The sequence below is a fragment of the Biomphalaria glabrata genome, chromosome 17, assembly GCF_947242115.1.
Source record: "Biomphalaria glabrata chromosome 17, xgBioGlab47.1, whole genome shotgun sequence".
Classification (NCBI taxonomy): domain Eukaryota; kingdom Metazoa; phylum Mollusca; class Gastropoda; family Planorbidae; genus Biomphalaria; species Biomphalaria glabrata.
In genome coordinates this window covers 17,034,342-17,105,154 of record NC_074727.1, presented here as the reverse complement: position 1 = coordinate 17,105,154, position 70,813 = coordinate 17,034,342, and the positions used below count along the sequence as shown (strand labels likewise).

General features: G+C 33.5%; 4 protein-coding genes and 1 long non-coding RNA gene across 11 annotated transcripts; 3 read left to right on the top strand and 2 right to left on the bottom strand.

Moving 5' to 3' along the window:
* Positions 1 to 985: 985 nt before the first annotated feature.
* On the top strand, positions 986 to 20,018 carry LOC106074714 (dolichyl-diphosphooligosaccharide--protein glycosyltransferase subunit 2-like). Of its 3 annotated transcripts, none has more exons than XM_056015492.1 (20): positions 986 to 1,138; positions 5,437 to 5,630; positions 6,103 to 6,198; positions 7,161 to 7,269; positions 7,400 to 7,463; positions 7,633 to 7,747; positions 9,987 to 10,076; positions 10,165 to 10,272; positions 10,454 to 10,522; positions 10,794 to 10,921; positions 11,026 to 11,143; positions 11,888 to 11,979; positions 12,487 to 12,691; positions 12,883 to 12,987; positions 13,930 to 14,013; positions 14,179 to 14,274; positions 14,385 to 14,460; positions 14,581 to 14,710; positions 17,808 to 17,837; positions 19,002 to 20,018. In XM_056015492.1, exons 1-19 carry the CDS (start codon positions 1,129 to 1,131, stop codon positions 17,830 to 17,832), a joined length of 1,914 nt encoding a protein of 637 aa, XP_055871467.1. In that variant the 5' UTR covers positions 986 to 1,128; the 3' UTR covers positions 17,833 to 17,837; positions 19,002 to 20,018. The 3 variants fall into 3 exon arrangements, with proteins under 3 accessions (XP_055871467.1, XP_055871466.1, XP_013090993.2); XM_056015491.1 differs by lacking the exon at positions 17,808 to 17,837 and adding an exon at positions 17,589 to 17,675; XM_013235539.2 differs by lacking the exon at positions 17,808 to 17,837.
* Positions 20,019 to 24,553: 4,535 nt separating this feature from the next.
* LOC106074709 (enoyl-CoA hydratase domain-containing protein 3, mitochondrial-like) lies at positions 24,554 to 37,216 on the top strand. Of its 3 annotated transcripts, none has more exons than XM_056014972.1 (10): positions 24,554 to 24,706; positions 26,829 to 26,953; positions 27,107 to 27,236; positions 27,902 to 27,973; positions 29,651 to 29,684; positions 30,796 to 30,880; positions 31,663 to 31,772; positions 32,858 to 32,916; positions 33,358 to 33,464; positions 33,933 to 37,216. In XM_056014972.1, exons 1-10 carry the CDS (start codon positions 24,641 to 24,643, stop codon positions 34,030 to 34,032), a joined length of 888 nt encoding a protein of 295 aa, XP_055870947.1. In that variant the 5' UTR covers positions 24,554 to 24,640; the 3' UTR covers positions 34,033 to 37,216. The 3 variants fall into 3 exon arrangements, with proteins under 3 accessions (XP_055870947.1, XP_055870945.1, XP_055870946.1); XM_056014970.1 differs by having other exon boundaries at positions 24,556 to 24,715; XM_056014971.1 differs by having other exon boundaries at positions 24,559 to 24,709.
* Positions 37,214 to 42,042, bottom strand: LOC106074713 (uncharacterized). The gene is made up of 4 exons (XM_013235538.2): positions 41,909 to 42,042; positions 39,537 to 40,233; positions 38,298 to 38,410; positions 37,214 to 37,367 (listed from the first exon to the last, which is right to left on the bottom strand). Exons 1-4 carry the CDS (start codon positions 41,972 to 41,974, stop codon positions 37,338 to 37,340), a joined length of 906 nt encoding a protein of 301 aa, XP_013090992.2. The 5' UTR covers positions 41,975 to 42,042; the 3' UTR covers positions 37,214 to 37,337.
* Positions 42,043 to 42,090: 48 nt separating this feature from the next.
* LOC106074712 (transcription termination factor 3, mitochondrial-like) lies at positions 42,091 to 61,053 on the top strand. 3 transcript variants are annotated; one of them, XM_056014969.1, is made up of 8 exons: positions 42,091 to 42,229; positions 43,243 to 43,783; positions 44,671 to 44,831; positions 46,613 to 46,782; positions 47,937 to 48,070; positions 48,592 to 48,659; positions 60,520 to 60,610; positions 60,758 to 61,053. In XM_056014969.1, the coding sequence occupies exons 2-8, from the start codon at positions 43,327 to 43,329 to the stop codon at positions 61,033 to 61,035; spliced, it is 1,359 nt and encodes a 452-aa protein (XP_055870944.1). In that variant the 5' UTR covers positions 42,091 to 42,229; positions 43,243 to 43,326; the 3' UTR covers positions 61,036 to 61,053. The 3 variants fall into 3 exon arrangements, with proteins under 3 accessions (XP_055870944.1, XP_055870942.1, XP_055870943.1); XM_056014967.1 differs by having other exon boundaries at positions 42,092 to 42,246; XM_056014968.1 differs by having other exon boundaries at positions 42,099 to 42,259.
* On the bottom strand, positions 50,567 to 57,573 carry LOC129923558 (uncharacterized). Its single transcript, XR_008775517.1, has 2 exons — positions 56,359 to 57,573; positions 50,567 to 51,029 (listed from the first exon to the last, which is right to left on the bottom strand). It is a non-coding gene; the product is annotated as an uncharacterized LOC129923558 (long non-coding RNA).
* Positions 61,054 to 70,813: the final 9,760 nt, after the last annotated feature.

Sequence of the window (70,813 nt, the reverse complement as noted above, 5' to 3'; positions counted from 1 at the left end):
TTACAATTTACAAAATCTTCTGAGAACTTGTTATAACGAAAGCCAAAGCATTTCGCAATATTCTATATCAAACAGTTCAAACAATATTCTCTGAATTCTCTTCTAGCTTTGATTTTATCAACTTACAGCTGGTATCATAACATACAGCAAATTCAACGTTTTTCAACACAAAGAACGACCTAACAGATCTTAGATCCATGCTGAAATATTGAGGTGGGAGTGGAGCTTTATATAAGGGTAGCACCACTGATTATATCAATTCCTCATAGAAATCCAGTCATAAGGAGAGAGAGAGAGAGGGGGGGGGGAGAAAGAGAGTTGGGACGATTGCCTCTCCCAGGTTGGCCGGGATTGGGGGCGTAGCCTACTTTTGTGGAGAATTACACATTTTGCGTAAATAATTACCTACCACCACAATACAGAAAATCTTTTCTTTTTATTATAGGCTTGTTTTCTCTTAGGCCTTAGTGATTATTTTAGTTTTTTATGTTTGGGTAGGCCGGTATAGTAGACAATGTGACATTCATACAAAAATAAAAAGATCTAATTTTTATGTTCAAATAGCCTAAATTGTATAGACCTCTACATCAGCAAAACATGACAAAGATGCTATACTGCTACACATTCCCAAACGCTTCCGACTTGTAAAGGGGTAGTTTTTTGTGTGTGTTGTCTTTTAAAAATAATTTCCTTAAATAAATATCTAGGTAACGAAAGATCCCCTTCCCGTCTTCCTTTCCAATTTGACTAAAGTGAAAGATAAGATTAACCGAGGTATTATGATATATATAATATATAGATCTGTAAGTAAGTGCTGTCGATTTTGTGTAAACTTTCAACACAGGAGAAGATAATAAACGTGTCACACAGATATCGGCGACAAATAGAATAGTGGTTCAGCATAATATTTTAAAAAGTAATCGATTTTCAAGAATTAAATACTTTATATAAATGTTTAATGGGAGTTATATTTAAATATTGGTGTAAAAAAAATAAAGAAATATAAAAAATGCATTTCTGTTTGTAATAGCATTATATTTTTCACAATTATTTCTGTTCAATTATATTGAAAGTATTTATTGAAATATTTTGGATATTCGATTACGTTCATTTCCAACGTCAATAAACATGGCGAAAGGTAGGCTTATTTTCGAAAAGCTAGAAGAAATTTACTTTAAATTGTATACTTTTCTTAATTATAAATGTGCCATATTACCTAATCATGTACTTAAGTGGCAGAGTATTGTCTGTACATGTTTATTTTAAATTTATAATTCTAGATCTAGTCCATATTTCGTTAAACTCAACACGATTCAATGCCACACAAGCAAAACCAAAAAAAAAAAAAAAAAATCTACATCTAGATCTATGATTCATGATTGTATGAATAGTCAACCGGCTTCTTCTTATTTCTTTGCCTTTGCATGTTCATAGGAGAAGAAGTAGAATTCTAGATCTATTACTAGACCCATAGAATACTATAGATCTAGATTCTAGATATCTAGTAGTAAGTCTGTAAGTATCTAGGAGATAAGTAGATTTACTAGATTAGATCTAAAATATTCTAAAAGTGTAAAATTAAAAATAAAGTAAAAAATACTAAAAAAATCTAAACTCTAAACTTAAAACTAGACTAGTTACCAGTTACTAGAGCTAGTCATTGATTAAAATTAATTTTATTCTAGTCTAGACGAGTAGAGTCTAGATTCTATTCTAGAGTAGTCAGTAAGCTCTTATAAAATTATATTCCGAACAGCTCATCAAATTCTCATTTGCCGAATTTAAATCATAGATTTAATAATACCTATAAGATTTGTCCTGTTCAGGGAACATGAATTATTAGAACACAGAACACCCCCTTTTTTTATTTTCTTTAACAGCTGCCTGGTTGTGCGGTTTGCACACTGGACTGTCGTTCAGATTTATCGATGGTCCAGGGTTCAAACCCTGCCCGCTCCCATCCCCCCGTCGCCCGGGAGGTTTGGACTAGGAAGTAATTATCTTCGACTCTGAAGGAACATCCGAAACATGTAAAACATTTTTTGTTTACAGCTAACAGTATAAATGTGATTGGAATATCTTTCTATAGATGAGTGGAACCTTTTTGATCATATGTCCATCAGCCTACAATCAAACAGACTCATAATCTAGCCCTCATCCCTTATATGAATGTGAGTTGCCGGTGGAGGTTAAAACAATAGCTTTACATACATGGTTACCGAGAATCTAAAAAACTTATCTAAAATTGGACAGTCCCAGAACATCTTTGCTCCAAACTTAAAAGCAAATGAAGTACAAACTAAATAAGCCATGCGCTCAGCGAATGAGAATTTGATGAGGTGTTCAGAATAAAAGAGCTTACTCTAGATCTAAAATTATAGTTTTTTAGATCTAGATGTTTAGTAATCTAGATGAAGGTGGTCAACCACCTTCAAGAACTTTTTTGTATTTCTCATATTTTTACAATAATTGTGTTTAAAGTAAAGTCTGGATAAACGTTATTGAAGAACAGAAAATTGTTTGCTAAATTGTCCCCACTGGTTTTTTTTTTTTTGGGTTAAATTGGTCAAAATTATGAGCTTGTTGTAAATGTTTTTTTTTCTGTAACTATAATAGTTAGAGTGTTCCACATTTTAATACTTAATTATGTAACATGGTAACAGAAGCATTTTTGAAAAGAATGTCAGGTTATGGATTTAAAAAATTAAATTGAAACCTTATTATTTCTTTGCGGCTGTTAAATTGTATCAAATTCGCTAATGTCTCCATTTCTTGGCTTAATTTTAAAATTTTGCTCTGTTTCTATGTAGTATATATGTATATACAGTGATGGAAATTTTCAGAATTCCGAAAATTTCTTCTGGTCCGATTTTCTAACAAAAAATCCAAAATTTTCCCAGACATTTATAAAAAAAAAATAAAGGTTAAAAATCCAATTTCTTTTTTCAATTTTTTTTTAATGAAAAAAAAAATCCGATTTTATTTATTTTTCAATTTTCGGAAGAATGTGAAATAAGATTTGATTTGTTTTGAACATCTGGTCTTTTAACACAGTTAAAGTTCTATTTTTTAAAAATCTTGTGTTATTGTATTATCTTATAAGTCTACACCTAGATCTAGGTCTGGAGTGACTAGAGTGGTTTGAATCAGTCTAGATAGATATATATTCTAGATAAGATATCTAGATCTAGTTTCTTAAATTTGAATACTTTTGATCTAGATTATCTATTCTAGTTCTAAGCAGAGCGTCTAGATTTCAATGTCAATGGCTGCTTAGATGGCTTAGTCATTAGTTAGTGCTTGCCAGCTTTTGAAAAGTATCGGAGTTGAGAATATCATTATGCCTGGCCGCTATGCGTTTTGAATTTTTACTCTGTTATTACGATGTCCCCTAGAATTTTCTAATTTGAACCCTGCCTTCTGACTTCCATGAGTTCATTTGGGATTAGATTTAGTCATCTAGATCTATTATAAGATCTAGATCTAGAGAGGCCTACCGGTCATCTATGTAGATGTAGGCCTACTTTACAAAGTTTACATGACTATAGTGTGTTACTGAGTATAAGTCTGATAAAATATATTTATATAATAGTAATATATTGGATCTAGAGGCACTAGAGATCTAGATCCAATTTATTAGATTTAAGTAGAGATCTAGATTATAGATAGATCTATTCCTAGATCTATAGTGATAAATATATATTAAAGTTTTTTCTAATTAATAACTAATCATTACTAATGCTTTAAAATCCCAGTGTGGTAGAGATCCACTTCTTGTAAACAACTTGTATTAGCATGAAAAAGAGTCACATTAGGAAGCCTCAATATGCAGTTTTATTGCTAAACATTATCTTCCTCTAAGCATAGCTCCTCATCTGGTTGTTCTTGCTTTTAAGAACTCTGGCAGAGATTCAGCAGCTTTCTCTCAATTGCTTTTCAAGCATTTTTTGGTGGACTTCATGTTTAATAAACAGTTTCTCCTGTATGAAATTAAATAATCAGTGAAACAAACAGAAGTGTAGCTCATACTTTTGAAATATTTCCAAAACTCAAACATGTTTTAATTTTCAAACACATTAACTCTTTATAGTTGTTTGAGAGACAAGTTGTTATAATGCCAGTCAAGCAGTTATCTATTATAGAATGCTCTGTGACCAGGTACCTGGACCCAGATATAAAGCATCTCTGCAAAAAAACTTTCTCCTCTCATCTATATACATATAGTGCCTCGCATGCATTTTGTGTGAATTTGTGCAGTAAAGCTTATGCAGTGTAATTATTATGTAATACAAATTATTTAAAGAAAATATTAAATAAAATGATTCTACATAATTTAAAACAATTCAGCAATATCTTTTTTTAAGTCGCAGCGACATGCCAGTTCAAAAACGCAAGTGTACAAAATTTCCTAAAATTTTTTCAAAGTGTTCCCATCACTGTTTATATAATATAATATATATATATGTACAAAATTTCCTAAAATTTTTTCAAAGTGTTCCCATCACTTTTTATATAATATAATATATATATTTAAACACATTAACAAAGTGACACCAGGACATAAATAAAAGATAATATTAACAGAAATTATATATCATTTTTATTTATAATATCAATAGCAATTTAATGTATTTTTTAAAAAATATGAGGTGACAACAAGACATAAAAGAAAGAATATTTATATATATATATAGAGAGAGAAAGTGTACCCTTTTTTTTTACTTACAAAGACTCTATCCCCCCCCCCCCCCTTTTTCTGCTGTGGTCCAACCATTTTTTATGGAGAAAAAAAAAAGCCTTATACTGGTATTGAATGAAGACTAATTACAAATGATTTTCTATCAAAAGAGGCAGGATGCAGGGCTAAACATTTACAGATTTTCCATATTCAAATCACACCTGGACCATATGCATAAATATTAATTTAAATAATTTGCATTATTTAAGGAATAAATAAATATTGTAACAAAGTGGAAATCACAACAATTACAATATAGACTGGAAGATCAATTTCAGAACTTATTGAATAGACTTGAACTGATCTGACCCTAATATATGCACAATTTGTCTCCCTTTTTTTAGCATTTAAAAGACTTATGTCACAATGACAAGTCTTAAAAGTTTTTTGCTGGTCTGTCAGGTTTGTTTACAGATGGACTGGTCATGGTCTTGTATTAAATTTTTGTCTTTAGTCTTGAATAGTACTTTGTTTTCTTTGCTCTACATTGGAAAGTCTGCACTCTTGACAGTATGCACATTGACCATAACAGCTAGTGTATCAAATTATTGCTTGTATTTAATAGTTAATGGGTTAGGATGAAAGCACATGTCACAAGCAACTGTTATTATTTTTTTTTATTATTATTATAGTTACCTTCTGTTATCCCCACCTTATTACTAAAAATTTATGTATTTATGATTTTAATTTGATTTCAGTTTTATCAATTATTGGAGTATTAGCTATTGCTGTTGTTGGTCAAGCTTTGACCCCATCATCATTTTTGACCACAATAGACCAAAATAGGCTGAAAGCAGTTTTTGAAGCAGCTTCACCATACAGTGACACACAGGCTGCACATTATTCTATCTTGGGTCTGAAACTCTTAGGTGCCACTATTCCTAATGCTCAGGTAGGGATGGAGCATAAACTACATATGTTATTTGTAAATTAATAGTGCAGTTGTTTAAAACTAGGATTATCCTACATGGACCCACTGTGTCTTTCCATAACCATTTAGAAAATGGCCATAAAATGATTGTCCTTTCATTAGGCTTGTTCTTAAAAGATCACAAAATATTTGAAATAGTTTTCTTTTTGTAAGCAAATAACTACTATCTGTACAATTCTGCAATCTGCCTTCATCCTCTTCCTCAAAGACAATGTGTTATTTTTGTACTTTGACCACATGCTAAATCTATATTAAATTCTGTTGTAAATATATCTTTGTAAAGCAACATTTTCTAAATATTGTTTCAATTAAGATTCCCTCTCCAAAGTATGCAAAAGAGGTGCAAATGATGTAAAATATTAGTATAAGTTTTTAAATATTGTGCCTGGAGGTATTGTGTTTAAAATGTGATTTTTGTTTCTTTATGCAACAGGATGCCTGTAAAGATATATCGAAGTTATTAGATGGAACAAATGTAGCCTCTATATATTATGGGGCCACAGCTGCTGAAGCATTGGGAAACTGTAAAGTAAGGTCTAAATTTTTAAAGATTTTTTTATTTAAAAAAATCATTGATTTATTTAAAAGCCTGTACCTGTATAGCTTCTTTCCTCTCTCTCCCCCCCCCCCTTTCCGCCCATTCATAAAAAAAAATGCTAATTTATTATTAAGCCCATGCCGCTTTATCTAAGACGCAGACAGATATAAATATTTAATAGTGTCACAAATGTGTTTTAACATATAATATAGCATCATGTAGAAAACAAATAGCGTTTTGAGGTTGTTTGGCACATCAGCACACTTTAGGCCATGTTGTGCCCGTAATCCCTAAACGGTTACTCTTCCTTCGTACCACAAGAGCTAAGTTTTATTTAGTTAAGTCATAAAAAACAAGGTCTATTCACGGTTAAAATAGTAAAGGTAGTAAAAATTTAATAATTTTAACAAATCTTTTGTAAATATTATATGTTCACAATTTCACAAATCAAATCTTCGTAGACAACCCCACCTCCCGGACAAAGCCCAGTACTTTCCCGGGGTCGACACTATCGAACAGTGTCCTTAGGTTGTGCACTCTAAAAAACCTCCCCCTGATATCCTGGTATCTGGGGCAATCAATGAGGATATGTTCCACGGTGAGACGAGAGTCACAGTACTCACAAAGTGGGGGGGGGGGGCCTCTCTCTTCAGCACAAAGGAGTGCGTGATGTAGGTGTGGCCAATCCTAAGTCTGGACTTTGTCGTGCTTCCACGCCTTAGATGTGGGCCGCCACCTGACATCTGCCACAATCTGTCTGAGTTTGTTGTGGGTCTCAGCTTCCAACTGATCCTGCCACTCTCGATAGGAAAATTTAAATATGTTAAAGCTATTGCCATATGAGAAATCATCTTTCTTAACTTTGTCTTATTTTTATTAATAGCATATAATCTAACATTTTATAAAAGTTAACATAAGCTTGTCAACATCAACATTTTTGTTTAAACTCTAAGATTGAAGTGCCTGAGTTTAAGAAAACTTTAACAGATGCTATTAAAGAAGATTCCAGTGTACAGGATATAACATTTGCTTTTCTGGCACTTAAAAGTTTAGGTCTTCCAGGTAAACAGATTTTTTTGGATTTTATACAATTATTAGTCTGAACACCCACCCCCCACCCTCCCACCCCCAAAAAATTGGAACAATAGTAGTATAGTAATAATAAAAAACTCCTATATATGTCAATTACCAGCTGATGATAATGCTGTCAGTAAGGCCTTACTTGCTGCGCTAAATACAGATGATTCACCATCAAGGTATCTATCCTTCTTATTGTTTAGTCTTGGTCTTTTTTTCTTCTTCTTTTAACTAAGCTTAAGATTTAATAAATAAACGGCAACAAAGAAACTATTTCTACGCACCTATAGACTAGTCATTATATTGAAGTCAGAATATCATTTTATTTCTATGCTTTTATCTTTTCAGTCATGGCTATGCATTTTTAGCAGCATCTCAGCTGACTGGAGATATTAGTAAATTTGTTGATAATATTGAAGATGTAGTAGCCCAGGCAGATGAAGTAGATGACAAGTATTTACAAGTATGAGCATAATATTTCTTTTTTTTATAATTGTTATGATAATAAGTAATGATTTTTTAGAATACATTTCTTTTGTTTATTGTGAACTGAGGTCAATTCTTTAATAATTATTTCTAAGACCTTTTGATAATATTTCAAAATTAAAATATTACTTTAAAGCTTTTATAAATATCTCAAAGTAATAGTTAATTTTTTTATTCCTAAAAAAACAACAAATATTTCCTTTTTGTTTAACTCTTTCAGTGCGAATTATTTTGATAGAAAAAATTGAGTTTTCTGGAATAAAAACAAATTTTCAAGGAGGGTAGAGTTACTAAAACAACCATAACTTTTTATTAAATAATCTAACATATTTTATTTTATAGGAAAATGAATGGGCTACAAAAGTAAAATAAATCTAATAAATTATTTTACAAAAATTTTTGTTCATTAATTTTAAACTGAGTATGGAAAAAGAAAATATTTAAAAAAATCGATCTACTGAACGTTTTAAACTTTTCATGAAACATTTAATCCATAAATATTAAAAATCACAATACTTAACACATTTAATTACTTTAAATTTCATAAAAAATGAACAAATGCACTAAGAAATTGTATTTTTTACATTTTTCGGGTCCCTAGAAATAAACCAAAAAAAGAGGAACCATTAACATAATGTTGTCTTTTTTTTTAAACGTGTTGGTCAGACCTGCGTATTCGTTACGCAAAATCTCCCAAAAATGACAGTCAGTACCCAAATACGCCTTTCATATCTTTTTTTTTTCCCCTCTCTTGACTAGCTTACGAGTGGTCACGGAGGTCACGCTAAGCCGTCCTGTTGGGGAGGGGGGCAGAAAAGGTGCGGGAACACATTGTGTCCAGATCTATATGTTGATTGGTTCTTAAAAGCAATTAGATTTAGTCTAGAAATGAAGAACGCGAGAGTGAGGGAGTGGCGGGTTGGTACCGTCAGTTAGCTGATACACCAACGTGACTTTTTTTTTTGTAAGTTCATTACTAGAAATTAATTATGTTGAATCCCTGATTCCCGTATTCATTTGTATAGAAAAAAATATCGAAGTGCTATTGATTCAAAACACATTGAGTGACATTGTAGGTATCTAGTCTAGATCTAGATTTGGATTCTTGATGTAGAATCTAGATAACTTGTTATACAGGAATAGATCTAGCTAGTCATTACGTTATGTCATGATTCTCTACATTACTTTACAATCTAGATCCAATTTAGTTATAGTATGATTTAGAATTTAGATTGACTAGATCTAGATCGATAACATCTACTACCATCTAGTCTAGATCTAGACTAGATTCTTAGTCTTAGTATAGAATAGATCAAGGATGAAGATAGGCCTACGAAAGTTTGGAGTAGAGTAGACCTACGTTTGTAGCAGATGAGCCCAGATCTAGAGTAGATTATATTCATTATATAGACATAAATCCAGATCTAGTGTAGATATCATCTCTATTGTCGTATTGATCTAGATTTAGATTGTAGTTCTAATCATGACATCTAGATCTAATATTATATAATATATATGACAAAATAGTGGATCGCATAAGTGTTACACATTCTGGTGCCAAAATACGCATTTTAATCATCAGCGTTACACATTTGGACTTTTTTTGGTAGGCAGGTCTGGTGTTGGTACTGCATCATATTTACTATCAAAACAAAGAACAATCACTCCCACATCTGGGGAAAAAAAAGAAGAGAGAAATAAAAAGTTTAACATAAAAAAGATTGTGAAATAAATACTATAAACCAAGTTACTCGCTGAGAGTAACGCCACACTCACCAGCGCCAGCAAAGTTATTCGCTGAGAGTAATACCGCACTGAAAGAGTTAAGGGCTTCTGATATTTTACATTTCTGAGTATATTCACAATCATTCCACAAGCATATATTTAATACTGGATAATCACAAATTTTCCACAGCACCAAAGAAAAATTAAAGTGGATAGTACTTTTCAGTTGAATTGTGCACTTTTCTATATTGCAGATTTTCTTTACTTTGTATTAATGTTGTTGGAATTGTTTTTGTTCATAAGTATGCCCTTTAATCACACATGTTAGCATCCCAAATAAACAAAGAAATATGTGTAGAAATGATCAGGAGCTTAACTATTCCCTGTTCATTGATTGGTTCAGCCCTGTTTTTTTTTTAACATTCTCTCTTTAAATCAGTACTGGTTTACATTTTAACATTGCATTTTGTTTTTCTTTTTTAAATGTGCAGTTTGAAGGTGGTCTTTTTGCTACAGCTCTAGTTGTGGACAGTGCTTATAAATTGGCTGAGAAAAACAATAAAGCTCCAACAATAGCTCAGGTGTGCATTTTAGTACTTTATAGTTATTAATTTGTAATGTTCACAATATTTTATTTTTAATTACGCTTTTCTTTACAATTTTTTGCAGGATAAAGTTCTGAAGTTTGCCAACTATTTCCTTAGCCGTAGACATGTTCATCAACTTAAATCAGCATACTACTTCCTCTCTGCTATCAAGACATTGACCACCAATAAAGTAATTCATTTAATCCAATTCATTTTTTTTTTTAAATGTTTTTTAAGGCAGCATACTTAGCTTAAATTAAAATAGGTCTTGGATATAAGCAAAATGTTTAGGGGGGGGGGGAGGTATTTACAAATGTGATAAGAGTAATAAAGTGCATAACACTAATTCTGTATATTTTTTTCCCTTTCAGTTCCATGTACCAGTTGCTGTTACTCTAGCTAGTCCAGTTGCTGTAACACAGACTGAGCCATCAGTCAGAGTATGTTTATCATTAATATTTGTATTCATATTTTCAGCTCAATTACTTTGACATAAGTTGTTGAAATCATCAGCTTGCTAAAAATTCAATGTGTAAATAAAATATTAAAATTCTAACTATTTTGATTATGTCACATTTATTTAATTTATTGTCTCTTGTATTTAGTATGCATAGTAAATTAGTAAATAGTAAAATGGACAGTGCTCTTAGCATAAATAAGAATTGTACAAATTATTAATTTAAAAAAAAATAACACTTTTTTTTAATGTAGGTTCAAGTGACAGACCTTTTGGGTGGTAACCTAGGAGAAATGACTGTGACAGCTGACAGTGCCAGACATTTGGAAGATGGAGCAGTTGTTCTTAGCAAAAAGCAGTTCAGCCCTTCATCTGCTGACAAGTGAGTGCTACTTTAAACTAATGAGAAATCCCTCTTTTTATTGAAGAACATTTTTTTTTTCAAATCATTTCTTTCAAATAATCCTACTTTTGTTTTGTTATTAGATCCATTTTTGAACTAAATTTCCTTGAAGCTAAGCCAGCAAAAGGTTTCTACAAGCTAACAATCAGTGTTGCCCCTAAAAAAGCTGATCCTAGACTTATTGGAACAACTGGTGCTGAAGTAAGCTTGTTTTTTTGTTCTAATTGATTGTATTAACCCAAATCAAATCATGGTGTAAATGGTTTATTATACTTTTGATACTCAGGTTAAAATGCAGCTTTTAATTTATATTAAAATTGGTAGGCATTGCTTGGGTGTGTGCATCCTGTTGTCTGAAGAAATAATAATTTTCATAGTAATCAGACTGAATGAGATCTTTCCAGTACAGAAATAGAAAAATTTAAGTAAATATATGATATGAAATGCACAGTATGAGTTAAATAAAATAATTGATTTTCTAAGAAACACCTGTCAACCAATCAACTTAACTTCAAACTGAATTTTCTCATTACATGGTGCTGACTCTATAAATATATGATGTTATACTGACTTCTTTCTTTCACAATTTCATGGTGATTTTCTCTAGCTTTTTCGTGACTGTCTTTTAATCTTGTTCCATTTTCTGGTCGTGTGATTAATTATGTTCATACTTTCATGCTGTAGTCAATTCTCATTAAATACAATGAAGTACAACTAGGTTACTATGTGACACATGGTTACTAATTCACCATCAAAATACCAAGCAATGGGAGATATCATCTATAATGTTGTTTTTGTTTTACTTAGGATTTAGTTTAGATATGTGTCTGTATTTTAATTCTCTTAAAATAATACATGTTTAATAACAGAGAAAAGTATTGTTAGATTGTACTGGTATTTAAAAAAATGCATTTAAACACATTTTGTAAATTTACTTATATTCAGGTGGAAGTAAAAGTGACAACTAAAATTTCAATAGAGAATGTTGAAATAGGAGTTGCAGACAAAGACCAGGCCACAGCTGCTCGCACAACTAGGTCAGTCTCTTATCTTACAATACAAAGTTTGTCAGTTTATGAAGTCTGGTTTTAAACATTTAAACAATTTTTTTATTGTGTTTAACATAATCTCATAGTGTCAACCATTGATATTCTCATTTTGCTGTAATATTATTGTTTCTTTGACATGCTCCTATGCAAAATTCCCCATTATTGCTTTGCTTATTTTTGTATAGATTTCTCTATTTTGAGGGAGAGTTAAAATTATTTTTTTTCAAAGTGAACTTTCCCTCAGGTAAATGGAAGTCTTTGGTGCAAAGTAAAGTGTAAAGTTTACCTTTTTAAAACCAACAGTTTACAAGGATGTTCTGTGGCCAGCTGTCTGGTAGAGCATCAAAGATGTACAAAATGTGTTATTATATTCTTGGTCATAACTGTTAGATCTAACTTGATATTTTCCATTATAGCTAAGTATTACTCAATAGGCCCTATGTCAAGTCTCAAAAAGTTCATAATTATTAACAAATCTCTACAACTCATTTCCAGGCTAGTACATCCCAACAAAGCTGCTTCAGTTATTGAGGCAGACTATCACCAGAAAATCGTGATGAAGTTTCAGTTGAAGGACAAGGCCACTGGCCAACTCATGACTGCTCATCAGGCATTTGTTCGCCTGACCAACACTGAAACCAAGCAAGAAATTATTTTTGTCACTGAGGCTGATAACACTTTGACTAGCAAGTTCGATTTGGTCAGTTTAGTGCAAGAGTAATTTTTTTTTTTGGTTACATGCACAAAATAAATGTACTTTTTGCAGGCACAATTTATTAAAATTTAGAAATATATCTGTTCATTCTAGCATAAATTGTGTTGTGTTCAGATTATTTTTACTATCACAGCTCAATCTGATTTAGGAATAAAAAAATATCAATACTTTTACAGGATGTTGGCAGCAGTGCTAAAGAGTTTGCCTCTGTGTCTGGTAAATACAACATGGAACTCATCATTGGTGATGCTGTTATTGAGAATCCATTTTCTTGGCTTGTTGTAAGTTGTTGCTTTTTTTTTTAAATTAATTTTTATTTTTCATTTGCCTAAGTAACTTCACCATTCTGCCGACATAATTAACTGTCCTATTTCCTAGAACCAGTTATAGCAGTTAAACTATCTTTGCGAAGAGAAGTTCTATCATCTTAGAGTTGAATTAGAGTTTTATTTCTTACTTATTGGATCACATACGCTAGTTACAGTATTTACTTTTTCTATTTTATTTTTTACTTTGAAAACATTTTAATGCATGCCACAAAAATAAGATGTAATCATGTAAACCCTTTTCAGAATTAGTTTGATCAGTAAATAGCACACTTTTTCTCTTAGTAAATTATTATACACACTGAACACTAGTAACTCACATGGCTAGTCTAAAAAGTCAATTTTTAGTGTACAGTTTGTTTTGCCTAGTAGTAATGGTTTCTGCCCAAGAATTAAATAATCCCTGGTGCTGTTATTCATTTATGATTAATATATGTATGTATCATTTGTTTCAGCACCTAGCTTCAACTCTATGTTTACATTTTAAAAATTTAGCAATGATAAATAAATTGTGAAGCTTAAAAAAAAATTACATTATAATTTTCAGTATTTTATTATATGTTTTCACATATAACATAGGATGCATATGTAATGCCTTAATTTTAGATAGTGTCGTTATTTAACAAAATGTGCAGATATAAATTATATTTCAAATTTTAATTTAAAAAATAACGAAGATTTTCCAACTAGCCCTGTAAAGTCTAGCAAACAAACAAAATTGCTTGACCTGCATTTCAAATCACAGGGCACCTTTTATTATGTTGGTATGGTTAAGCTTTGCAAAGGATAATAAAAAAAAATATATTTATATATATATTTAAAGAAACAAAAAATAATAATTCTAGTTAATGAGCTATGGCTTAGTGGCATTATATGTGATGTTTTTTTGTTTCCCAGGCTGATGTATCAATTACTTTCCCTGAATCTGGAGATGTCCCTGCTGACTCATCCAGTCAATATGCTAAGAAGCCAGAAATTAAGGTTAGGATGTATTATAAAGTAGTGAGATACTTGATACAATTGTAGCACTACAATATATTTGTTATGAAGGGTGATGTATAAGTTGTTAAGCATTTTAAAAAAGATAAAAAAGTTTACAGTTTTGGTCTCCATGAAGTATTTACTTTAACATTTATACTTTTGCAGCACAAATTTAATGAACCAGAGAAGCGTCCACCAGCTACAGTGTCTATTGCATTCACAGCTTTAGTTTTGTTACCACTTCTGATTTTACTAGTCCTGGTAGGTTGATTCTATTTAATATAGACAGTGAAATACTACAAAGGTTTCATTTCAATTTTGTCTTAATTCAAGTATACAGTTTTAACTTAGAGTTATAATTTTTGTTACAGTGGATAAGGATTGGAGTAAACATCTCCAACTTCCCCCTTTCTCTTAGTGCTGTAGGGTTCCATATTTGCCTTGGAGGTGAGCATTTCAAATACCAATGTTATAACCAAGCTTTGTAGAAATATATTGATAACATTAAGAATGATTGTCATAAAGCGTTAAGTAAAGTGATAATACTTCTCGTTTTTTTTTTTTCAGCCATCTTTGGCCTGTATTACTGCTATTGGACTCAGCTGAACATGTTCCAAACACTTCGCTGGTTGGGTGTTATAGCTGTTCCGACATTTTTCTTTGGAAATCGTTTATTAAGTGCTTTAGCATCTAAAAGGTGAGCATTATTAACTTATTCTCTTGTGCATGACTTACTGGAGGGTGATGTTAAGTTTTGTGAATCTGTTGTAACATTCACTCATAGTAGAGACTTTGAGGTTAAAAAAAAAGTTGTTGTTTTTTTTTTTCAATTCCTTAGAGCTCTATTAGACTATTATTTAAAACCTGTTTCTCACTAACATTGGCTTGAACATGCATTTGTTAGCAATAATAAAATAATAATTTCTTGAGATGTATTTAGCATCCCCCTTTTTTATACTTTTACAATTGAATGCTTTAGATACTAATACTAAACTGATTACAGAGGGTACAAGCTATTTTTTTAAAACAAATTTCAAATGCTTTAAATAATGTTCTTTAATTTGGACTCCTTTCAAGCTGCTTCATATATTGGTTAAGACTAATATTTTAATCTGTGAATTATTTTGTATATTTTTACTACTATATGTAGTAGATTTAATTGTTTGATTAATTGTTAGACTATAAACACTTTCCCCATCCAAGTTTGATGATGATACATTTTTCAGGTTAAAATTTTCAATTTCTAATGTGAAAATAATTTTATTAATAAAAACAAATATAATTTGATACCTTATATTATTCTTATCATATCTGATGAACACCTACCAAATCAAAACTTATTTAGTTCAGTCTGCTTTTTTTTTTTTTTTAAGCTGTGTATTATTTTGAAGGTTTGATGAGCATTAGCATAGCTATATAGTTACAATTACAAAGCAAAATGGCTATTTTCATTTTGAAAAATCAGGAATAAGTGTATAGTATATACGTAATGTAATGTTCCTCTTTCAGACCTTGCGATTTATTAGGGCAGATGATGTTAATGAGGGTGTCATGGTCAGCACGACCAACTGACTTTAATTTCTTCCAACTAATGTCAGGTACCCATTGGAAATGGGTGGACACAGAGGTGTGCCCTGTAGATCCCAAAATTAAAAATCCCAGTCTTCACAACGATTCAAACCCAGGATCCCTCGGTTTGAAAGCCAAGCACTTTACCACTCAGCCACCACACCTCCAAATATTTATATTTATATATATATATAGCCATATTTTGCCAGCGGGTCTTAATTTGTGTATCACTGTCGATATAGTCACTGAGAGTGTTTTGTAAACAATAAAACGAAATATTAATGTTATAAATAAAGCGAATGCGTGAATTTAAAAAAAGTATGAATGGAGCTATTAAAATAGCTAATTAACCTAAATCCATTTTTTCAAATAAACATTTGCTTGAAGGCCTACATATACTTGATTAAAATATGAGATGAATAGACTTTATTTTGTATGTTCATGTGTTAAAGTAGGCCTATAAAGTAGATCTATCATCTTTGAATAAGATCTTGAGTTAGAGATAGATCTAGACTAATCGAGAGTTAAATATTGGCTTGGATAGAGTTCATTCTGTGCAAGTGTGGAGGCTTCTCTTTGCGCATGCGTGGCCTTTCTTTGTTAGATGTACGCGACTCATGAATGGAACTATTAAAATATATGTAAACACGGCTTCGCAGCTATAGCAAACAAATGTATGAAAAATGCTTTAGAAAAACACATTTAAATGTTAATTTGATTAAAATATGAAATGAATGGACTATAATTAGTATGTTCATGTATTAAAGTATAAAACTATCTTTGCGAAGAGAAGTTCTATCATCTTAGAGTTGAATTAGAGTTTTAGATCTAGGAATAGAGAGATGTGTAACATTTCGGGTATTTTCTAATGAAAGAATGTACGTCAGGAATTCTAAATTCGCAGATATAAGGAAAGAATTTATGTAAAAATGCTTTTGAAACACAAATTTGAAGGTTAATTTTATTAAATAATGAAATCAATAGACTATATTTTGTATTTTCATGTGTCAAAGTAAAAAACTATCTGTGCAAAGTGTAGTTTTAAAAACTAGATGTAGATCCTTTCGATTTATACATGGTAAACATGGCCTAGATCGATGAAATTATAATACTTTCATAAGTTGGTTAACTTTTTTTTTTTTACGGTCTTAAGTTTGTTTTAGGGCTACATACACTACGGTCCCAGTTAGTACCCATGGAACATTTCTGCCAAGTTTTATCAAGATTGGTCAAACGGCTTTGATTTCTATTCATAACATACATTCATACATACGCCCTTACATTCTACTTTATAGTATAGATTTATATATATATATATATAAAAATATGTATGTCGATGCAATGATAAAATTGATGTTTCAATTTTATTTCATGCTAGTAAAGAAATTGTTTTAACAGAGAGATGGTTAGAAGTTTGTGTGTTTATTTCAACTATAATCATTATTTACTATGCATCCTCCAGTGAAGGTGTACAATATAAATATCCCTACCCACAACTTCTTTGGCCTTACAATAATATAAAACATTAAGAATACAATCTATCTCCAAAACCTTCTTCTTAATACATGCATTAGCTACATTAGTTTTGACCCATTCAATCTCAAGTTGACTTGATTTGCTTGTCTGTCAGGATTCTGAAGCTCATGCTGTAGTTTGTAATCGGTTTTATATACATTTTCTATTTACTCCTCAATTTTTTGCTTTATCGATTTTCAAGTTTTAGTCCTAGAGTTAAAATTAAGAAAAAGATATATACAAGAAAACTTGTAATCAAAGAACTGTGATATGTAGACTTGGGTGGGGGTGGGGGCTGAGTTCTAAGGTATTATTGAATGGGGAAAATGCTTGTATACGCATGTATTTCTTCTATCATCAAAGTTTGCTGATTAAAAAAAAATAAGTACCGGTAAATTGTGTGTGTGTGATAATCTCAAGATCTAGTACGTTATCTTTACATTAAAGTTTAAGAATCCCCTACTCTAAATCATATTACTATTGTATGCCAGGTTGAAGCTACCAGCCATTATATCCACTCATACCATAGTGGTCAAACCTGTAAATCAGTCAAACAAACATAAAAAAAAAGAGGGAATGTAAGTTGAACTGTGCACATTCCTTCAAGAGATGTTTTCATCAGTATTCTGTTTTATTTTGTTTTATATATTTTTAAAATGTTTCTTGTTTTAATTCCTTTTCTTTCATTGTTTATAACATTGTTGTTTTAGACAACCTTCAAAGAAAAAGAAGTAATGGTCGTAAGTGTTACTACAATATAAAAAAAAAAAAGGAAATAAAGGATGGGGTGGCTCTTTTTATACCACATAATGATGCTTTGCTATATGGCTTGTTATTTTACATTTTTACAGATTCTGATATGAAATAATGAGTACTCCACCATGCCATGTTTTAATTTTATGTAACTGCCTTGCTCTTGATTGGGATGCTTGCTTTTCTTTTTAAATTATTTTTTTATAAACTGACTTTGAAACATATCATTTTTATCTAAATAATTTTATTATAGAAGACGAATACAGCTTTATTTTATGTGTGCAACCAATTTTAAGATGAACACCAACTCCTAATTGTACTTCTTTAAATATACCCTACATGTATACTACTACGGTAGAATATAAGCAATATAGCATTTAAATTCTGATACAGTCAAGGGATTAAAAATTTAACTGACTGATTAAACCCTAATCTTTGGTATAAATACACAATATGAAGGTTATTAGAAACTAGCACATAGGCTTCATTATTTACACACTATGTGATTCATTTTAATGAGACAAGCTCTGCAGTTTCAAAATATTTTTTGGAGCAGTCAGTCCTATATAGTTTTACTATCTCAACATGGAAAAAAAGAAAAGCCACTCCATATATAGTATATACAGAAATGTTATTTGGTTTGAGCTCTTGGAATGATTAGATACAAAAATATTGTTTTCTTTAATTTTTTTTTTTTACTTTTGTATAAAGACTTCATTAAGGGAATCAATTAAATTTAGATGCTCTATGGTGATTTTAGAAATAAAAGGATAGAATAGTTTAAAGCTAAGTGTTATGAAGCAACCAATAAAGAATAGGTTATATCAATATATATGTAGGTGAATAGGATCTTTGAACATTTTATCATCACCCTTTGAATTATTTTTTTTTTTTTTAAATCAAATTTATATAGACACTTTTGATTTTATGTTATCTTTAATATTATTTATTTAAGAATCCATGTTGATATCCTTATTGTTGCATGAATGTAAGATATTTTGTACCATTTTATTAATATTTGTACACACATTTATACCATACATTTTAAATATTTCTACCATAGATTCTAAGATGCTAAAAAATATTTATAAAAAATAGAGTAATGTTACATTTAAATTATTTTTAAAAAATTTTTGTTTATTTTTCTCCAGTGCAAAACATGCTTGACAAGTGAATTAATTCTATCATCAACATCACACCAACAGATTTGTTTGCAGAGTGATTTAACACCTGACCTCATCTCATTGATCCAATAGTTTCAGTTTGAATAGAATGTGGTTTAGTTTAGTGTTAGTGAATCTGATAGTAATGTAGTATGTCAATGTATTAATACATACAAATGTAAGGCAAACATATACTCAACATACATATATATGTATATGTTGAGTATATCATTACAGTGGTATCACATTATTATAGTTACCTGACTGATAATTTATATTTTTGGTTGATTCAATAACTAGTTGGTTAAATGCTACCTATTTGATCTGGTTTGTATAAGCTTTATGAAAACTATTGCTGATACATATTTTTAATGATTTCATTATGTTTATTTTCTATAAGTGTTTTGCAATCTGAGTTACATTTACTTTTCAGTAATAAAAAAAAAGTGTGTGTGTGCATGTTTAATAGAGTGAGATGAAATAGTGAAGTATTTTTCAAAATGAAGACCTTGTTGAAAGTTTGCTCTGAGAAAAATAAAAGGCTGAGAAATGCTGTTATGTGAATGGAAACAATTGGTTCATATTTTGGAGAACAATCTTGAGGTTTCTGTTCTAGTAAATAGGACTGACTCTTGATACATTCTTGAAAAATTGTTGTTAAGTCTTTTATTCTTGTGATGCACAAAATATAAACCTGAGTCTGTATCGCTGTAAGCAGCTTAAGGGCATTTCATCACTCTGCAAATAAATTTCCATACTGTATTATTTAAATAATGATAATAAACAAAAAAAAGTATGCAGTTATTTTGAATACATATATTTTGATCTGCACAGTACCAGTTGTTGACAGCAGAGTTGTTTTATGTATGTGTGTGTATGTTGAAGTCTGAAGAATTAACTTTTTGTGATAATTCTGCAGGCTAGATGTATTTTTTAAACAATTGCTTGTTGTTTCTCCTCATATTAGTTGTTACGTTTCAATAAATGTATTTTATGTTATTTAAATAGTGCTCTTTGGTTGGTTATTTTAAATCATTACGTACTGTTGTTTGTCAGTGTTAAGTTTTTTCACAAAAAATCTATCACTTGGTCAAAGTTATTTCAAGGAAGATATGTAATACATAATAAAAAGACAACTTATAATGATTAGTTACACATTTTTGCACATCTACATCATTTAGCCACCAAAATAAGTTGAAAGACCTAAGGGGCCATATTATTTTTGATTAAAATATGAAGGGAAAAAAAAAAAATCAATTTTACTTTTCAAATGGCTGATTTTGTCAATGTGTCATGTATTTCAAATAATATTCGATTCTGCAATTTTGCTTTGTCTTGTTCAGCTATTGTATTGACAATTGCCATATAAACATCATCATTTTTGACTTGCGATGTCCAAAAAGAAAAAAATCTTTCTATAGAGATTTCCTCTAGGTCATTCTAGACACAAATGATAAAAATTTCTATATGACCAGGTTATTCATGAAGTCAAACTTCTTGTTTTGAAAGTCAATTAGGATATAAACTGAAGAATTGAATATTATTGTAAGAAAATAGAGAAAAAGAACATAAAAATGTAAAGCAATTTTTTTTCTAACCATAGACTCAACAATAAAAGAAGAAATGAATTGACCATAGCATTCTCCAATCAAGCGAAATATGAACCAGTTAAAGTTTACTCTTAACATAGCATATAAGAAGAAAATATGTTGTGATTATTATTTGAATTCCAGCCCTAGATTATTACTTCCAGTTCCTAGGTCAAATTGACTAGATCTAGGTTTATTCCTGTCACCCCCTTACACACTATATTCAAAATTTGATTTCATAAAATTAGGCCTACATTTTCTTGGCAAACAACAAAAACATGTCCACAGTCTGGGTTTTAAAAAGAGGAACTGCAAAAAGAATTATTTGTAATATGTATCGTAATATATCGTTGTAAGATCGTATTGAAAGAAACGTCTGAACTTGTACGATTAAAGCATCATTGTGTACAGCAAGCGTCTATACACAAAAGGCGTCACGATGGTTGGCCCTACGTCATTCGGAAGAAATTTGACCTTCTGACGTAAGAAGACGGCTAGACTCTTAGTGAAGAAATGTTGAATTGTCTTCTTTAAAAGAACGTTTCGTGTCGAATTTATTGCAGAAAGGCCCTAAACTTTGAGGATGAAACTATGTAACTAGACTTAATAATTTAATTTTTAAACATTGGTAGCTTAATAATGCCCCTCCCCTTTTATTTTTCCGGATCCGCCAGTGGGATACACAACTTGTCTCCTCTCTCTACTCACTTACTGGCCCAATATCATCCTTTGCTGCACCACGCAGCTCTGCTGTATCATAGCTAAAAGCCTTACTATTATGCCTACATAATCTATGACGGGAATTTTGAGCAAGATCGGTCTTTGACGGCCAACTAGATTAAAAGGGCAACTTGGCAGACTGCAACAACTGGATGGGGCATTACTCTCCTCTCTGTCCCAGGCAAAGTTTTCAGCACTGTTTTGTTGAGGCGACTTCAACAGTCTGTAGATGAGACTCAGAGAGCAAGCAGGCTTCCGAAGAGGCAGATCATGTGCAGAACAGATCTTCGCTCTACGAAATATCATAGAACAAAGTCTTGAGTACCAACAACGGCTAACGATCAATTTCGTAGACTTTAAGAAAGCCTTTGAAAGGGTCCACCGAAAATCACTATAGAAAATAGAGAATATGGCATGGGCGTAGCCAGGATTTTTTTCGGGGGGGGGGGGGAGAACCCCGCGAAAAAAAATATATGTATGTATGTATGTGTGTGTGTACATTATCTTTATTACATTCTGACCCTTTATTCTTTCGGAACACGTTTATTGTGCCCTAGAATAGGTTCTTCCATGAGTTAGTGGAAAAATTGTTGACTCCCAGCCATTACTAGCAATGGAGTCTGGGGTAGCGCCAGGAGCTCCACCCAGCGCGGGGCGGAGCCCCGCCGCCAAAAGCACTATTTCTGGTATTGAATGCCAACAAAATGCATATTCTGAGGTATCTACAGTGCATTTTCCTGCTATTAAAAAGTCTTATTTCAAAAACCTAGTGTGCTTTCCTTACTGAATTAGACCCTCCCGCGCCGTTCGGTGCATTTGCGGTCAAGCTGTTTCCACAAAATCTGTCACTGGTAATGTCTGAATCCTCTTCCCACCTGCTCTGAGAACCTCCATGAATGTGTGGCGCCAAGTTGTACTAGGATGTCATCCCATTTGTTATTATGCGTCATTCATTTTGTCGGGGTCGACTTCCAGTTCGGCACAGGATTTCCTTGATTTAGACCCGATCTCTATAACTGACTCCTAAAATTTGTCTTAGCCATCTTTGTTGAGCCACATTTAGTCTTTTTCAATTTCGGCAAATGACTATTCATTGCACTTTATTAATGGAGCCCCGCCATTGAAGAAATGTGTAACCTCTCGTGAATACGCTCTTGCAATTAGGTGACTGTAGTTTGCTTTAGATTTTATATTGAAAAGGGAAGTTTTATCGTCAAAATCATCTGTTTAGGGTTTTAAACTAAAACATCTCAGGACGTTGTGTTTTTTTTTAAATTCAAAACCCTATTTAGCTTCGATCATAGAATTTGGTAACTGTAGTTTAAATTGCTTTAGAATAATATTGAAGACAGAGGTTTTCCACCTCAAAACGCACTGTAGGGGGATTTTAAACTCAAAACCATCTGAAGGAGAGGAGTTTAAACTCAAAATCCCCAATTGGCTTGGCTATGCTGAAATAATTTTAGTGTGTAATTTGCTTTTTTTTTTATATTGAAGAGGTATTTTTTAGCATCAAACCTTTCTGAAGGGGGATTTAAACTCAAAACCCCTTTTAGCAAAGCTCATAGCATTTTGAGTGCGTAATTTGCTTTTTTTTTTACATTGAAGATGTATTTTTTAGCTTCAAATCCCGCTGGCGGGGGTTTAATCTCATAAACCCTTTGGCTACGCTCATAGATTTTAGATTCAGATTTTTTTTTTATTGAAGATGTATTTTTTAGCTTCAAACTCCACTGTAGGGGAGTTTAAACTTAAAACTGAGTCAAAACCCATTTAGCTACCCATTTTGAGTGCATAATTTGCTTTGTTTTTTCATATTGAAGAGGGGGTTTATCGTAAATTTTGGAGGGGGTTTTAAAATCAAAATCTTCCTTAACTGTGCTCTAGGAATTTGGGGATAGCCGTTTGCATTTTCTTTTTGTTTTGTTTTAAAGTAGAGGGGGATTTAACTGCAAAAACCCCTGGTAGGGGGTTTTAAACTCAACCCCCCACCGGTAGGGGTTTTAAATCAAAACCCCCTTGGCTGCGCTGGTGCAAGTGATGGTTTAGTATTAAAATCTCACCTAAAATAAACAAAAGCAAAGTAAAAAATCAGTCACAAAAGTTCGTCTCCCCCCCCCCCCCGTGGGGGGATTTCATTTGGGGGGGGGGTTCAACCCTGGCTACGCCCATGGAATATGGCATCCCAGAAAAATTCGTCCAGATCCAACGATACCTATACAGTCAGTCTAGTTGCTGCATTAAAACAGAAGAAGAAACAACCGAGTTTTTTAGCATCGAGACAGGTGTGAAACGGGTGCATCTTATCTCCCTTCCTTTTCCTCCTAGCCATCGACTACATAATGAAGAGAACAATGAACCAGACTGCCTTTGGTATTCCATGGCGTGAACAAAATAGAATAACGGACTTGGACTTTGCTGATGACGTTGCACCACTCGGGGCTACAAATAAAGGCATACAAGAAATGACGGAGAGCCTAGACAGAGAAGCACCCAAAATTGACCTCCGCATAAACTTAGATAAGACCAAAATTTTGCAAGTGGGATATAAGGCAAAGGGTGCCCCCATCAGACTTGGCGAGTCAAAGCTTGAAGAGCTGGACAAGTTCACTTACCTTGGCAGCATCATAACAAAGGATGGGGATGCCTACCATGATGTAGCGTGCCGAATAGGAAAGGCAGGGAGCATTTTCCAAAGGCTGCAGCCTATTTGGACAAACCAAGCCATTGGGCTCGAGACAAAAATACACCCTCCCAATTGCAACATATGCATGTGAGACATGGAAATCATTTGTCAAAATTGAGGAAAGGCTAAATGTGGCTCAACAAAAATGGCTGAGACGGATTTTGGGAGTCAGTTACACAGATCGGGTCTCAAACAAGGAAATCCTTTGCCGAACTGGGAGTCGAACGCTTAGTGAGGTTGTGGCAGAGCGTCGCATGAGGTTTGCGGGACATGTTCTACGATAAAATGAACTACGTAGGCTATACCATTAGTTGCAATGACATGGAGGCCAATACGAGCAAAAGAGAAGAAATCTTTTTTTTTCTATTAGATCTACATCTGCATCGAATATATAATAGAATGTGTTTGCGTAGATCTAACATGTATGCCTTTATAAGGTTTATAGAGTCTATCTACGTAGCTTATTTTTGTGTTACCTATACATTTAGACTAGAGTGTAGAAAATAATACTGTCCTTGAACTTGACCCCAAGGAAAGGTTATCACAATACTATAAAAATACATGCTTGTAAACAGTACTTTGACTACGGCGTACAAGAGTACAGTATACGAATTTCTAGTTTAACCTTATAGATGTCCTTCTATTGCAAACAAACAATGAATGTCCTGGGACCTTTAAAATATGCTTTCAGGATTTCGGTAGTAAGAGTAGGTAGATTTAGTAAACTAGATCTAGTCTAGAGTAGAGTCTACAATCTAGATTCTAGATTCTATTATAGATCTAATACTAATCTATATATAGAGTCTAGAATAGATAGTAAGTACTAATCTAAATCTTATCTTAGAGTCGTCTTAGACAAATGATCTAGATCTAGAATTAGATCTAAATCTAAGTCTAGATTCCAGAGAACTATTATTCTAGTTCTATTACTAGATCTACTATTAATATTAGTAATTAGACTTACTTTACTCACTTACTTCACTTAGGATTTATAAGGGTATTAGTTTACGTGACTAGATGGAATAGAAACGCTAAATCAGGTTTCTCTTAGATTACTTAGCTCTAATTAGTTAGATCTATATTTTATGAATATGAGTAGGCTATACTGGATAGGATGATCCGTTTTTAGGCTTTTAGCTTACATATTTTAATGTACGTCTCTAGACTATTTGTTTACCCACTACTTTACTAGATTTAGTTATGTCTACTTACTTAATTTACTAGATCTGGTAGTACTCATTACTCAGTAGATTCAGATTTCTGGTAACGACGTAACGTCTACAATACTCTAGAACTATCTATTATAATATATATAGATCTACTAATCCATATTTATATATATATATATATATATATATATATATATATATATATATATATATATACAGATCTAATAATAAGTGATTACTTTTTTTTATATTGAATTAATAATAAAAATTCAATAATTTATGCTATAAAAGTAATATAGTGTTATATAATATAAATAAGTATATTATATATAGAATAGATCATGATCTATATTAAAGAATCTATATCAAGTAGACTATATCTAGATTCTAGATCTATGAGTATAGGCCTGTCTAAAATCTAAGTAAATTGAAAGTTCTATTCTTTATTTTTTTTTACTCATAAATAGTCAGTGACGGTCATTAGTCTTAGTAGTCATTAACTCAGCAAATTCAGTTGCTTCTACTGACACTGATCTAGATCTAGATTTGCATCTTCACTAAGACCCCTGCCATTTTTCTTTTCTATACCAGGCTAACTCTGCGGGACACGCCATTTATGTAACGACCCCTTGAGGAACAGCGTCTGGAATGTGACAAGGTTGTGGGAGCTTTTTTACAACTCCGCACACTGCAATGAGGATGCTCTTGCACCCCCTTTGGCACCCCCACGGGAGTCTTGTTTTGCTCTCTTTAGCCTAATCGTTTCCTCTAACGATCGTTTCCACCCGGGCGCCACTATGAGGCAGGGTAGCATGCCCGGGATCTAGCGCCTTTATTCACTGCAGTATTCAGTATACTTTTGTAAGGTCTAATTCGAAATAAAAAAAAAAAAAAGAACACAGTATAAGTATTTAGAACAGCAAGAAGACAGGCAGAACATTTATGGTCAGTTTTTGATTCAGAACTGTGATTAATGTGTTTGTGAGGGAGAGAATTTTTAACATGTTGCATAAATTGTTTCTTAAATTACACACCCAAGGAAAGCATTTTGTCATTCTTATATCCCTTGCCCTAGCATCTATAGAGAAGTGTTCTAAGTCAGTAAGGGCTTTGTCATTCTCATCCCATGCATAACTCCTATAAAAGAGGTGTGGTAAAACAAGAAAAAGGGATATGAAAACTATTTGTTAGTATAAAATGGAATAAAACCCTGCCCGCCGTTATCCTCCCCATTCTGCTGGGGAGTTGGGCTCAGATGCAATAGTCTTCAAATTGTTTGTAAAAAAAAAATTGTTTTACATGTTTTGGATGTTAGCCTACTTCTAAGTCCAAATCTCTAGCAGGACGACAGGGATGGGAGCAATCAGGATTTGAACTCAGGACCACTGATAAGTCTGAACGACAGTCCAATGCGCAAACCGCATGACTAGGTGAACATCCGGAGCATGTAAAACAAATCCAATAGTTTCCATTGCGAAACAGAATCAATGCCCAGAAAGGAAGCAGCAATGGTACATGGTAGTTTGGTAGTGAAGTATTAATAAAACAACAAAAAAAGTTTTTCCGTTAACTCTGTATACAAAAATTGTTCTACATTTATTTTTGTGAAAGATTAAAAGTTGTTTCAGTTTTGCATTTCAAATGTCTTTAGCCACAGATATTTAGATCATTGAGCACAACCCTGAAAAGAAAAGATCAGCCAACAGATAATTCTTTAACAATCAAAAGTCAAGAAGGAGGCATACGTACTATATGTTTAAATGATCCTAAAAAAAGGTTAATTTAATTTTACAATTTTTTTTTGTAATACTTCATTTTTGTAATTCTACATTACTTTAACACTTCTTACTTTAAGAAAATAAATTTAATTATGTGTGTATGTATACATATATATTAATTATACATATTTTTTTGTAAATTTACTTTCAGAAATGCATTGTCTTTGGCTATGCTCCAATCTTTGTATGAGGATCTTAAAAATGATGAGGATAACCTCAGAGTTATTATTATTAAAGCCACTGGTCCTGTGTTTAGTTCTGGACATGACTTAAAGGAACTGGTTGGTGATTGCTTAGAAAAAGTTTTTTATACCTTTCTTTCAGATTTTCACATAAAGATTAATTGATATACATTGATAGGGTAGAACACAATGGTTGTTAAGGATTCAGTGAGTTATCTCTTCTCCTAAAAGAATCTTTCTCCAGAGATTTAACCTCTATACATAAAAAAGGAGCCATATTATAAATTCTTTGCGCTCAATCTATTTTTGTCTATAATTTCCAGGGACATCTTGACATATATGGCAGATGTCGCAACCTATTTTTACAAAGCTTATATCAACTCACTCTGTCTGTCTGTTTGACCGTCTGTCTCGCCAAAAGTTTGTACAAATTATTTCTCTGATCAAGCTGAAATTTTTCACAATTATTTCTTTTACCTTACAACACAAGAATCAATAAAAACAATTAACCAATTAGTTAATTAACTATTGGTAATAAATTATTGTGTTTCTCAAACAAGGGTAAGAAATATTAATTGACTGAAGTGGTGTTATAAGCTGAATTAGTCCCCTTTATATTAGGCTGTCTCTGAGGCTTAGTGAACACAAACATGAAATAGAAACAATAGATAACTATACAATCTTTCATGTTCATAGACTTTTCCCTAGCAGAGTGGTTATCACATTGGCTATTACTATTGTAATATGTTTTTTCTTTTTCCTAGACTGCTGAAAAAGGATCAGAGTTTCATGAGAAAGTTTTCTCAACTTGTACAGAAGTTATGAATTTGATTCAGGTAAAAGTGAACTGTTATGTTTAAATAAAAGTTTGGTTAAGAAATGGGGTGTCTTTTTTTTTTAATGAGAAGTTTGTCTAAAACTCTAAATCAACTTGATAATTATAATCATTTAATTTGTATAGTGCTGTTAAAATGACATAATGTAGGCTCTAGGTGTGTTGAGAACATAATAAATAAAAAAATCAGTAAAAAATCAAAATAAATTAGTTTTGAACTGGTAGGTCTTAATGTTCTTGAATGTAGCGAAGTATGTGACTTGTGCTAGCTCTGTGGGAAGTGACCCAAACCTTTGTTACATGTACAGAAAAGGCCAGCAAAAGTACGTTTTTAGCTAACAAAACAGTACAACTGAGAGACATGACAGCATTGAATTGAGTTGCCAGAAGTAAGACCTCTGAGGGGATTGAGGAATCAATCAGCTGTGAGTTAACATCAAAGAAGTGGTGTGAAATGACGGTTGGCTGTATGACACTACTGAGTGGATATGTATGCACAATGAATAGCACTGGGCTTGGAACAGATCCTTGTGGTACTTACAACTTTAACATAAAGCTTGGTGAGATTTTTCCACAACACTTTGGGTGCATTTGGTCAGGTAGGAGAAACCATAATTGGCAGAGAATCTGATCATCATTTTCTCATAGTCTAGGTCCTAGGATGACTTGTTCTGTCTCTGTGCTACGGCACTTCTTATTCACATATAACAGTGACAGTGCCACATGGGACATAATCTGCCAAAAAATTTGTTAGGAAGGGAAGATTTATCATCTGTTTCATGACTTTAGTACTAAGGGTGCTGTGACAGTTCACATAACCAAATCCCTCCATTTTTCCTGGTTAACAGCTTTTCTTAGCAAGATCTGAAGAGAGAGGCCAGTCCATTCTTTTACATTGCCTAGTTTTTCTTTGAACAACCCTTTCTTTGTGCTCCCTCCACAGTACCTTGAAGGAGGATTTTAGATGGTGAGTCATGCCTTAGAATAGGACCAAACCAGCTCAGCTTTTGTCTCTTCACAGTATTGAGGAGTTCCACCTTTTTGCCAGCCTGTGTGTTGACTTGTAACTGTGCAAACTCATTTGTCTTCTTTTCCTGGTATCTGATACCCAACATTTTGTTTAGCATTTACTCTCAAAAGCTGAATTTTTCTTTCAGCCTCAGCAATCAGTGTCCAACTTTCACTACCATATAGAAAGTACAGAGACACTAATGAAGAATACAGCTTTAACTTTACTTGGATGTAGATTATACTCTTCCAGATTTTCCACAGTTTGCTCATGGTAGCAGATGCCAAGCTTAGGCGGGTTTTTATCTCTTTTATTGATCTTCCATCTTTTACTATGTTTGACCCAAGAAATTTAAAGGAGTCAACTTCTTTTAATGTTTGGCCATTAGATACTTACTAATAATTCACACATCAGGTTTTCACCATTTGTTTTGTAACCAGAACATATTTTCTTGTTTGATGCATGTCTAATGGCCACCATGTTATGATTGTTTCATTTCTTTCAATATAATTTTGAAGAAATTGGTTTATTTTCAAAGTAATGCTTTTTTTTGTGTATTATGTTGAAACTTAAAACAACTTACTCATTTAGAAAGTTTTTTTTATTTATAACAGAGAGGAAATTTTTATTTACTATTTCATAACACAATTCTTATGTGTTAATCTTTAGGATCTACCAGTCCCTGTGATTGCTCAGGTCAATGGTAAGTTTTGTTATTCATTACCAAAAATTTCTCTTAACAAATGAATACAAATAGAAATGAGTGCATTGTCAATAGGAATATTTATTTAATTCTGAGTTGTAAAGTGTTTGGCTTCCTAATTGGGTCATGAGTCCAGATCCTGGCAAAAACTGGGATATCAAACTTAAGGACTCTCAGGACAACCATGAACCCAGGGCCGGTCCTACAGATTGCGGGCCTATGTGAAACGGATTGCGCGGGGCCTATTCTGGGTTGTGATAAGGATAATAAGTAAAAATTAAGATTTTGTATTAGAAAATAAATTCATCTTTGCATTTTATTCATACTTTACTAAGTACAAAATCACTGACAAATTAGCTTTACGAGCCATCTACAGTAGATAGTAGTTTTTCAACAAAAAGCTGATAAACATTCAGATCTGCCATATAGATTTACTTTCGACTAGCAAAATATTGCTTTTTTTTTTTAAAAATTTTTTTAAGAGGTCGAGATAAATTTCCATCTATATTTGTATGCCAGTGACTATTAAAGTAAATTAAGAATTTGAACTTTTTGTTTTGGTTAAAATTCATATTATTATTACATTTTTATTGAATGAAAGCTGACAATGCCGTTTTTTTTAATTGCTAGTAGGATTGGCGTTTCCCATATTGAATGACACCCAGAAATGATAATTTTGTCTGTTTTTCAGGAGACTTTCATGACTTTTTACATATATTTTACAATTTCAGGAGAATTCCAGAAACCCTTTAATATTAAGTTAAAATGGTTTATTTTAATAATTTACACTTAGAATTCGGACAGGGCCTATGAAAGTGCTGGGCCCACTGCCGCTGCATAGGTTGCAGTGGCCTAAGACTGGCCCTGCATGAACTTACCCTTCTCAAATGGATGCCAGACATTAGTTTGAAAAAGTAAAGACAGTTGGGTATTTTGCTGCCCTCCTGACATCCTGCTTAACAATAGGTCATTAAAACAGATGACCATTACATCATATGCCCTATAGACCACGAGGTCTTAAAGGGGAACTTTACTCTTTACTTCAATAATTGTAATACTTTATTTTATTGTCATGGACTTAATGTTCCATATTCATTTTAAAATATTGTAGGTCTTGCCACAGCTGCTGGATGTCAACTGGTTGCTGCATGTGATTTAGCTGTCGCCTCCCAGTCTTCTAAGTTTGCTACACCAGGGTAAATTAATTGTCTGAATTGTGAGAGGTGGAGGGATGTGTCATTTAAATTCTGCTTAGAAGCTTGTTCTTATATTTGATAAAAAAAAAAGATAAAAATGTTGACATTGTATATGTGTGTGTAAATGGAGTTTACTTTCCACTGTAGTATGTTACTTATGTGATGTGAGAGTGTTATGTGAACCTAGCCTATAGTGTTGGAGTGCTTATTGTGTTTTTCTAGTTTATTATAACTAACAATAATGTTAGTACAGTTATTATTTACTATGTGACCCTTCACCTTTGATTTTCCCTAAATATTTGTCATATACCTGTGAGAAGAACTTAGAGCTTAGCCTTCGCCTGAACTATTAAGCCTCAGTTTCATAATGAAGTGCTTGACTGTCAGCAGTAGCGGCTCTAAGGGGTGGCATGTGGGGCTTTGCAATCACTATCAGTTCTCATTAAATAGGACTTATTACTCAATATTTGGAAACCTTCCAGGCAACTATGATACCAGTTACAATGCAACCTCTTAACATGACAATTTTTGGTTTCAAATGAATCAAATACCGTTCAGTTTCTGTCGATTCTATGAGGCTATCATTGTTTAACAGTTCACTTTAGCAACAATAAAAACAACTAGCCAGATGAGCCTGTTAGCCTGTTGTGGTACGGTATATTTAGGATCAGGGCCCCGCTTCTGACACTCCCCCAGGGCCCTGCATTCTGCTGAGGCCACCTCTGACTGTCAGGCAACATCAGCTCTATTTTTACAATAATTATATATTTTTTTCTCATCAGTGTCAATGTTGGATTGTTTTGCACTACCCCTGGTGTAGCGTTAAGCAGATCAGTTTGCAGTAAGGTGGCCTTAGAGATGCTGTTAACTGGGAATCCTATTTCAGCTACAGGTAAATTCTTTCTAACTAAAACACAAACTGTTTTTTTTTTTTTTTATTTTTTTTCCCCCAAGTCTCAAACAAACTCAATATGTTCAAAAAATCTTTAGATTGGTGCCTTTTTATAGAATGGGAGGTGCAGAGGCAGATTGGTAAAGTGCTTGGCTTTTGAACTGGAGGTCCTGGGTTTGAATCTTGGTGAAGACTGGGATTTTGAATTTCCGGTACTTTATGGCACCTCTGAGTCCACCAAGCTCTAATGGGAACCTGACATTAGTTGGGGAAAAGTAAATGCAGTTCGTTGTTGTGCTGGTTAAATGACACCCTCGCTAACTGTGGGCCACAGAAATAGATGACCTTTACACCATCTGCCCTATAGATCGCAAGGTCTGAAAGGGGAAGTTTACTTTTTTTTTATAGAATATATTATTAATTATGACCTCCAATATTGTCACAATACCCTCATGACCTAATGATGAAGATGAACCACAAATTGATTTTTTTTACTTAGAGAGTGTGCAACAGGACACATATATAATAATTTCAAGTTTCTTGAAACTAGAGTGCTTGGATTGTTGAGTGGAAATTAATTGAAGGCACAGTTTGTCACTATCACTTGAGTTTCATTTTTGTGATTGCTGTTAATCTAGCAGAAGACATTTGTTGAATAGTCTAACATCACTGTAGTACATACAATGTCAAGCATCAGTACTGGGTAAAATTTTGGGATTACCATAAACAGAGGTAAAAGCATGGTGCTCAAGATAAAGGCGACCATCAACACACCCATTACTGTCCAAGGCGAGGCACTGAAGGAGGTGGAAAGCTTCATTATCTCTTGGAACAAGATACCAAGCAGACACAGGGACAACTAGGGATACTCACCCAGAACCGAGATTCCTGGAGGAAGCTGGTAGATGGCCTATGCTCCAGATCAGACCACAGACGTAGAGAGAAGATGAGATAAAAATTTTGGGAAAGATTCTTGCGTACATTTATTCATACTGATACCCCAAAAAACCCCACACAAATTAAATAAATAAATTGTAGCTTTACATTAGCAGTTGAACCATGAATTTTTAAATTTTTTTTTACAGAAGCTTTATTACATGGTCTGATTAGCAAGGTCGTTCCTGATGACCAAGTAGAAACAGAAGTAAGTAGTTTCTCATTCTAGCACAATTGCATCACTTAATTATTAGTATCTTGATAATCAAGGCAAACTTGATTAATTGACTCTGTAGAGAGGGTGATGGAAGATATTTTTCTGAACTTGTAGCTATACCTAGTAACACAAATTGAGAGGACAAAAAGGAGTAAACCTTTATGTTGTTAAGGTTACTGCACACTGCAGGTTTGAAAGAAAGTCCTTAAGGAATTAAACCAGTCTTAACTAGCTGTTACAAAAAGTTATTTCCTTTTGCAGCTCTTTTTAGTTGGTTTTGTGTTTTACATTACCAATAACTCTTCCCTATCTAAATGACAAATTATTTTCTCCCTTTTTTTTTCTCTAATTCTTTGAATTATTCTTTTTTATAATGTTTTTTTTATAAAAAAAAATACAAAAAGACATTTTTAGTTGTTTTTTTTTTTGTAGACATTGAAGCTAGCCAACAGAATTTGTGAAACAAGTAAAGAAGTTGTGGCCTTAGGGAAAAAAGCTTTCTATACACAGATATTAAAAGATACAAAAAATGCATACAGGTGAGCATAAAGCTCTGAATTGGAAGGGCATGATGTGGATTTGTCCTTCAAATCTGGATTAATAATCTGTACTCCAGATAATTCCATGAGTCCACCTAAGTCTAAAAAATACCTAACATATTTTGTTTTTGTGTTAGATGCAGAAATAATTTTACCTCTTACTATACATCTATATATCAAGATCAATATATATTTTGGATATTTAGAAATGAAGATTATTACGTTCTAACCCAAAGCTCCTGCAGGACAAGGGAATGGAAACTGGCAGATTTTGAACTCGGGACCATCGTGACAAGAGTCAGAAGGGCATACCACACCACCAGGCATCCATCTTCATCATAACCATGACATGTCTTTTGGATCTTGAAGCAAAACCTACTATTTTTTGCATTGCATTATAATGATATGCACTTATTTTGTTTATCTTATACCTTACATAAGCAGAAACATTTTGCTTGTGTTTTACAGATATGCTGAGAGCGTCATGGTCAGTAATTTAACACTTAAAGATGGAAATGAGGGAATCAAAGCTTTTATTGAAAAACGGAAACCTTCCTGGAAGAATTAGCAGACTTGCATGAGTTTGACATCAAAACCTATACAGTTTACATCATTCAAGAATTTTTAAAAAGACAAAATTGAAAAACGAAATCTGAATTTTCAGCCTCAAATCAGTATTTTTATGTATAAAATCCATATAAATGTGTAACATTTTGACAATGTGAGTTATTGTTATTGCTAAAGAAGAGTGAGTTATGTATATATTCTGGTGTTTGTCTGATCAATGATCATAATTGTTGATTCGTTAGAAGATTTGAGGCAGATATTATTTTTGATCCTTTTGATTGGCTACTTGCTGATTGTTTTCTCTCTCTTTGTCTGTTTGCTATAACAATTTTTTTCTTGGTAAGTGCCAAAAACCTTGTGTTCTTTTAAATCTCTTAAATCAGTTTCTAAAGTAGATCTACAGTGTGTCAGGGTACATAGCTAGTAGGAATAGAAAATAATTTTAATTTTATTATGTTATGATCTTGATCTCATTTGTCCTTTGACTTTTGTCATAGGGGTGATGTGATAGTTTGCATAACCAAATCCTTTCACTTTTCCCGGTCAGCAGCTGTTCTTAGCAGGATATCAAGAGAGAGACTGCTCCTATCTTTTACATTATCAAGACAGTTTTTCTTTGGATGACCCTTTCTTCATGCTCCCTCCACTGTACTGTATAGCTCAGCTTTCGTGTCTTCAAAGTATTGCAGAGTTACTCCTTCTTTATCAGCCAGAGTGTTGACGTGTTAAAGTACAAACTCATTTGTCTTCTTTTCCTGGTTTCTGATACCCAGCATTTTTCTGTAGGATTTACTTTCAAAGGCTTGAATTCTTTCAGCCTCAGCATTCAGTGTCCAAGTTAAACTAAATAGGAGTGTATAATCTTGAACCAAAAAAAAGAAGTGGTTACGTTTAGATAAGAATAGACAATGATTTAGGTTAAATTAGATGAATTAGTTACACCAAACACTGGATGGTAAATGGAAAACAATATTTTTTCTCATTTGAGAAAAGAAACAATGTTCAAGAAGGTTATTGGTCATCCAGTAGCTGTTTGAGCTCCTAGCAGTGAAACTTCTTGGATTGAATCACAACAGCTACAAGATGTCTGGTCTTGAGACTAGCTGAAAAAATACTTATACATCTTTTATGTTGTGATTCATTAAAACTTAAACATGTATTGAGAGTGTATTTAGTGTTTTTTTTCCTCACTCCTTATTTTAGCACCTAGATTACTGTTTCTAAATTAAAACATTTTTGGGGGGATAACTAGACATTATAAATATAGTTCTTATAGATAGTTTTATAATATGTTGTGGTATTATACAACAAATATCAAAATGTGCAGTTTGTTCAAGATTTACCTCCAGTCACTCCATCATTAGTATGCTCCCTTGCATTTTAACTTGGTATATTTCAATTTCCTTCTCTTATTCAGTGTAATTGTTATTGTCTCTTAGTTCAAAGAATTTAACATTTCTATTTAGTGTCACATTGACTTTAATTGTTAAGTATGGATTCTTTTAGTGTCACATTCAATTATTTGTTCACTTTTTTAGAAATCCATAAGATTTGTGTTATGCTGCTTATAGGTAAACATCTAAGCTTTTCAAGCCAGGTGTTTGCAGTTTGCTTTATTCTTTGTTTGTGAACAAGAAATATTTGTTATGTTCCTTATTTCATCTTAAAGTTTTACCATTCCTCTCACACAATTGTGCTTCTGTTTTTAATTCTGCACCAAATGTTGTTTTGATAGGCACCGGTATTATTAACAAATAGTATACAAATGTTTGGTTACATGAATTTTATTTTGTTGAATTGAGTTTTTAAGATTCTTCAAAGTGCTTTCCAAAAATGTGCTTTCAATTGGACACTTTTAAGCTTATAGTGTTAGTACTGAAAACAACACTGTCTTTAAAATAACTGTGACCGGGTCAGTATATTTTTGATACAAAATCTACACAGCCTGATTTTCTTTAAAGTCTAAGGTTTTGAGGTCCCATAGAATTACATCCTTATATCAGAGGTGGGACCAATCAGTTTTCCTTACATCTTTCAACGATTGACTGAAAAGTATATCCGGCTACTTTTCTCTGAAAAGTATATCTGGCTAGTTTAAGAGTTTTGTGATGGAGGTGTCATGCATAATAAAAGACGGGGAGCTATTACTGTTCACAGTTACTGAATCCATTAACAAAGATGATTTTTATGTAAATTACTTTTCTGTTATTTATCCTACAGATGGTTGTTTCATATTTGTGATAGTTTTATTGTAATAATTAAAGATAAAAACTCTTGTGACATTTGATGTTTCTAACATTTCTGGAAAATGTTGAAAGAGAAATTTGTCATCATGTTTTGTGCCTTAGCTATTAAGCCACTGTTTCAGCACATATCTTTATAGACATTAATGTGGTGGACATGGTGAATGTTATAAAATGTTCATGAGATATTCATGTTATAATTGAATAAAAAAGATTAGATTATAATTTTTAATGTTGCCTAAAATTGAATTTCTAAGTACCTTCAAAAAGGTTTTTAAACACACATATGTTTAAACATAAGCAGGTTTTTCTCTGTCTGTTACACTTGATCTTATCTAGTTGTGCTAATGATGCATTTTATTAAATTTTGCACATTTCAAAAAAGGGAGATAAAAAATACCAACTCACTAAAGTTAAATTGAGTTTTCATTCAAACACAGACGCCCTGAACTAAAATATTAACATGATTGTTACACATTTGTACAAAGAAATGCACCTAAATAAATTTGATTTTTGTTTGTTTCAGATTTAAACAGTTCTATTCATACTTGTTACATTACAATTTCATTCTCTCTTGAAAGAGATAGGCAAAATAAAGTGCTGCTTTGAGACCTTGCGATCTATGGCCAGATAATGTAAAGCTCATCATTCCTATGGCCAACAGTCAGCACAACCATGAACTTCCTTTACTTTTCCCAACGTTTGTCAGGTTCTCTTCAGAGTTGGGTGGACTCAGGGGTGTCTAAAAATCCTAAACTTTAAAATCCAAATCTTCAACGAGATTTGAACCCAATACCCCTAAGTTTGGAAGCCAAGCACTTTACCACTCAGCCAATACATCCATCATCTTGAAAGAGATACCTGAAAATATTTTCATTATTTAATTTTTAATGTGTAATTTATGTGTTTTATTGATAAAAATAATAAAGAAAAAGCAAATTACTCTTTTTATATAGTTTAATACATTAATTATTGAATTTTTACATCTTTATATCAAGTGGTAATTATTTATCACAGATGGCTGCCTTCTAAAACATTTCTATTGTAGATGTTTCTTCAAGGTTTATTGCATTCCTTGTTTCAACTGGAGATACTGGAAAAATGTAAAAAAAAAATTTAAAAGTATGCAATTACAATAGCATGACAGGTCAACATTAGCATACATTATCAAGTATGTACAAGGGCACACAAGGTCATTGATATTGTTGTATAAGGGATACAAAATGATAGAGCTACACTATTTAGAAAGTCAATTAGGAGACATGAGTCAGGTACTAATAAATAGGTTTTACTGTATACTGCCAATGTCACTTTCCAAAATTCAAAATAAAAAAAAATGTACTTCTCAACCTTTACCATGTCTTGAGGGCCATGCTAAACAGAAGATTTAAGTAAGTGGTGAATAATAGTTCCTGTTGTTTCAATAAATGAGCATACATAGAAAAAAAAAAGAATGCAAACCATTAGCAGCCAAAAACCTGATTGTTAGAAGACAAAAAAAAAATTATGACAAGATTATTTCTTCAATCAGTACCAGAGTTTAAATTAATCAGGGTATTCAGTATAAAAATACAGTCAGGTTTATGGGTTTCATTGGTTCCTGAGTTTTTTGATTTCCCAGACAATTTCTGATGTCATGCTGTTTTTAGCAAAAACCTTATACAAATTATATTATATTTTCCTTATCACCATTAAATAATGTCATATTAACAGAAAGTTAGAACACTATCAGTACTTAAACATTTATGAGGGGAACTGAATCAATTTTTTTTTAAAGAATCAGCAGTTCAGTATAAGTTTCTCGATAATTTTTATTATTATTTTTATTAAAAAAACAACAGAATATAAATTTATTTTTTTGAACATAATTACTAGTTGTTTTTTTTCTTCAAATCTGAGTATATTAACCAAGAAATTAAATTGCCACTTTTGACAATAACAATCAGCTCATCATCAGTTGGTTAAAAGTGTGCACTCAAACAGGTCAAGGAAATATTTACAAAGTGAAGCTTTGGCTATTTACATTTTTTCTGCTGTTGATAGCTTGCTGTACCCACAATAACTCCATAGCCATTGTTCTCTTAAGTTGCAGAAGTTGGTCTTTGTCATCAGGAAGGTCGCTGATCATTGTCTCCCCTTAAATAAAATTTCAAAGAGATAGTGATGGCAGTTAGGGATATTTTCAAGAAAAAACAATAAACTTATATAATAATGAAAGAAACAATTAATGAAATTAATATTACTAAATAGATTTAGAGTATTAATTGAAGTTGACAGTTTAAAGTTCAAAACACATGACCATCCAGTTTTCAGAGTTTAATATAGATATACACAGAATCATTTTCTTTTGAATGATTAAAATAAGGAAGTAACACCTGTATCATATAAGATAAGATAAGGTGAACTGATGTGAAAAATTAGATGTTTTTGTAAGAAAAACTGCGAAAAGAAAGATCAATGTTTATGTCTTTATTCATCTCTCTTTCTTATCAAATTTATCTAGGATATATTAAAGTTACAATTATATTTTAAAATTTAGAAGTTTAAAAATTATAGCTCTAAGTAAGTAATTCAAGCCCTACAGTAAAACAAACTAATGATGAGAATTGGAACATGTGACTATATCCAGATGACACTAGGATTAAAAAGTCATCATAAAACACCTGATTCAACATAATTTCTTCCTTATATAGTTTTCTTCTATGGGGGTGATTTAGGGCCAGTACATGATACAAATAAATGATACTAGAATGAGTTGGAAATATACAAAGAGGACAGCAAAAACAAAAAAACAAAGCATGAAAAGATATTAAATGATCTACGCTCCATCCAGGAGTTGAAGATGAGTAGACAAGATTTGTTTTTATATGGTTCTAGTAGATACAACTCAGGTTTGCTAAAATGTTGTCAATGTACTTTCCAGATTGTCTATAAAATATTACTAATAAAAATATAAAAGGAACACACTGTTTAGTTCTATTCTTAAATTAGTCAACATTCTTTTTTTTTGTGGACACCTCTGAGTCCACCCAGTTCTAATGGGTACCTGAAGGGGAAAGTAAACGAGATAATTTGTTGAGCTGGACTCATGACACCCTTATTAACAATAGATGAGCTTTACATCATCGACCATAGATCCCAAGGTCTAAAAGAAGTACTTTTTACTATTCCTTAGTTAAAAAAAAGGCCACTTTTTTATTACAATGAAGGAACAAGAAAGAAATTTTCTATTTCAAAGATTAACAGTAATAAACAAACTTACCAATGTTTTTGCTTTGCACAGTCTGATCAAAATATTGAATGGATTTATCCATAACATTAGCATTTTCAGAAGGTGAATCAAATTTATAAACAGTGTTTAAAGTACCAGTAGCCTCATCATTGTCAGGTTTAAATGGCACAGAGCTTTCTGAAGAACATTGTTCTGGTATTGAAGAGTGTGAGTTAATTTCTGTTTCCTTTAAGAGTTTATGAACATCTGGCTCAGCACTTTTATCAATTGAAGAATTACAACCAGCATCGCTCAAAGACCTGTTTGATCTTTTACTTTTCATACTGATTTCTGATTTCTCAGCCTCGTGCGAGGCATTTGTTTCATAAACAACCAAATCGGAAGGGATCATTTCTGTCTGTACCAGAGTTGAAACAAGGCTTACTTTATTTAAAAAATTATCTTGATTACTGAATGGAAGATCTGTTCTTGCTGTTTGTTGTTCACTAGTTAAGATAAATAAACTTGGGCTGTTTTTGGAAGAATGAGATGTGGCAGAAGAAGAAGAATCTTTTGCTCGAGATAAAGATGTTGATGAGGTATTCGTTTTTCTGACAGATGGATAGGTCGGAGTGTCCCTGTGCCAAATGACTTCAACTTCTGGGCCATCTAGTCCAAGGACTAAATCTTTATATGACTGTTTTATCTCCATAACAAGTTTTTTTACCAGCCATCTACGAACACATGACTGAAAAATATATAAAATGTTTATAAATTAATTTTCATTCTTTCTTTTTTTTTTAATTCTGAGACATAAAAAAATATTAAAATGATATATTCTCTTGATTATTTATTTACCATCTTTTCATTATTCAAAACAGATGAAGCATAAATTAAAATAACAAAGACAGAACAGAAACCTCCTGAGATACCTCCCTCCCCACCACAGATCCACAAAACAATTATTGGATCAGAGTGCATGAAAGATGCACTGTACAAAAGTAATTTAAAATAAAGAAATTTATTTGAAATGTCAGTGTCAGCATATGTCACATGTGAGTTGATGTGAGGATAGACTTATTGACCTGAAAAGCAATGGTCCCGCCATTTAAAGTTATGCTGAATGACCATGGATGGGTGATTAGGTCGAATCATTCATTTAAGTGAATTGCAATCATTCCAATCATTAATTCAATTTAATGAATCATTATATTTTTCAAATTTTCTTTTAGATCTTTTTATATTTTTTTTTGGCAAAGCTGCTGATTAAAATCAAATTAGATTATCCAGATCTATGTTTTTCCATGAAATATTGTATCCTGATTGATTTAAGGTTACCAGACAACTCCAAACCCAAAGGAAGTCAAGCCTTACAAAGGAAGAAAAAATAAAGAGAAAACTTAAAAAGTCTTAAAATTCTATCAATAAAACATACAGTAAATCAAAAGTTGAAAAAGAACTGATATTTTAAGTATAATTTTTTTTTAGATGAAGCAACATTTTTCTTCAGATTGTTTTTGTAATTTGAGATAAAAATGCTTCTCACTGTGTCAATGGAGAGCCTTTTTCTCTCTTTTGTCCAATTATCTAGTTTTTCTTTTTTATCAATAAAAATTCACTGATCTTGGTGAGCTCTTGAGTAACATCTTTTACATAAATAGCCTTGATTTTGAACATATAAGAGCACCACTGTTAATATTGGAGGTTATAAGTGTTATCTTTTTTCCTTATATTTATGTAATTTCAAGGTCTATGCACAACAGGAACTAAACATCTTTTATAACCATATTCAGTATATATTCTTATAGGTATAGGCCTACTGGTATAGTATGCCTGGAAATACAACTCCTACATAATTTTTAAGTGAGCTTGTGTTTTTAGACAGAAGATATGAAAGATTGAATTCCATCAATCATTGTATGGATGATTGTTGTCAAAGTCAAAGAATGGGTAATTCTGATTGCAGTTTAAAAATATATAGTTTACAGACAAAAGTTCAAAGGAGTAAAAAGACAGTCAGTATTAGTCTTATCTTATTAAAACTTATTTTATAATCATAAATCGTAATGGTTAATAACTTAATAGATTTATCATTTTGATTAACTTTAGAAGTAAGTTAAGTAACTGCTGTTTCCCTCCTCCCCTGTTAGTAGACGTAGTAGTAGTCTAGTAGACTTACTTAACTTACTAGTTACTTCAGTTCACTAAGACTGAAGATTACATTATTTGATTATTATGATTTATACTACTACTAAATTATTATTATTATAAAATGTCAATACTCAGTGATCCTGATTACAGACATTAGGCCTACTCTACATTTTAGGCCAACCGTCTAATGCTTACCGAATGGAGGACACGACCTCAAACATCTGGTAACCCTAGGTTAATTTAATTAATTACGTATGCATTATTTACATTACCTGAATTTTAATTATTTTGTTCACTGAATTATTGTCACAATCAAGAATGGTCTCATACGACGCCATTTTATAACAATCTATTGTCGCTATAACGCTAAATTCAACCCACTTTATTATGGTCCAAAGAAAATATAAAAACGATAACTACACTATTAGACAGTAGTTACGAAACCCGAAATAAATACACAACTTGGACTAGCGCACTACTTTGTTATTTATTAGAGTAGATCTAGTCTAGATCTGGATCTATTAGATCTAGATCTATATCATTTAGACCTCTAGATTTTAAGATTTTATTTTCTAGATCTACTAGGAGTCTAGGTAGACTAGATCTAGAGGTAGCCGTAAAAAGTAATACGCTAGCGCCTAGGTTATATATAATATAGTTTATACATCTAGATTCTAGATCCTCATAGTAGTAGATCTAGATTATGATCTAGATCTAGAATCTAGACTCTAGATCTTAATTGACTTAAGTCAAGTTAAGTGTCTTAAGTCACTTAAGACTTAATCTTATTCTTTAATAATAATAATCATATAATTTATTATAATAATGATAAAAACAGATAATGTCAATGTCATAATGTTAAAGTTAAATCATTAATAATAATTTAAATAATTACAATGGCATGAATCATGATAGATAGTAAGATAGATCTACATCATATTAGTTATTAGTAATTAATCATTATGATTATCAATATCATTGACATGATAATTAATCATAATAATCATAGCTTCATAAATAGTTTAAATACATTACTGATTACTGAGTCATTACTCATTAGTCATTAGGTTAGTCATAGTCTTAGTACTCTTAGTGACTTAGTCTTAGTGATTAGTGACATTACTTAAACTTTATTATTTATTAGACTCCATAGCTCATTAGTAATGCCTAGAAAATAGATCTAAGTATTACTGTTTAGCAAAATAATTACATTATTCATTATTATTTTTGTTTATATAGATCTATGTTTGTTTGTTTATAAAATTAAATTTAGATCTAGATGTAATAAGAATGCATGTTTGATATTATGTTATGTATCTATAAATAAATACTTTAACCTTGTCAAAGTAATAAAAAGTTAAAAAAGAATAATCATAATGGCTTGCAGCGATTTCTTGATTCATTTACAGATGCAGGATTTACTCAATAGACATTTTTTTTACCTAAACAAATAAAGCTCAGTTTTTACTTGGTCTACAAGAAGAAATTTAGGGCAGCTGGAAATCTTTTTATTTCTAAGTTCTTTTTTACATGTAAATCTAGGTATTATTAGACAGTTAGACATTTTGGTCAAACTGATATTTTTTAAATAATTTTTTTTTTTCAGACACCAGATAACCACAACAGAGGAACTATATATGTTAGTGCTTTCTAGGTTCAACAAAAGGAGCCTCTTTTAAAATTTGGTGTGATGCATCCATCACTACGACTTGATAAAATATGCTTTCTTAAGCTAATGAAAAGCTTATCTAAAGGACTTTATAATGAAGCAAGGTATTTTTCAACAAATGTAACCAGATATTATCTGCATCAGAATCATCTGGTCAACTTAAATAACAGCTCACATTTTTATCATCAGAACCATTTTTTGCAGAGCTGCATATCTCTGGATAAGCATTACTCAAATTATTTTATTATATGTATCGGAAACATTTCAAGGATTTTACTGTTTGTCCCTTCTCATTATAATACAAATGTTAGCTTTGTACGATGGTATAGAAGTCGAACTAGAGACATGCGACAGCAAGATAGTAATTTAGTTGAGGCTGAGGAAGTAGACAACACCGTCAGTGTGATGGACAGAGTGACTCCAAATGAACTGTCTGATTTAAACATGAAACAAGGGGTTGTCAGTGTTCATGAAAAAGGTTTGAGCATTTTCAACTTTTGTTATGTATTTATATTGCCTTGTTAATTAGAGGTGAAACAGTTCACCATAGTTCAAAGTTAAAAAAAAAATAATTTCTATGCAAATATTATCAAATTAAAAAAAAAATTTGGTTCATTTGGAATAACCAAACATATGGGCTATTGAAAGATTAACATATATTATTCGTGCACAGCTTAAGCAATGCTACATAGCGGTAGAAGTGTTTAATTATCTTAGTTTTACAGGTACATAATTGTTATTATATTTTTATTGGTATAAAAATTGTATTGCATCATACAAATGGTGTACTCTTCTCCATAATATGAATGTCAGGTGATACCAACCCATTAGTAACAAGTATGTAGTGGAGTAAGTGTTCCGAAATTGGGCATAACAGCATGATATGCAGAATTTTGACCTATGGCCACTGTTACGTGCCTATGTTAGTGTAAATGTGGAACGGTGCAAATGCGTGTTGAAAGGAGAGGAGAACAAAATTGGATAGAAACGAAATAGTGTTCTAGTGTTCATGGAAATTAAATGAGTTATAAACAATGACGTTGTTGTTTTAGTGTTAATGTACTGTTCAAAGAGTCTCATCTTAGAAAGGAACGTAACAGCCACCTTGTAGACAGCCCGAAGGGCATACTACATGACCAGGTTTTGCACCACTGTTATTGGAGAACATAATGAAGCTAGAACTAAATGTACTTAAAAAAGGTCACAATTTACTTTCATAATAGTGGTATAATGGGTCAGGGTCAGTGGTATATTGGGTTAAAGTAATCGCAAAAGAGTTGAACATGACTGAATAAAACTTATTGTTTATAAATATTATATATTAAAAAAATTGTTCAACTTAAAGAATTTGTGTTTTTATCTAAGGCATAGAACCACATACAAGTTCTAATGAAGTCCAAAATGTTGATGAATTTACTCTTCCTGAACTGTCAAGAACCTCAATGAGTCTTGTACCTTACGTCAAGAGGTCACTAACTCTTCAGAAATTGGTCATGCTAGGTGTAAATTTGGACAAAGTTCAAAGGGTAAACAATTTCTTCTTTGCATTAGCAATCTTTCTGACAGTTTTCATTGGTGGCCATTTTTCCACCAGTTTTTTGTTTGTTTTAAAGTGCTTAATATGTTTTTTATAGTTTTTTTTGTCTGATTTGAGTGATAGATTCCATTGCTGCTGACTTTTTGGGGTTGATATGAGTGATAGATTCCATGGCTGCTGACTTGTTGTGGTTGATATGAGTGATAGTAGACATTGTTGCTGACTTTTTGGGTTGATATGAGTGACAGATTCCATTGCTGCTGACTTTTTGGGTTGATATGAGTGATAGATTCTATGGGGGATCACGGGATGACTTTTTGGCGTTGTGTCACGGCCTGGTTATTGGTATAGGCCTGGACGGTCTTGAATTAGTCTGCCTCTGTGTTTTGTAGATACCTCTTCTGGTACTACTATAATGTTCTCTGACTTCTTAACTAATTACTTTCACACACGCACTAGATTTGCTGGTGCGTAAGAGTACTAACGTACTGAGCTCTCCGACCACAACATTTAGAATCATTAATAGACACAATGGTAGCAGACATGATTTTTATTCACATAAAATAATTCACAAAAGATATTGGCGACTTCAGCCATCACAAATTATACATCCAAAGAAATAACTCTGCTTAGTTAATAGTAATTATTTAATACTCAAATATTACACTCGAGGAGATTATAACACTCCTCTCTCTACAAGAGTCCAAGATCAACTGACTGAAATCACCCTGTGGTCAGTTTCAACCCCAATATTTCCTCGTGCATTGGCACAAAGTAGTTACGCGATTACTAAATCACTACTAGTTCACTTTGTGTCACAGTGGTTCTAAAACTAATGTGTGACATGAGTGATAGATTCAGTGGTTGCTGACTTGTTTTAATAAGAGAAAAGTATCTTATGGCTGTTAACTTGATAGATGTTTAAATGGCTAAGGGAGACAATTTGTCCAATTTTAATCAGTATTAATCATGGTTGCTAACCCCTAAGAGTGAGACTTAGACAATGAAGCTCAAAACTCTAAATTGTAAGGATGATATGAACAATAATGTCCAATGGCTGACATGAGGAATGTATTTATAATGTAATAATTGCTTAGAAATACTGGCCTCTCATTATTGTCACTAAAAGAGAGACGAGCAGAAAATAAAACTAATGCATTGAATACAAAATATGCTGACAAAATTAGAAGAGAATATTTGTTCAGGAAGAAAAAGAAAGTCAAAGAATCACAAAAGAGGAATAGTTTAACATAGTGTTTTGTATACAAATTAAAAAAAAATGTAAATAACCTTGTCTTACCAATCAAGAAAGCAAGTAGTTTGATCTTTATCAATAACACCAGAAGTTCCACAGCATTTTGTTTACTGTGAAATTTTTTTAAAAAGTAGTATTGATTCTTATTTTGTTGCTGTTCCAAGATTGGGTTAAAAAAAATGCTCAGGAAAATCCGTAGGATTCATTTAGAATGAATCTAGTTTTAGTGATTCAATTGATTGAATATTGTAATTCATAGCTGCAACTGTATTCATTAAGTTTATTTAAATATTCAAGTTTCATTTAAAGATTCTGTTTCTGTGCTTGAATCCTTACATATTTCTATTATGCTTAAATGGGAACAAGGAATCAATTAGATAAGTCATTAGCAGCATGAAATCTAGACACTTCCAGCACAATGAAATTCTTTTTTTTAATTGAGAAAATGTCAGTAAAAATACTGAATATTTGTTTTTGTAATCGTTGCCTACTTTTTTCTTTTTTTTTTTCGAAAGGTTAAAGAAGTTCCTGAGCTGTTGCTGAAGTCTGATTTTAAGAAAGACTTACTTCCACTGTTCAAGTTTTTGTCAAACATTAAAGTTCCAGTGAAAGATATGGGGAAAATCTTTACAGAAAATCCATTGCTGTTTAAAGAAAATGCTCAAAATCTGGAGCTTAGAGTGGGGTAATCTAGTTTTCTTATTATTAGTTCTGTTATCATTTTAATATGGTAATGACTTCTGAATGGTTCATTAATTTAAAGGCAATAATCATATAGTTTCTTATGTTTTTAATGCAACGTAAGATGATTCAAAGCACAACGTTTCTTTGGTGGGAATTTTTTATCTGAGTTTGTTTCACCATCCCTAATTTTGTTGAGGACTTTAGGTGTATTTCTGTTGTTTATGGAAAGTATAGGTTGTTAGACCTTGTGTTAACCACATGCTACCTTTGAAACTAAAGCCACAAATTTTCACCCTTAGTATTCAATGATCTATTGAAATAATTTACTCTTCTATTAAAATGTGCACATTTCAAATCTACAATTTTCATTATATTTCTTTATATTTAATGCTTTAGTGCTATGGACCATTCATAAAGGCAACAAATTCTCACTAGGACATAGTGCAGTTGCTTTTGTTGCAACATATTTGGACACAGAAGCAATGCTCTTCTTTATTCCAATTCTTATACAGCTGTATGATGTAATGGCACTTTTCATGAAGTTGTTTTCAATGTTCTGTAACATACTCTTTAGATTTGACAATTTTATAGATACAAAGAAAAATAAACTATTTTATTTAAATTCATTACTTGATAAAGTATCTAGTTTCTTTTAATCCCAAAAACCTATTCCTGTGAAACCCAAATGGAGCAAAGGGCAGCACCTCTTCATCAAACTCTGTTCCAAGTAGCTTTCTTCATCTGCTCCCATGTTGTTCAAGTATCCTCCTCTTTTCTGATGACTGACCTTTTCCAGATTTGCTTGAGCCTGACCACTCTCCTTGCAGATTCCAATAAATAGCCTGCCTGTAACATTGGTAGTTTGTTTTTGCAGGCATATCCTATCCATCGCTACTTTCTCTTATTAATATCTAGGCTGTGGGTTTTTAGCTTGGTTCTTTCCCACCAGTTGACAGTAGTTAGATTTTCAGGCCTGGCTAATTCCAATTAGCCTGTGTAGGCGACTGTTGGCGAAGGTCTGAAATTTTTTCATGTTTATGACTCTCTGTGTCTCAGAACCATTTAGAAGAATATTATATTTTTTAAACGAAGCAATATTTTTGATACGTATAATAATTAATACATTATTAATAAAAAAATATATTGATATTTCAGTTATATGATTCATAAAAAATTCAGCTTAAAAGATATTGCTTCAATGACCATCAGATGTTCAATATTTCTTTTAATGGATCCCCATAAGCTGGATGAGAAACTAGGGTTTTTGCAAAATACTTTTCAATTGACAGGTAATCAACTGAAAAATACAGCAAAACAGTGTTTTTTTTTACAAGCCTCTATCAACTCACTCTGTCTGTCTGGTAAAAAGTGTGTACACATTCTTGGATCAAGTTGATACTTTAATCAATTATTTATTATACTCAACAAAACATGAATCAATAAAAAAATTAACCAATTAGTCAATTAATTATTGATAATTTTTTATATTGAATAAGGGAAATATCTTCTACATTATTGATATAGTGGTAAAGACAGAGTTCTTCTACTTTGATAAGCTTTGTTTTCTAAAAAATGAATTAAAAAAAAATATTTTGCTTGTTATTTATGTAAATCTTTTGAATAAAAAAAAATTAAATTAATCATATTTTTTTTTTCCAAATTTTTTTTTCATTAATAATTTGACTGTACTCAAGCTTTACTTGAATGAATAAAAAAAAAACGGCACCTAGACCTATTCCATGGCTAATTTGTATTAGTGTTCCAAAGTACTTTTACTTCTTTACAAAATTATAATTCTCATTATTTGCAGGACAAGAAGTGAGACATGTTGCAATGACTTATCCAAAAATATTGCCATGGAGACAAGAATTGATAGCAGTAGGTATTCTTTAGATTGCAATATAGTGTTTAGTAAAGTGTCACAGTTTGAATTGCTACTTTCAGAATTTTTATTAGAAGTAGTTGCACATGGGTAAGGAAAAGTTTTCTTTGAGACATAGCTGTACATGATGCAGGTTTAGACATAGCTGTACATGATGCAGGTTTAGACATAGCTGTACATGATGCAGGTAGTTTTGAGACATAGCTGTACATGATGCAGGTAGTTTTGAGACATAGCTGTACATGATGCAGGTAGTTTTGAGACATAGCTGTACATGATGCAGGTAGTTTTGAGACATAGCTGTACATGATGCAGGTAGTTTTGAGACATAGCTGTACATGATGCAGGTAGTTTTGAGACATAGCTGTACATGATGCAGGTAGTTTTGAGACATAGCTGTACATGATGCAGGTAGTTTTGAGACATAGCTGTACATGATGCAGGTAGTTTTGAGACATAGCTGTACATGATGCAGGTAGTTTTGAGACATAGCTGTACATGATGCAGGTAGTTTTGAGACATAGCTGTACATGATGCAGGTAGTTTTGAGACATAGCTGTACATGATGCAGGTAGTTTTGAGACATAGCTGTAAATGATGCAGGTTGAGACATAGCTGTACATGATACAGGTAGTTTTGAGACATAGCTGTGCATGATGCAGGTAGTTTTGAGACATAGCTGTACATGATGCAGGTAGTTTTGAGACATAGCTGTACATGATGCAGGTAGTTTTGAGACATAGCTGTACATGATGCAGGTAGTTTTGAGACATAGCTGTACATGATGCAGGTAGTTTTGAGACATAGCTGTACATGATGCAGGTAGTTTTGAGACATAGCTGTACATGATGCAGGTAGTTTTGAGACATAGCTGTAAATGATGCAGGTTGAGACATAGCTGTACATGATACAGGTAGTTTTCTTTGAGACATAGCTGTGCATGATGCAGGTAGTTTTCTTTGAGACATAGCTGTGCATGATACATGTAGTTTTCTTTGAGACATAGCTGTGCATGATGCAGGTAGTTTTCTTTGAGACATAGCTGTGCATGATGCAGGTAGTTTTCTTTGAGACATAGCTGTAAATGATACAGGTAGTTTTCTTTGAGACATAGCTGTGCATGATACATGTAGTTTTCTTTGAGACATAGCTGTGCATGATGCAGGTAGTTTTCTTTGAGACATAGCTGTGCATGATACAGGTAGTTTTGAGACATAGCTGTAAATGATGCAGGTTGAGACATAGCTGTACATGATGCAGGTAGTTTTCTTTGAGACATAGCTGTGCATGATACAGGTAGTTTTCTTTGAGACATAGTTGTGCATGATGCAGGTAGTTTTCTTTGAGACATAGCTGTGCATGATGCAGGTAGTTTTCTTTGAGACATAGCTGTGCATGATACAGGTAGTTTTCTTTGAGACATAGCTGTGCATGATACAGGTAGTTTTCTTTGAGACATAGCTGTGCATGATGCAGGTAGTTTTCTTTGAGACATAGCTGTGCATGATGCAGGTAGTTTTCTTTGAGACATAGCTGTGCATGATACAGGTAGTTTTCTTTGAGACATAGCTGTGCATGATACAGGTAGTTTTCTTTGAGACATAGCTGTGCATGATGCAGGTAGTTTTCTTTGAGACATAGCTGTACATGATGCAGGTAGTTTTGAGACATAGCTGTAAATGATGCAGGTTGAGACATAGCTGTACATGATGCAGGTAGTTTTCTTTGAGACATAGCTGTGCATGTGTGATGTTGCTAGTTCAGGCTGTCTTGAAGTCAACCAATTACTCTGCAATCGTTTGGGTGTAATTGTTCGGGTGTATTACGTGTAGTTGAACGACAACACAAACAAGAACTGGCACATCGATTGTAACAAGTGAAGAGATGTAGTCAAACGATGATGAACAAGTTCACATAGATTTATTCTGATAAAAGGCCACAGTAGAAGTCTCTGTCACTAAACACGTCGTCACCCTGGAGTGTTCTATCGCTAACTGATTTTCCGGTCTCTAACCCAACATATCCCAAACGTCACTAGTCCCGTTCAATATGCGTCTTCTATGGTGCGTCGCTAAATAACTAACCTATATAAATAAGGTGTCTAACAGATTCCTCCCCCCCTTGAAAAAAAAATATGTCAATATTTTTCCACTACTGTCAAGTCTTACAAGGGCATTTTCAATTTAAGGGGAAGACCACAAACATAAAATCTTGATCTCTTCATCTTGACTTGACAGTTCCTCATATACATGTCAATGTTCATAACATTCCAAAGTCATCTTCATTAGTACACAGTTCATCATGAAAGAAAATGTGGCATCTTATGGACACGTCATACGTCACAAGCGTTCTTCACTGGCAGTAATCTGATAAAATACAATATTTCAAAAAACAATTATAGACTTTATTTACACATTCAATAAATTTTTTCTTACCACCCTTTTATACGCTTTTGTCCATTTTTCTTTTATACTCACCCTTTTCCATAGAACTAACTTTCGTCAATGATATATGAAATGATTCACACAAAAAAAAATATCCATACTTACTTTTAAATGCTTAACATCAAATTTACTTATCTCCCTTTTCCATAACATATAAATGGTGTCAATATATTAATATATATTACATAATCAATATAATCATAGTTTATTTACAAACTTATTTCACTTCAATGTCATTCTAGACAATAGATCAGCTACAATATTCACAGATCCACTAATAGCTTTCACTTCAAATTTATATTCCTGTAGTGCTAAGAACCATCTATAAACACGACTGTTTTTCATGCTCTTTTGCTGTATATACTGAATAGGTTTATGATCAGTTAATAATATGAATTTCCTTCCTATTAAATAGCTCTCTAGCTTAGTAATTACCCATATTACAGCTAAGGCTTCTCTTTCAATGACACTATATTTTTTCTCTGCCTCTGATAATTTTCTACTTACATATAATATAGGATGTAAGTTATCATAGTTCTGCATTAGACAACCACCAATAGCATTACCAGATGCATCAGTTGTGACATAAAATATTTTGTCTTTATCAGGTAGTCTTAATATTAATTCATGACTAAAAACATCTTTAATTCTGTCAATAGCTTTCACACATTCCTCATTACAAACTACTTTTTGAGGTTTTCCTTTTTTAAGTAAGTCATTTAATGGATTCACTATTTCTGCTAAGTTCTTTATAAACTTTCTGTAATAATTTACTATTCCCAATATACTTTTAATTTGTCTTTTTGTTGTAGGTATTTCAATATTAAGTACTTTCTTTATGTTATCTTCAATAGGGCTAATCATGTTGTTATTTACTTTATGTCCTAAGAAAATTATTTCCTCCAATCCTATTTCTACTTTTTCTGCTTGAATTGTAAGTCCACTTTCTTTTATTATTTTGAATACTTCTTTTACATCTACCAAATGTACCTCCCAACTATTATTAAAAATACATATGTCATCCAAATAGCAAATAACATTTTCTTTGTTTCCAATTATCATGTTCATCATTCTATTAAATGTGGCAGGTGCATTTACTAATCCAAAACTCATATAATTCCATTGAAAAATACCATATGGTGTTACAAATGCTGTGTAAGGTTTTGCATTTTCTGTTAAAGGTATTTGCCAATAACCTTTAGTTAAATCCAATTTAGTAAAAAATTTTGCTCCATTTAATTTATGTAAAATATCCTCTATATTTGGCATTGGATATGGGTCAAATTCTGTGATGTTGTTAAGTTTCCTATAATCAACACATAACCTTATATCTCCATTCTTCTTTTTGGCTATCACAATTGGTGAAGCATAAGGAGATGTTGATGGTTCAATTATACCTGATTCTAGTAAATTGTCTATTTCTTTCTTTACTTTGTCTTGTAAATGTAGCGGTATTCTATATGGCTTAAGCTTGATAGGTTTTGGGTCTGTTACTTTAATGTCATGTTTAATAATATTAGTTTTTCCTGGTATGCTGGAAAAAATTTCTTTGTATTCCTGTATTATTTTAGTTATATCTTTTGACTTTTCCTTAGTTAAATTATTAAGATTAATCTTTTGCCAAGTTTGATTCTCTTTTGTTTCTATTACAGGTATTTCTTTAATATCATTTTCATTGTGATTTTCATTTGTTATTATCATCAAGCATTCTTCTCTTTCTGAAAATTTATTTTCTATTTCCTCCTGAATGTTTTGTATCAACTCATCTTCTCTATCATGATATAGTTTCAAATTATTTATGTGATATGTTTTAATTTTCCCATTTATTTCAATTTGATAATTCACATCACTAATTTGTTTTATCACCTTGAATGGACCTTTCCATTGTTTACCAATTTTATTTTTCAGGTCATTTATCAATATTAATACATTGTTTCCTACTTCTAGTGTTTTCAATTGTCTTTTCTTATTTAGATTCTCATGAGCACTTTGTTTGTATTTCTTATTGTTGTTATATGCTTGAGTCCATATTTCTTTCAATTCTGTTGTGATTGTTGTTTCACTGTCATTATTTAATTTATTCTCATTGTCTATTAGATTTTCTTTGAAAACATCTAATTCATCTCTAGGTTTTCTTCCATGTATTATTTCATATGGTGAAAATTGTGTTGCTTCATGGATGTTGTTTCTATGAGCAAATAGTACATAGTTAATGTAATGATCCCACTTGTTCTGATTATTCTGAATTATTTTTGTTAGTGATCTTTTTAATGAACCACCATATCGTTCACATAAACCATTACTCTCTGGGTGGTAAACCGAAGAGTATATGTGCTGTATATTGTATTGTTTAGTCCATTTCTTAAATTGTTCTGACTTAAACTGAGATCCCTGATCACTCAATATAATTTTAGGTATACCATGTCTTGTAATTACTTTTTGAGTTATGGCATTAATGATATTCTCTGCACTTGTATTTGATAATGGGATTGCCTCTGGGTATCTACTAAACATGTCTATTACTGTTAGAATGTATTTGTTATTATTTTCAGTTTGAATTAAAGGACCTATTAAATCAATAGATACTTTCTGAAATGGTGCTGTAGGTTCATCCATTTCTTGAATAGGTGCTTTATTCACTAGGCTTTTGTTAGATCTCTTTTGACATATGTCACACGAGTTTATGTATTTATTGATTGTTGCTTTCATTTTGGGCCAAAATACTTGTTTTGACAAATTCCTATAACATTTCTTTACTCCCCTATGTGCTGCTAAATTATTATCATGTGTCATGATTAAAACATCTTTCCAATATTTCTGTGGTAAGACAAGTTGTTTTATTTTCTTGTTATCATTACTTGTTTGTCTAAATAATATTTTATTCTCTACACAAAATTTCTCCATTGGATTATTATTGTTTTTATCTGATATTCTTGAATAAATTTTCCCAATAATATTGTCATTCATTTGTTCTAATGCAAATGTGGGTGTTGTTTCTTTTTCACTTTGAGATATTTGTGTTTCAAGACTATTTTGTGTTTCATTTTCTATCTCTCTTTCCTTAACATCTGTATTTTCTATTTGTATTACATTACTGGTTTCCTTTTCTTCATCCTTACTTATTACATTTATTGTATTTTCCTGTTTCTCATCTTGTTTATCCATTGATCTTGTTATTACCATACTTGTTATATTTTGTGTTTCTATGTTTTCATGATTTTGTCTTATGTTTTTGTATTTGTTTTGCCAGTCTTCTAATTCTTTTCTTGAACATTCTTTAACTCCTTTTATGTTTCCTACTAACATATCATATCTCATTTCTGGTATTGCAATGCCATCACAATAACCAGTGAAAAATGGAGTTTCAATGTACACCCTTATAGCTTTAAATTCCCTTACAGTGCCATCTGCTAATTCTACTTTCCTAGTAAACCCTTTATACCAATGAGGTTTGACAAATTTAGTTTTTACTGCCAAGGTGTTACAACCTGAATCCCTGATTAATTCCACCGGAATTCTATCTACAAATCCTGGGTACACTGCAAAATTGTTCCTATTTCCTTCCATGAAATATACCCTATCTGTACCTTTATTTTTGTATTCCCTACTGTAACTCCTATTTCTATAATTTCCCCTGTCATTCCTATCTCTACTCCTTTATCTACTGTTATTTTGTTCATTGTATCTATTTCTACTTCCAGACCTGCTATTCCCTCTTCTACAGTTAGCTGCTATATGACCTTTTCCTTGACATTTAAAACAGGTTATTTCACTATATTTTCTATTTCCACTATTTGATCTGTTTCTATTTCTACTTCTATCAACATTTTCTTTGGTGTATCCTATTAAATCTACTTTGCTCTTATCCCTATCAGAAAATGGTTTATTTGGATAGGCATTTTTGTATACTCTCATTATCTCTGTTATTTCATCTATATTTTTTGGGTTTCTTTCTCTAATAAAAGATTGTAATTGAGGATCACATTTATTTACAAAATTGTCCACTAAAATAAAATTTTTTAATCCCTCATACGAATTATTCACTTTTTCTAATTTTACCCACTTATTGAAGAAATCCTTTTCCATATTAATGGTAGTTTGGGGTTCTATTTCTAATGATGGTATATTGTCAAAATATTTCTTTCTGAAAGTTGTAGCATTATGACCATAGGCATTCAATAACTCTCTTTTTAAAACTTGATAGCTATCATCGATATGATGGTCATGATTTTGACATATTGTTAGAGCTTGACCATGAACAAAGTCTATCAGTATTTCAGACCATTCTTCTTCAGGCATATTAAATGTAGACATTTTTGCCTCATATCTTTTCAGGAAATCACCAATGTCATCCTTCTGTTCATCAAAACTTTGTATTTTTCTCTTTAGCCATGTCTGTGAATTAGGGTTGTCTCTTTGTGTGGTACTATTTGAGTTATTTGTGTTATTTCCTTGTTCAGTTTGAGCTCTGGCTTGTGCTGCATCCAATCTCATCTTCTCCATTTTAGCTTCATGTTCTCTAATCTTTTCTCTCTCTTTGTCTTGCCTTTCTTGTTCCTCTTTTCTGATTCTTTCTTGTCTCTCTATCTCTTGTCTTTGACGTTCTTCTTGTCTTTCTATCTCTTCTTTTTCCCTTCTTATTTTATCTTGACGTTCCATTTCTTCCCTCACAACTTGCTGTACATAAGCAGCTAAGTCTTTTCCTTTTAACTCCATGGCCTTTCCATCCTGCATAGCTGTTTCCTTAACCTCCTTAAGGTCCACATATGATGATGTAGCCATTGTGTTTTATATTTTATATATATTTTTACTTAGCCTATATTGGTTATGGCTATACTTTAAATTTATTTTATATTTAGGTTTTTACACACTTTTATACCAGTTTTAAGTGTTATGTCTCTATCTATAGATTTAGTAAATGAGTAAATCTAGTCTGAGTTATATTCAGATCTGTATATTAGGTCTAGTATCACCCAAATTTAAATCTAGTATATTATAGTATATATAATAATACCATTTAGATCTATAGTTATCAAGAGCACTATGACTTTTAGATCTAGTATGAATAACTATGATCAATTTTAAAACCTGGTATGACTGAAGTCACAGTGAAGTGTTTAGAGTAAATTCAAAGACTGTCTAGAGTCTAGATCTAGAGTAGATTATGGTTCTATTTAACCATACGAAACAAATATGTGTATACAATGTCAAATGTATCTTCAACAAGATACATATATCTAGAATGTACTACCTTCATTCATTTTTCAATTAATAATATTTCAAATTAGAGTCTAGATAATTAAATTGTACCAAAGAGATGTACAAAATTTGTAGATCCAAATTTAGCCAGACGACAGTGTTTGACTACATAGCCAGTTTCGGCATTATTCTCATGGTAAAATCATATTTGATTTTAACCGCTCAAACTAAAATTATTTTAGTCTGATTCACAGTAAAAGAATCCTACCCGCACTTTCTATCATTAAGTGAAAAAAAATACAGATCTAATTAAATTAATAAAAATAAATAATTTAAAATAATATAAACAAATGAAATAATTAAAATGAGACTATCGCTATGGGTTGGGATATGACAATATGGCACACAATGATAACGTCACGAAGTAACTAGGCAACAACGGATATGACGTTTACACAAACAAAACAAATTACAACTCTAAACGTATAATATAGCTTTTCATCTAAATTATGTCTTTACCCCGAACTGGTTTAAGGCTTCAGCACCACCTGAATTTACTCAGGCTAACATACCAAATTTAGACAAAATCTATTTCTAAGGGCAATCTAAACATACACTAATAAGAAAAATGGCACTTAGCTTTTGATAAGAAAGATCCCTTTGTTCGGACTCCCGAATATGCTAGATCACAACAAATTCCACTGCCTCTCTTCCAGTTCTGACTCTGTTCTCCGGTGCTACCAGTATCCCACGTAATGCCACAGATGTCCTGATATGCCACAGCAAAATGTTTCAGTTCCTTCGACGACTGTTGATGACCGTATGTGTAGTTCCGACGACTTTGTGTACACAGTTACTGACGAATAGGTTAACGGTTCTTCTGGCGATGACTTGACTTGTGTAGACGACTACTGACAAATAACAGTCTCTTGACGGCAACTTGATCTGGACGACTGACGAATAACGAGTTTCTTGACGATGACTTGATCTGGGCTGACGAATAACGACTTTCTTGACGATGACTTGATCTGGGCTGACGAATAACGGTTCTCTAAAAATAGTTCACTGCTTCTGCTGCTACTCTGGTAGTACGACGAAGTTTGCTGTTGTACTCTGCTTCAATAGACCAAACTGTCCAATGTAGACTAGGTGAAACCAAGGTCACCTCCGACGACGTTCCGTTAGACGATTAACGGTTTTCAACGAAATTAAGTGGATGTAGCTGTTTCCACGATTTCAATATCAGCACGTCTAGATATCGTCTAGACCAACGAAAACTAAATATATCAATATTCAGTAATGATACATACAACTTTACTAACCTTCCAAAGGTTAAACACAGTGACCGTTATAAACGTGGCAAGCAACCGGTTCAATAAGCAAACTGCTCTACAAGGGTAAGACGACAGAGCGATTTCGATTTAGTTAGCTACCAAACTTGTAGTACTCACAATACTTCTGACAGCGGGCAAACTGTCCTTCTCGAAACTGACGAGGTAAAACTTGATACTCGATGTGGCTCCTATGACGAAGAAAAAATATGTCCAACAGGTTCACTAACGATCTCTCACCCGTTATGAACGAACGGTTTCTCTGGTTGTAGGTCGATTCAGCATATGAAGATCAGGCTTTGATAATATACTGGTTAAGTAGACCAGACGTTGCGATGATTACTGTCCTGACGAAGGTCACCCTGAGTTAACGGCTCGTTGAACGTGCGATCAAACAGGCGACGACTGCTTGTAGATCCAGAACAAAGTCACTCTGCGATGATGCTGTGTTCAGCCGTACTCCGATGAAATCTTATATCTTCGAGTGCACGACCCTCACCTGAGTAAACGTTCAGCTTCGAGGTCCGGTTCGATGTTCGGGCTTCGGGCGTCGGGGTCGCCATTGTGATGTTGCTAGTTCAGGCTGTCTTGAAGTCAACCAATTACTCTGCAATCGTTTGGGTGTAATTGTTCGGGTGTATTACGTGTAGTTGAACGACAACACAAACAAGAACTGGCACATCGATTGTAACAAGTGAAGAGATGTAGTCAAACGATGATGAACAAGTTCACATAGATTTATTCTGATAAAAGGCCACAGTAGAAGTCTCTGTCACTAAACACGTCGTCACCCTGGAGTGTTCTATCGCTAACTGATTTTCCGGTCTCTAACCCAACATATCCCAAACGTCACTAGTCCCGTTCAATATGCGTCTTCTATGGTGCGTCGCTAAATAACTAACCTATATAAATAAGGTGTCTAACACATGATACAGGTAGTTTTCTTTGAGACATAGCTGTACATGATACAGGTAGTTTTCTTTGAGACATAGCTGTACATGATGCAGGTAGTTTTCTTTGAGACATAGCTGTGCATGATGCAGGTAGTTTTCTTTGAGACATAGCTGTACATGATGCAGGTAGTTTTCTTTGAGACATAGCTGTGCATGATGCAGGTAGTTTTCTTTGAGACATAGCTGTACATGATGCAGGTAGTTTTCTTTGAGACATAGCTGTGCATGATGCAGGTAGTTTTCTTTGAGACATAGCTGTACATGATGCAGGTAGTTTTCTTTGAGACATAGCTGTACATGATGCAGGTAGTTTTGAGACATAGCTGTAAATGATGCAGGTTGAGACATAGCTGTGCATGATACAGGTAGTTTTCTTTGAGACATAGCTGTACATGATGCAGGTAGTTTTCTTTGAGACATAGCTGTGCATGATGCAGGTAGTTTTCTTTGAGACATAGCTGTAAATGATGCAGGTAGTTTTGAGACATAGCTGTACATGATGCAGGTAGTTTTGAGACATAGCTGTAAATGATGCAGGTTGAGACATAGCTGTACATGATGCAGGTAGTTTTCTTTGAGACATAGCTGTGCATGATGCAGGTAGTTTTCTTTGAGACATAGCTGTGCATGATACAGGTAGTTTTCTTTGAGACATAGCTGTACATGATACAGGTAGTTTTCTTTGAGACATAGCTGTACATGATACAGGTAGTTTTCTTTGAGACATAGCTGTGCATGATGCAGGTAGTTTTCTTTGAGACATAGCTGTGCATGATGCATGTAGTTTTCTTTGAGACATAGCTGTACATGATACAGGTAGTTTTCTTTGAGACATAGCTGTGCATGATGCAGGTAGTTATCTTTGAGACATAGCTGTACTTGATACAGGTAGTTTTCTTTGAGACATAGCTGTGCATGATACATGTAGTTTTCTTTGAGACATAGCTGTGCATGATGCATGTAGTTTTCTTTGAGACATAGCTGTACATGATACAGGTAGTTTTCTTTGAGACATAGCTGTGCATGATGCAGGTAGTTATCTTTGAGACATAGCTGTACTTGATACAGGTAGTTTTCTTTGAGACATAGCTGTGCATGATGCAGGTAGTTATCTTTGAGACATAGCTGTACTTGATACAGGTAGTTTTCTTTGAGACATAGCTGTACATGATGCAGGTAGTTTTGAGACATAGCTGTACATGATGCAGGTAGTTTTCTTTGAGACATAGCTGTACTTGATACAGGTAGTTTTCTTTGAGACATAGCTGTACATGATGCAGGTAGTTTTGAGACATAGCTGTGCATGATGCAGGTAGTTTTGAGACATAGCTGTAAATGATACAGGTAGTTTTCTTTGAGACATAGCTGTACTTGATGCAGGTAGTTTTCTTTGAGACATAGCTGTGCATGATGCAGGTAGTTTTGAGACATAGCTGTACTTGATGCAGGTAGTTTTCTTTGAGACATAGCTGTACGTGATGCAGGTAGTTTTCTTTGACACAGAAGAAATAATGTTCAGCTCTTTATGAAGCCACTTATGAATGAGAGTTACATGTAAGCAGCACAATTGCCAACGAACTATACCCGTAAGAGCTAGGCTATTATAAAGACACTTTAAAAATACTAGCCATCAAGTGAAACAGACACATTAAAACTCCAAACTAGCAATCATGTGAAACAGCATTAGAGCTGGGTTGTTCAAGACACCTTAAAACTCCAAAATTGTTAATCAAATGAAATAGAATATTAGAGCTGTTTTTTTTTTAAAGACACTTTAAAACTCCAAGTTAGCTATCAAGCAAGAGAACTTATTCTTTATACTAATACTGAATGAAAAGTAATCCCTCGAGGAAAGAAAAATCTATTACATGAAATATTATTCACATATTTAAAAATAAATTATTCATGTTCTTGTCTTTTATGACATAGGATGTCAGGTTTCACATCAAAGAATTTATTGGATTTAGTGATTCTGAACTTAAAGAGATTATTCTGAAAGAACCCAGCCTATACATGAATAGTAAGTTCTTTAAAAGTTTAACCTTTTTTATGTTATTATATTCTTTAAAAAGCTTTATATAATCTTGTTGATAGTCTGTAAATGTCCTTAATTGATATCTTATTAATATTATAAATGTTCTCAGCTGATATCTTGCTCTAATTACAGATAAGAATGCTATGGTCAAGAGGTTTGAGTATCTCCACAACACAATGTTGCTAGATCACCATCAGGTAGTGCAGTGGCCAGGTGTTCTGTCTTCAAGGATGTTCATCATTAAGACTCGTCACATGTTTCTTCTCTCACTGGGCAGGGCTCAGTATGACCCATGCCAAGAGAACTTCGTCTCTCTTAAGGCTTTGGTCACCGGCACTGACCAGGAGTTCTGTCATAATGTGGCTAAATGTGATGTCAATAAATTTTATGATTTTTGTAAAACTATTTAATTAAAAAACAAAAAACTGTTTGGTATTTCAGTTCAATTTAATTTGGTGTAAGGCATTGTGAATGTTAAAAAAGGAATTTCAGAACATATGCAATACTTTTGTGTATTGTCATCAGATATGAATAACTGCAGAATTTCAACATGATCTGCGAATGGGAAGTGGAAGAAAAAAATGTGACACGACATAATAAGTGAAATGAATTTGTGTGTACATCCACTTCTCACATTGAAAGGCAGTTATTTCCATTATTTCGATATCATACAAAATAATTAACATTGATTTTTTGATTGATTCATGTTTTCTTGGGTAAAAGGAATACTTTTGCAATGCTTTAACTTGATCGAGAATGCAAAGTGATAGAAAAAAAGAGAAAACTTTTTTACCAGACAGAGTAAGTTGATATAAGCTTTGTAAAAAGTGTGTGATACTATTTCATTGGAATTTATTTATGAGAGGGCATGGTGGCCGAGTGGTACAGCTCTTGGTTTGTGCTGGCCATGACACCCTCGTTAACCGTCTACCTTAGAAATAGATATCTTAACATCTTCTGTCCGTATGCAGTGTTATGACATGATTAGGAAGTAGGAATTAGTTATTTGTTTCGGGAATAGGGTAAAGTTTTAATTAGCGACAAGTGACGTGACAGATCTTTTAAAAAGAAGAACGCTCTAAACCACGCTAGAAGGATGACGCTTATTGTAGAGTAGTAGACTTGAGTACGACATTATTGACATCGGACGATTCCCCTTTTGAGTATTAAACATATTTGTAGAACAACATATCAGCGTCGACTACCTATTTGATTGTTTCGGCCTTTCGCCGGTGTTACTGACGTGTTGAGTTCAGCGTTACCTACAGTCAGATCTACACTAGACAGATTGTCAAGAATCAACACCGCGCAGAGGTCTTAACAACGTGGCGACCCCAGACTCGGAGCTCACTGGCATCAACGTTCAGAAGGATAGAAGCCCTCTGTTAGGAGGAGGCAGAAGTTAACGTCATCGGCCTAGTCTGCAGCTAGACCCTGATTATACAGCCACGTCGGCGAAGGAAAGCCAGTGAGACCCTGGACTCGTAGACCTAGGAGGTAACGAAATATAGATCTAGATCTACATTTGTAATTTGTAAACGCCCATACGTTGGGGCAGCGTACTGAAGCCTGTAGTTCGGTATTGAGAGGGCTACAGTTTGTCGAAGGGAAGAAAACCGTCCTGTCGAAGCCGTACTGAAGAGATATCGCCTGCCCGGCATCTTGAGAACGAACGTGAAGGTCACCTCTGCAAGGCCAAGATCGACCGTTGAGGTCACGCCAAAGAACTTGTGACGTAGGAACCATCTTACTGCCTACGGCACTTAAGTACAGTAGTGCTAATTTGATCTACGTCTCGGCTGAATCTGTGCTACACGTTAGATAGCCAGATAGCCGGTATTTTAGCACTGGACTTTGACTTTGTCGCTGGGTCAACTGTTGGACCGTTCCAGTTTCACTTTGGACAGACGACCACCTGGAACCACCGTACCTGCCTTGGAACCAGCAACCGGAACCAGACTCTACGTCACCGACGAACCGGAGCCAGACGACAGATCACCGTGAACCAGAACCAGACGCCGTACCACCGAAGAACCGGAGCCGTTGCAGACCAGTACCGAAGGACCTTGGAGAGCCGAAACGTTCGCTGTCTTTATCTCACCGCTAGGGAAGACATCGCCGTGAGCCTTGCCGCCGGGACAGACATTAGCGTAGGAAGAGTGGACCCGAGACTGACTGTGGAGTTATCGCATCGCCGCTTCTTAGACAGATAAGTCAAGTGTTATTTAACTACTTTCTCCTTAGAATAATTAAGAGTCTGTAGGGAAGTGACCACTCGCTAGATTATCACTACCAGGTTAAATCGTGGTGGATTGGGGATATCCTTAAAATTAGGTGTAATCTAGCAAGAGGTCCAGATATACGTTTAGCTGTTAATTCGTCCTGTATGTGAATGTGAATCATTTAGTTAAGCATTTTTTTTTTTGTTGTAGCAACGTTGTGTATTAATTGTTTGTAATACTCCTGTCTTAAGTCTTACTGTCAGACGAAAGTCTCATTCATTAGAACTAGATCTATGGTTTGGTGTTTATCGTATTTAGGTTAATTTTCATAGTTTATTGGTATGAGTAAGTTATATACACTCCTGGCTGTGAAAGCAGGTAAGAAGTAAGTAAGATCTAGCGTAATCTAGACTAGATCTGGGGAACAATCGAGGTGAAGCCTGATTGCCCATTTGTAATTTTAGTATTTGTAAATAGACAGGTTATTTACCGGCGACTCGTGTGAGTAACACGTAGTCGGTTGAGTGTGCGTGTGTCGCACAGCGTATTCAGTCGGGTCAAAGGGTAGCCTACACACTGGTACCAAGGATACTAAGTGTATCTTGGAAAGTACAGAAGTTATTATAAGTCGGAGTTGGCAGTTTAGACGCCAAGGGTAGAGTGACGAATTTAATTTATTTGAATCAAGAGGTATTAGGTAGCCGCGGAGCGAGGTTACGCTCAAAAGGTAATTTGATGTATAGAACATAGGTAATAGACGCTATTAGGCCTGTGTGTAAGATAATTTAAATAAAAAAGCGAGGTAAAGTAACAAAGGTAATATGGCAGCTACTGCAGGTTACGACCTGGAAGAATTTAGGAAAAAGCTAATTCATGAAGCTAAGACAGAACTAGAACTGCGCGGCAAAGAACTAACTGCTTATGTACAGCAGATGGTGGCGGCAGAAGCAGAACGCTTGGAGAGAGAGAAAGCTAGAGGCAGAGAAAGAGAAAAAGAAGAAGCAGAACGCTTGGAGAGAGAGAAAGCTAGAGGCAGAGAAAAGGAAAAAGAAGAAGCAGATCGCATAGAGCGTGAAAAGGTTAGAGAGGCAGTAAAGTTGGAGAGGGAAAAGGTTAGAGAGGCGGAACGTGTAGAGAGGGAGAAAAAGAAGAGGCGGACAGAAAAGTGAGAATTCAAGTAGAACAGATGAGGATAGAGTTGGTGTAAGTGGGCCCACCGAAGGAAACAGCAACAATAGTGCCAACATAGAAAGCCATAGTAGCGCCGCATGGATGAAGAAGAAAATCCAACCTTTTGCGGAAGACAAGGACGACATCGGCGACTATCTGAAACGCTTTGAAATAAAACTTGCAAAGTTTAATGTCCAGGAGAAGGAGTGGTCCGAAATCTTGTTGGACTTCGTACATGGGAAAGCCCTCACGATTTGCCAAAACCATGACCACGCCATGCAAAACAGCTATCAGGTGCTAAAAAAGGAACTGCTAAACGCATATGGGCACAACGCGGAAACATTCCGAAAGAAGTATTATGAAAACACTCCATCCAGCCAAGTTGATCCGCAGACAACCATCAACTCAGAGAAGGACTTCTTCACTAAATGGCTCGCATTCGAGAATGTAGAGAACACCTACGAGGGGTTGAAGAACTTTATTCTGATTGATAACTTTATCAATAAGTGCGACCCTCAGCTGCAGTCTTTTGTAAAAGAAAGAAACCCTAAGGTAATTGAAGACTTGGTAGAAATAATTAGGATCTTTAAGAATGCTTACCCAAACAACCCACTTTCAGTTAGCGACCATAAAAAAGTTATTGACCTGGTAAATTATGTAAAGAGAAATGATGTTAGTGATAGGGATTATGGTAGGAGAAATGATAGGTCCAGGGAACGTGGGAACAGTTGTCGGGATAGTTATGAAGGCTTAAATGATAGACCTTGGGAAAATGAAAACAATGGCAGGGAAAGTTATGATAGGAGAATAGATAGACCTAAAGCGGGTGATAGAAACCTTAGGGATGTTACATGTTTTAACTATCAGGAAAAGGGACACATGGCATACCAGTGTAGGAAACATAGAGGGAATGGAGCTGGCAATAGAAATGCACAGGGTAATGGTGGCACTAGTGATAGGAGAGGTAATCAAGGAAACCGTAGACAAGAGAGGGATAATCGACCACCAGATAGGGTTAATTTTGTAAGGAGCATCCAAGACAGGGATCGTGATTGCGGACATAGTGAACCAGATGAAGAAATTAATTACGTTGATTGTGGGGAAGATAGATTTAAACTATATCCAGGCATGATAAATAATAAACAGGTAAATGTGATCCGGGACACAGCTAGCAGTACACTCGCAGTTCGAGGGGGATTAGTGAAATCTAAGGATTATTTAGGCTATACCAAATCAGTCAGATTGGCAGACGGCGCAGTTAAGAGATTCGAAGCGTGCAAAGTGTTCCTTCGATCTCCATTATACACAGGGTATTGCGAAGGGGTAGCCATGCCAAGGTTATCTAGAGATGTTTTACTTGGAAATGTAGCAGGTGTCAGAGCCGCTTCTGACAAACAGGTTAGAAGTTGGAAAAGCAGGTATGGCAACAAGAAGCGAAACAAACCTAGAAAGGACATAATTTGTTTTAACTGCCATAAACATGGACACATCGCTAAAGACTGTTGGAGTAGGGCAGAACAGTCTAAACAGAAGATTGCGAGTTCGGATAGGAGGCACAGGTCTGTATCCGACAGTGATGGTAGAAGAGATGACTATGGTAGCGATAATCGCAAGTCATACAGAGGTAGAAGGCCACAAGCGGGCTATAGTGGTGTAAGAAGAGATGTTAACTCCAGTTGGAGAGAACAAATGTATGGGTCGTGTAGATAGCCATAGCACTATGCGATCGTAGTGTGTAAATAAGTTGGATTTTTTAAAAAATTGTTTATTCTTAATTAATTGACTTAACTAGTAGTCATAACTAGATGGGTATTAGGTTGTGTTAAGGTATCTTTGAATAGGATATTTATGTTATAATGTATATGCGATTGCGTTATTATTAGATTAACTCGTGTTGGTTATTGATTTCGGGTAGTATGTATGAATTGTATGTATGTTGGTATGAATAAAAAGGGCATTTATAAGGCGACGATGTAGTGATATCAAGGAAAAGTAAGTTTTATAATTTATTCTTTGTATTTGATCATGATCATACATCAGTAAAGAGTTAGGCCGTGTGGGGACAAGTAAGTGGAGAGAGGAAATAAAATACACTTGTAAATGCCCGAAAGTAGTGGGAGAACGAGTATTGATAAATATCAATTTGTCATATTAGGTAAATTGTCTGTCCTGACGTGTGAGGGAAAGCGGTGTAACCTCTGGAACGTGATGTGATGAAGTATAGATAGACACACCTATAGTGTCAGCGCAAACGAACTATGTCTGCGGTCACCTATGGCACATCACATTGGACAGTATCAGTTAGTGACACTTGAGGGAAATATGTGTTCAGAGGAACTTGATTGTGGACACGGAAAGAGAAGTTGAAATCGCAATCAAGACTCAAGTTGTGTTGTCTTTTATGTTTCCCTACATTTTGGCCCTTGCACATTGTAAGACTAAGACAGTAGATTAAAAAATTGACAGGCAATTTTTTTTAGCGGGAGGGGGAGGAGTTGTTATGACATGATTAGGAAGTAGTTAGGAATTAGTTATTTGTTTCGGGAATAGGGTAAAGTTTTAATTAGCGACAAGTGACGTGACAGATCTTTTAAAAAGAAGAACGCTCTAAACGACGCTAGAAGGAGGACGCTTATTGTAGAGTAGTAGACTTGAGTACGACATTATTGACATCGGACGATTCCCCTTTTGAGTATTAAACATATTTGTAGAACAACATATCAGCGTCGACTACCTATTTGATTGTTTCGGCCTTTCGCCGGTGTTACTGACGTGTTGAGTTCAGCGTTACCTACAGTCAGATCTACACTAGACAGATTGTCAAGAATCAACACCGCGCAGAGGTCTTAACAGCAGATATAAACTGCAGAAGTTTATTTGGTTATGTTATTATCAGAATAGCCACATACGGTAATAAAATAGAACATGCCTTTTTAAATAAGAAATTTAAAGGGAAAGTTAAAGTTTTGATCTTTTAGCATCTTTTCGACAATAAAATCTCATTGATAAGAAAATGAAGCTTCCTAAAGTTTGATCATTACACAAAACCAAAAGTTAACATTGAAATATGTGCACAAGAAAAAAATATATTAGTAGCAGTAGCCTACACACACAAAAAAAAGACTTAAACCATGTTGACTTCTGTATTATCTAAAGAATAACAAGAAAATCAAAAGGATATATCCCACATAAAAAAAATTTGCCAGGAGTTTCTTCGAAAGTAATAAGCGTAGGGGTTGTCTTGGAGTCCAAAGATTAAGGAAGAGTGCACCATTTCAGGTGCCTACCCATAACTGTGGTCAAATATATTGCCACATCTCAAGCATTTATAACCGTAACCCGTTGCCTGCTGGTGGTTCGGTTCAGGTTCTGGGCAGTAGATTTTCCTTTTTGGTCGCAAATTTGTAATCCTGGCCTTTGTATTAATTAAATCATTATCACCAGCTGTCTCGTTCGGAATCCGCGTGCTGCTAGGTGATTTCTTCTCTCAGTTAAAGCAAGCTGGCGCCATAGTTGATCTTTAAAGCGTATTCAAGATTTATGCCCTGCCCAGCGTAGCTGTCCAACTAATTATAGAAATCATAATTAGACCATGGAACTATACTCGTATAAATGAACCAATCCCTTTTGTTTTAGTTAATTCCCTTTAACGAAGTCTTTCTTTTGTACAATTGAATCAATGCTATTTATTTAAAAAAAAAAGGCTTAAGCTACATTTAATTTGTGTATGGTCTGATGTAAAGATTCATTATAAATAAAAAAAAAACACTTTTATTTTTACATTTCAGTAAATGCTAAATAAAGACATTTTTTGGTTCAATACTAAAACAAAACGTTTGTACAATGGAAACATTTCTTTCTCTAAACTTTCCTGGTAGTCATGATGCCACTGAGGCTTATTTGTGTTTCATTACATGCCAATTGAAAATATAAAGGTCGGTGATGGATCGAAGCCTTCTCTCACCAATGCGCTTTTAACAATTGCTTCGCCGGCAATAAAAACTCACCCTTGAAAACCTCACGAGCGAAGTGCGATCTATTAATAATTCTCGCATCATGGACCAGAGACAATATCTTTAACTTCCTCAAGGCATTTTCCATTGTCTGGGCGTGTGTGTGTTTGTTTTAAAGGCATTTAACACAAAAATTACGCTATGCGGAGCTTCGAACTGTTTGACCTTAAGGGTTTTTATTCACATTTACTTTTTCATGTCACCTACAGTTTCAAAGGCGTAGTCTGGAGGTTATAAAAGTACATTTTCTTTTCACATTAAATTGTCGTTTTGTTATAACTCCCCCTATTTAATAAGATCCTTTGATTTCGCAAGGAAGTCTTTCCAGGTCCATAATTCTGGTGAGCAAACGGCTACTAGGTCTTTTGATGTGTGACGAAAGATAAGCATGGTTAATGAATATAAAAAACTGACGCAGTGAAGGTATCACGATAGGAAAATCCCACGTTTTTTCTTAGTAACAGATTCACATCGGCTGCTAAGAATGATGAAAAAGCATAGCGAATAGACTGGTATGACAGATTAAAAGCATAGCGAATAGACTGGTATGACAGATTAAAAGCATAGCGAATAGACTGGTATGACAGATTAAAAGCAAAGCGAATAGACTGGTATGACAGATTAAAAGCATAGCGAATAGACTGGTATGACAGATTAAAAGCATAGCGAGTAGACTGGTATGACAGATTAAAAGCATAGCGAATAGACTGGTATGACAGATTAAAAGCATAGCGAATAGACTGGTATGACAGATTAAAAGCATAGCGAGTAGACTGGTATGACAGATTAAAAGCATAGCGAATAGACTGGTATGACAGATTAAAAGCATAGCGAATAGACTGGTATGACAGATTAAAAGCATAGCGAATAGACTGGTATGACAGATTAAAAGCATAGCGAGTAGACTGGTATGACAGATTAAAAGCATAGCGAATAGACTGGTATGACAGATTAAAAGCATAGCGAGTAGACTGGTATGACAGATTAAAAGCATAGCGAATAGACTGGTATGACAGATTAAAAGCATAGCGAATAGACTGGTATGACAGATTAAAAGCATAGCGAATAGACTGGTATGACAGATTAAAAGCATAGCGAGTAGACTGGATCAATAATAAAGCAGTCCTAGTCTTTTTGGTAAGCATTATCAATTTTCACATCAAAGTCTGTTCAGTTGAGTAGGCCTAATTTTTCGAATAGTTTTGAAATTCTGGAGTTCAAAAACAAATCGGAAGAAATATAACATGATGCGATGAAAGCTTTACCAGCCATATAGTAACAAAATAGTTGTACAAACCACTGGTCCCTGATCTGCCTGTAGATGATATAATTAACACGTTTCCTCCATACATGACCCTACATGCCTAAATCAGTTTCTATCTGCGCATCTGCTAAGTTTAGAATTGGAATATCCTTTTTCTTTTAAACCTACGTATTTAAATGGATTTGCTAATTTTTCCGAATCCAATGTACAAATCATGAAGCATTTATCACGAAACACCTTTCAATGGCCGGTCATTACTTGGCAGTTAGGATAAACACTAAGCCAGGAAGATCATGGCACTCCAGTAAGAAGGCCGGTGTCAGGTGTTGTATTTAAAGAATCAGTTCGCTTCGGAAATCAAATCAAGTTTCTAGAGATTAGCGGTTGTTTATTTGTATATCGTCTGCTCCTATCATGGAACTATGGTGCGCACCAGTGCATTGTTGAAGATGAACAGAGGTAGACTCTCGAAACAAGATGGCTGACTGTTGATTCGGGCTAAGTAGATATAGAAACAGAACTAGAGATAGGTTAGAAGTTTAGAACCACCTGAGTTGTAGAAATGATTATCGCCAGTTTGGTCAGCAGGTGAAAAGCAGTGTAGGTTGTCTGGTCAGGAAGAAGTCTTGTGAGGAAACTGAGGAAAGGGGCGTTCCTATTAGTGGAGGACATTCCTGGTAGTTTATATAGACATCATTCTTAAGAGGAACGTACTGTGACCCTGTGTTAGTGGCAAGATTGTGAACCCTGTAGGAACGTTAAGACGTAAGCGACAACAGTGAGACTTGTATTTTAGTGGAAGGCAGTGGCGACGACAATGAACCCTGCGGGCTAGAGCTAAATGAACTAAAAGCCAACTTAAGTATTTATGTTTGTGTAATCATTTCTCATTTGATGATCTGTGGTCAAGAAAATAAATATCACTCATCTCTTCATCTTGATCCTTCGTTTTGTGTTTGCTCTAGATTCGTTACAATATAACTAATCATTTTTTAAAAATATAAAACAACAACAACAATAGTGTCATACTTTTTAACTTTTAGTTACAGACTAATAGAGATTTAAAAAAAATAGCACTATACTTTTGGTAAACAACAAAAATAACCCGCCATATTATGAATACAGCTGTAAATAGATTTCTATAGAGCCAGTTTTTTAAAAAAGATTCTTTATTATCTTAAGTAACATTAGATTCCACATTCAAAAATCATTCAAGCATTTCATACATCTAAACACTAGGCCACTAAAAATTGAGCTATTGCTTGACTTAGGGGCTACACGTGAAGGATAGATCACAAGCTGAGAAACGCTGTTGTGGCCTAATGAAATAACCGATGCTAAAGCCGTTGACACGATTGATATAGAATTAACAATCCATCTTCGTCAGCTGAAGCCGTACTTATCTACCTGCCAGGGGAGGTCTCGAGAATTAAAAAAAAACCTTAAGGGGTTTTAATTTAGGTCTTAGAAGTCAATTATTTTTAGTCAAGCCCTAACATGAAGCACAATGGACGTCATC

Excerpts from the sequence above, each read along its gene's own strand:
- LOC106074712 (XM_056014969.1), top strand. The coding sequence starts at position 43,327 with ATGCATCCATCACTACGACTTGATAAAATATGCTTTCTTAAGCTAATG. Across the intron at positions 43,784-44,670 it reads TGTCAGTGTTCATGAAAAAG|GCATAGAACCACATACAAGT; the intron begins GTTTGAGCATTT and ends TTTTTATCTAAG. Across the intron at positions 60,611-60,757 it reads ACCCAGCCTATACATGAATA|ATAAGAATGCTATGGTCAAG; the intron begins GTAAGTTCTTTA and ends CTCTAATTACAG.
- LOC106074714 (XM_056015491.1), top strand. Across the intron at positions 10,273-10,453 it reads AGACATTGACCACCAATAAA|TTCCATGTACCAGTTGCTGT; the intron begins GTAATTCATTTA and ends TTTCCCTTTCAG. Across the intron at positions 14,014-14,178 it reads CTAAGAAGCCAGAAATTAAG|CACAAATTTAATGAACCAGA; the intron begins GTTAGGATGTAT and ends ATACTTTTGCAG.
- LOC106074709 (XM_056014970.1), top strand. The coding sequence starts at position 24,641 with ATGTCCTTCTATTGCAAACAAACAATGAATGTCCTGGGACCTTTAAAA. Across the intron at positions 29,685-30,795 it reads TGTGATTGCTCAGGTCAATG|GTCTTGCCACAGCTGCTGGA; the intron begins GTAAGTTTTGTT and ends AAAATATTGTAG. Across the intron at positions 33,465-33,932 it reads GATACAAAAAATGCATACAG|ATATGCTGAGAGCGTCATGG; the intron begins GTGAGCATAAAG and ends TGTGTTTTACAG.
- LOC106074713 (XM_013235538.2), bottom strand. The coding sequence starts at position 41,974 with ATGGCGTCGTATGAGACCATTCTTGATTGTGACAATAATTCAGTGAAC. Across the intron at positions 38,411-39,536 it reads TGTGCAAAGCAAAAACATTG|GGGAGACAATGATCAGCGAC; the intron begins GTAAGTTTGTTT and ends ATTTTATTTAAG. Across the intron at positions 37,368-38,297 it reads CTATCAACAGCAGAAAAAAT|TATCTCCAGTTGAAACAAGG; the intron begins GTAAATAGCCAA and ends ACATTTTTCCAG.